This window comes from Giraffa tippelskirchi, chromosome 11 (genome assembly GCF_054371585.1).
Source record: "Giraffa tippelskirchi isolate mGirTip1 chromosome 11, T2T-mGirTip1v1.2.pri, whole genome shotgun sequence".
Taxonomy (NCBI): Eukaryota; Metazoa; Chordata; class Mammalia; order Artiodactyla; family Giraffidae; genus Giraffa; species Giraffa tippelskirchi.
Window position 1 is genome coordinate 105,466,144 of NC_137285.1, and position 70,918 is coordinate 105,537,061.

The 70,918-nt window shown below is 51.0% G+C and overlaps 1 protein-coding gene across 2 annotated transcripts; it reads right to left on the bottom strand.

Moving 5' to 3' along the window:
• Positions 1 to 11,999: 11,999 nt before the first annotated feature.
• On the bottom strand, positions 12,000 to 39,083 carry TRIM29 (tripartite motif containing 29). 2 transcript variants are annotated; one of them, XM_081544824.1, is made up of 10 exons: positions 38,102 to 39,083; positions 28,671 to 28,766; positions 27,675 to 27,908; positions 26,192 to 26,390; positions 23,491 to 23,592; positions 20,849 to 20,932; positions 19,010 to 19,105; positions 17,663 to 17,761; positions 16,105 to 16,181; positions 12,735 to 13,281 (listed from the first exon to the last, which is right to left on the bottom strand). In XM_081544824.1, the coding sequence occupies exons 1-10, from the start codon at positions 38,903 to 38,905 to the stop codon at positions 13,219 to 13,221; spliced, it is 1,854 nt and encodes a 617-aa protein (XP_081400950.1). In that variant the 5' UTR covers positions 38,906 to 39,083; the 3' UTR covers positions 12,735 to 13,218. The 2 variants fall into 2 exon arrangements, with proteins under 2 accessions (XP_081400951.1, XP_081400950.1); XM_081544825.1 differs by lacking the exon at positions 17,663 to 17,761 and having other exon boundaries at positions 12,000 to 13,281.
• Positions 39,084 to 70,918: the final 31,835 nt, after the last annotated feature.

Genomic DNA, 70,918 nt, shown 5'->3' on the forward strand with positions numbered 1-70,918 from the left:
GCTAGCAGGGGTCCGGTGCTCTGAATGATGTTTGGAGACTTGTCCCTGACTCTCAGTTTTCCCACCTATCACATGGAGCTCGGGCTTCCCTGGTGGCTCAGAGGTAAAAGAATCCACCTGCCAGTGCAGGAGACAGGGGTTCAATCCTCGATCCAGGGAGATCCCACATGCTGCAATGCAACTAAGCCCATGCACAGCTACTGAGCCTGTGCCCTAGAGCCTGTGTCTGCACCCAGAGAAGCCACCACAGTGAGAAGCCTTCACACCACAACTGGAGAGTAGTCCCTGCTCACCACAATGAGAAAAGCCTGTGCAGCAAGGAAGACTCAGCACAATCATAAATAAATAAATAATTTTTTTTAAAAAAAGATAGGGCTAGTGATACCCATCCTACTTACGCAGAAACTTGTCTTGGAGGTGAAATGAGAGCATTCATTCCACAGTATTCATGCACAGTGTCAGCCCTGCTGCTCTGTCAAGCACAAGGCATTCTGGATGCAGGATTCCGTTCTGCACTCCCTCTTGGCGATCTGTTCTTAGACGAGTCACCACAACGCATGGCCTCTGGGACACCTCATGGGATACCTGCCCCATCTACCCACAGGGTTGATGCCAAGACCAGCTGAGATCAGCTTTCACCCAACACTGGAACTCTTACTGGATGCTTTCAACACAGCATCTAATTTCACACAGGGCAACCCTAGGAAGGAGAAATGACCACCCCAGACTCCTGGATAAGGAGCCTGGGGTCAGAGAGGTCCACTGCCTCTGAACTCGTCCTACCAGCATTGCGCTCCACTGGTGGGACACTGACTGGGTCAAGTTCTGTCCCTTTGCACAAGGTTACTTCTTCGGTGATGACCTCCACGTGGAAATAAATGGATGGGCAGAGTCACTGCTCCTCAGGACTGTGGGCACTGCATCAGAACCCCAGCTCCCCTCACCCAACGCTGACCCTCCTGCTAGAGGGTTTGAGGGCTGCCAGAGGTCACCAGCTAAGCCCTTCCCTTGCCCTGACACCTCCCAATGGTTCACCAGCCCTCCCCCATGAAGGCACTCCCCCAGGGGCCATCATCCATCCCTTGGGAAATTCTTTCTGAGCAAGGTCACAGCCCCACCACCACCGTCTGCATTAGCAACTCCCCAGCCTCTGTCTCCACCCATACCTCACAGCTCAGCCTCAGATTTTTTTTCCTATGGATTTATTTCTCTTTTTTTGAACAACTTTGTTGGGACACAACCCAAATACCTTATAATTCGCCCATGTAAAGTCTACAGTTCAATGGTTTATTTAGTTTATTCACAAACGTGTGCAAACATCACCACAGCTCACTTTAGAACATTTTCATCATCTCAAAAAGAAAACTCGTACCTTTTAGCCATTACCCCCCATCCCTTCAGCCCCACTCAACTCCCTAAGCAACCATTAACCTACTTTCTGTCCCCACAGATTTGCTTATTCTGGACTTTTGTAGGAAGAGAATTGCATACTAGGTGGACTTTAGTGACTGACTTCTTTCACTTAACCTAATGTTTTTGAGGTTCCTCCACGTGGTAGCACGTGTCAGGACCCCATTCCTTTCACGGCTGGATGATGTTGCTGGGACACACACAGTAATAGCTGGCTTGTTTCTACCCTTTAACTGCAATGAATAAAGCTGCTATAAATGTTAGCATACAAGTTTTTGTGTGGATGTATGTTTTCTATTCTCCTGAGTGTATACCTGAGAGTGGAATTGCTGGGTTATATGATGTTGTTGCTGTTTAATTGCTACTGCTGCTGCTGCTGCTAAGTCGCTTCAGTCACGTCCGACTCTGTGTGACCCCATAGACAGCAGCCCACCAGACTTCTCTGTCCCTGGGATTCTCCAGGCAAGAATTCTGGAGTGGGTTGCCATTTCCTTCTCCAGGGGATCTTTTCGACCTAGGGATCGAACCCAAGTCTCCTGCATTGGCAGACAGGTTCTTTACCATTAAGCCATGGTAATTCTCTGTTTAACCATTTGAGGAATTTCCAGATTGTTTTCCAAAGTGGCTGCACCATTTCACACTCTTACCAGCAGTGTGCATGCTAAATCGCTTCAGTCGTGTCCAACTCTTTGCGATCCCATGGAGTGTAGCCTGCCAGGTTACTCTGTCCATGGGATTCCCCAGGCAAGCATACAGGAATGGGTTGCCATTTCCTTCTCCAGGGGATCTTCCTGACCCAGGAATTGAACTTGTATCTCTTATGTCTCCTACATTGGCTGGTGGGTTCTTTACAACCAGTACTACCTGGGAAGCCCACCAGCAGTGTATGAGGTTCTAATACTCCATCTCCTTGACAACACTTGCTACTATTGTCTGTCTTTTCAATTATCACCGTCCTGGGTGTGAAGCAGTATCTCATTGTGTGTTTGATTTGTGTTTCCCTGATGACTAACCGTGTTGAGTATCTCTTCACATGCTTACTGGCCATGTGTATTTCCTTGGAGAAATATGTATTCAGATACTTTGCCCACTTTCTAATTGGTCTGTCTTTTCAAAAATTTATTTGGCTGCACTGAGTCTCAGTTGTGGCACTCTGGATCCTTGTTGCATCATGCAGGACCTTTCGTTGTGTACACGGACTCTCTAGTTGTGGTATGCAGGCTTAGTTGCTCTACGGCATATGGGATCTTAGTTCCTTGACCAGGGATCAAACTGGTGTCCCCTGCATTACGAGGCAGATTCTTAACCATTGGACCACCAGGGAAGTCCCTAATTGGGTTTTTTTGTTTTTCTTTTTTAACTTGTGGAGTTAAGCTTCTTTATATATTCCAGATATCAGTCCTTCCATCTCAGATTTGAACAGCTAACCAGGCCTAGCTTTAAGGTCCAGGGGGACAACCGTGGGCTCTGAAATGAGATCAACTTGGGCTCAAGTCTCCACTCAGGCACTGAGGAGCAGAGAGTTTATTTAACTCATCTATAGAATAGAGGTAATGGCACCTGGAAAATAGCGCACTTGTGTTTAGCTGGTGCTCGAATGGTACTGGAGCTGAGGCTCTGTACAGTTTTCCCACTGAGATAGGTAAGGAATGGCTATTATTCCTATTTTGCAGGGGAGGCCACAGAGGCACAACTTGCTCAAGACTATGGTGTCATCAGTGTCAGGCTGGGGAGAGCCCAGAACTGCAGGACTCTAGAGCTGAGAGCCACAGCGATGTACTGCTTTTCCAAGGTACACCATCAACGTGGGTTAAATGAATAAATGAATACATGCCCCCGCTAACAGGGACCTCACTACTGACAAAGCTTTCTGCTCTACTGTTGGAGATTCCTAGTTACCGCAAATTCTTTCTTTCTTTGAATAACAATTGCCTGGCCCTCATCACAACCTCTCGCACTGGCCCTGGTTTTGCTCTGCAGCAGACTCCTGATGTGTGGACCACTGCTGACTCCAATCCCCTCCCTCTGGCATTCAGATACTCACAGGTGAGCCCCAGCCCTGCCCCCTGGCCCCGGGGTTGAGTCTGGGGAGTGACCACTCCTACTGGCCTGTCCAGCCCTCCCACTGGATGCAGAGAAAGCCAGATTCCCCTCCCCAGGAACCAACAGCTGAGGCCTCCACAGGGAGATGAGGCCCTTGTCGACAGTGATGTGGGAGCCGGGGCTTTGAGACCAGGTCGGGTTAAAGCAAACACAAGATCGAGGTGAGAGCCAGAGGGGCCTGTGGCTGGCTGGTGGGATGGGGTGCACGTGGGGCGGGCAGCCGCTCACACTCTAGCAAGCTGAGCAATCCCACGCTTGGTTAGCTCTGCGAGTGACATTGATTTGGAGCTGACCCTTCGTGGCCCCAAGGCTGACCCAACCAGAGGGCCGTGAGACCCAATCTCGGGCTCTGAGCCTGAGACAGCCTTGGGGCCAGGGTGGGGGTGACTTGTGTGCATAAGCCCTCTACACACGCACTCCTCTGGGCATTGCAATTGCCTGTCATGCAGTCAGGCAGACAGTGCACCTGAGCCCCTCCGCCAGCCCCTCCAGACGAGACAAGGAGGGAGCCTCACCTCTGTCTCTTCAGGGGTCCCAGGGTGGGCTGCCCTTGAGAATTCAGGCTGCGCTGGACAGGCTAGGACCACGACACCCAAGGATCCAAGGCCCGGACCGCTTGCTGTGTCCTGAATGTGGAGGGAGCTCCCCTGACATGGGCAGATGGGAGGGCCATCGTTTCCAAACAATTCCTGCAGGTCAGTATTAGTTGAGAGGCAGGCTTGGGGGACAGGAGGACCCCCAGGTTACTCACTGCCCTGACCTCAACTTGCATTTCTGTGGAATGGAATGGGGATGCTAATGTCGCCGAAGTGCTATGAGGGTTAAATGAATCCTCAGAGCCAAGCCCACAAGATGACACACTCTACGATTCCATTCATTTGACACTCCTGATACCAAAATGATAGAAATGAGAATGGGTCAGGGGTTGGCAGGGGTCAGAGAAGAGGGAGAAAGGAGGAGATGAGGGCGCCTATGAGGGGAAACAGTAAAGATCCTTTTGCTGACGGAGATGCTCTCTATATTGACCATGTCCCTGTCGGTATCCTTAATGTAAAAGGGTTTTGCAGGATGCTACCAGTAGGGGGACTGGATACAAGGCACAGGGCTCTCTCTGTTATCATTTCTCACAACTGCGCATGAAACTACAAGTGTCTCAAAATTAAAAGCTTAATTTTTTTTTAAAAAGAGTGATCTCATGTCTGGTGAAGAATAGCATCTGTGACGTTAGCTATTCTTCTTCCCCCTCCCCCTGGGTTCTTCTATGAACTGGTGTGGCCTGGAAATTGGCATTATATGAGGTTGTCACAACAAAAGAGGGGTGATGATGGGAAGAGGCTGACTGTGTGTCAGCATCTTCCACTTCTGTGCCTGCCATAAGTGCCTAATAGACGCAGGAACGATCGAGCAAGTGAGTGAGTGAGTGAATGGCCAGCACAGCTGCTGCTGCTGCTGCTTAGTCGCTTCAGTCGTGTCCAACTTAGTGTGACCCCATAGACGGCAGCCCACCAGGCTCCCCTGTCCCTGGGATTCTCCAGGCAAGAACACTGGAGTGGGTTGCCATGTCCTTCTCCAATGCACGAAAAAGAAAAGTGAAAGGGAAGTCACTCAGTCGTGTCCGACTCCTAGCGACCCCAAGGACTGCAGCCTACCAGGCTCCTTCGTGCATGGGATTCTCCAGGCAAGAGTACTGGAGTGGGCTGCCATTGCCTTCTCCACACAGCTACTGAGCTGGAAATGAAATAGGCTTAAAGCAAGTGATACTTGGGGTAGACACAGGGATGAACTTGTAGCCCCTAGACTGTCAGCCCAGTACCCCTCCTGGCCAGGTCATCCTGTGCTGTGTTTTGGGGTGTTTCGGGGGGGCGGGGGGCAGGCTGTATGCCTGCACAGACAGCACTTTAATTAGTGCCGGAGTCAATTACACCAGAAGAGGAGAGCCCTGACTTCTCCCCACGGCGTGGGGAAAATGGAAGCCTAGCATTTTCAATTTAAGGTTTAGTTAGATAATGCCTATTGGTGCCAGTAGATTACAGAGTGGATATTAAATCCTGCAGGATTTGGAATCGGAGCATACAAGTGGAATCCGTAAGTAAGGGGAAGACGCCGGAAGGAGTTGGCCCGCCGTCCTCAGCTAACGAGACGGCCTCTCTGTGAAGCAGCAGCCGGCACAGACCTGGATCCTACAACTTCTGCTCTGGGACGGCGAGGGGTCAGTGATCACTGACATTCTAGGGGCTGGCATTGCTGTGTTTACTGCCTCCCTGTGCAGATTCTTCCCGGGCTATAGATGGGAACGCTACGGCCCAAATGCACACCAAGTTTTGCCATCATAATAGGAACTCACACTTCAACCCCATCCAGCCCATCCCTCCCCTCTCCATCTCCACTGTGATTGACTCCTATACAACCTTGGGACTTCCCTGGCGATCCAGTGGGTAAGACTTCGCCTTCCAGTTCAGGGGATGCAGGTTCGATCCCTGGTCAGGGAGCTAAGATTCCCACATGGCTTGTAGCCAAAAAAACACAAAACAGAAGCAATATTGCAGCAAATTCAATAAAGACTTTAAAATGATCTACATTAAAAAATCTTGAAAAAAAAATAAAAACTTCTACACTACCTTCAAAATGATTCAAGCTCCCCTCCTCCAGGAAGCTGTCCAGGATGCTCCCAAACTACCCACTGGGGTTCCTCTGTGAGCCCAAGGGCATTCCATTCACCACAGTCATCACTCAGGACTTTCTTTGCTTTCTACCCTATCTTTGAAGGGACCATTGTGATTTACCCTCCCACACTCCCAGGCACACAGGGATAACCAACAAATATGCTGGATATGAACTGGCGTTTTTATACTATGTTTGTTGTTGAACGGCTGATGTTTTCCGAATATGTGATGCATTCGCAATGCTCAAGACTCAAGAGGTACAGAAAGATGAGGGCAAAAGTCTTCCTCCGTCTGCCTTTCAGCCCAGCTCCTCCCTGGGGGTGGCCATTCCCCTGTGAACACGTCCAGGCTTTATCATGCCAGCAAATATGCTTCTGTGTCTTTGCCTTTCTTAACGAAACAGCAGAACAATCTCCTTACACTATCTTCACCATCTTTCTTGGAAGCTCTTTCTTATCCCTGCTCAGAGGATGTCTTCCTGTGCCTAGTCATCTTTGTACCAGATCCTGCATCTTCAGGCTGGGGAGTCTGTGAGGCTGCAGGGAGGGACTCCCTTTCCCCCCTTTATTTCCAGATGGGCACGAGGTTGCCTGGGTGCTCCAAGACCGCCTCTGAGGCTGACCTGGACCAGCGTGCTCAGAAGTGTGGGCACAAGGCCTCCAAGCCTTGGGTCCAGCCCACAGGATGGCAGTGGGGACCACCACAGCTTCCCCGAGGCCAGAATGACGTCTCTGGCAGGCCCATTGCGAAGGCTCGGGCTCAGTGGAGAAGGAGGATATAGAAGTTTATTAGTTTAAGCAGGATGAAATGTGTAAATTAATTACCCCAGCCACCCGTGCATGTAGCGGCCGGCCCCTCACACTGGGAGGAGACGCATCAGCCTTCATCCTTCTCTCAGGCTGCCTTCTCTGCTAGGTACTGTGGAAGGACCTGTGGCTGCATACGCACTCGGGGCGGGAAGGGTCCAGGCCCATCCCATGCCGAGGAACCTCAGTGGGTGGTCTTGAGGGACGGGCAGGCCCTCCTGTGGAATGGTGAGGTTGAATTCTGCCACCACCAGCGGTGAAATCAGCGTCCGAAAAGGACTGCAAAGGCCCGACAGTCACTCCTAGAGCATTTCTTTATCGAGGGATGAGGTGCCAGGAACTGGGGCAACCCTCTGTTTGCTTCCTTTCATTTAATCCTCACAAAACACACGAGTGGTTGTAATTACTAGCCCCATTTTACAGATGAGAACATAGAGGACCAGGATGTTGAGATGCCTCAAATATTGGGAATGAGCGAGTCCTGCTGCCACACCAATTCCCCTTCCCACCCCTCTGCTCTCACCTGGGCCTGAGTGCAGACTCAATCCTGGACTCAAGTCATCTAGCCCAGATCCCCCAGCCCCCTAGACAGGTCCCCACCTAAGCCACCAAAGACCCACAGCCTCACTTCTTGAAGAATAATCGGGAGTCCCATGCCTCCAACTGCCAGATCCGTCTTCTGCAAGTTGCCAATCAGCAGCAGGCTTTGCAGTCCACTGAGACTCTTGACATGAGGATGGAACCAACCTCAGAGAAATACAGTTTGCTCCCCAAGGCCAACTGCAAGACCAGTGGGGAAATAAATTATCAGTCCACTCAGGATTAATATCCTAATAACCACGAGCTAGCCAAAGACCTCCCCACCCTCCCTCGCCCAGCTCTTTGTCCTCCCTGGAGAGCCTCAGGGACCCAGAGCATTGTTCTCATCCTCGGGGGAGGGGGTCCTGGCTCCCACCACCCACTGACACATCCTCTTGCAAGAGTGTCTAGTTGTCCCCAGAGTCCTGGCCCCGGCTCCTTCCCCCTTCCTTTGCCGCTTCTTAGCCTCAGCATGGCGAGGTGATGAATTAGGAACCAGAAGTTGGCACATCCACCCAGCAATTAGCGTTTATCTCTCTTGTTTATGTGGCTGAACAACTGTTCATTTTCAAACTCAATAGTCACTACTCAGAAAGATAAACCTGCCTGGGTCACTCCTGGGAGGCGATTTGAGGGTTTGGTGGGAAGATGAGGAGAGGGCAGGAACTCACCTCCAAGGGCTCACTCCTCCCCAGAGTTATTCCTGGGGGTCTCTGCCCTCCCTGCCTAGTCGACCAGGAGGAAGGTTCAAGTCCCGCCATTCCATGTGAGGGAAATCTGAGGATGACAGATGTTGAGGGGTTTTGCAATCGGCAGACTCTCCATTTTTTCTCACCTTGGATTTCAAGGGCTCTTACTTTCCCACTCAGCCCCCTTCCTGAGGCCCACAGAGCCAACCCAAGGGCAGCAGCGCCCACATAGAAGAGACCCACCCCGTGCACCACACTACAACCTCAAGCCAGGCTGGACAGGGTTTGGTGGAATGAAGCAAGCCCCTTCTTCCTGCTCACCTGTCATCACGTTCCACAGCCTAAGACTACAGGGTCTACTTGACTAATGCAGAAAGAGGCAAGAAAGGGGCTCCCCTTGTGGGGCCAGTCCCGACTGCAGGGCTAGGGGAGGGAGGCTTGCTGCCCATTAACTGTGGTGAAATGCTGTCACCTACCGGCCATTCCTTGAACTGCATGGAGCCCTGGGGCTGCTTCTGGGGCTGAAAAGGAGTCCGGGCAAATGCGCAATGGCTCACTGCTTTCTCCCGTCCAATGGCGGCGGAAGGTTAAAAGAACCAGAAAACCTAGCTTGGATGTTGACTGGACAGCAATAATCATATTATCATTTATTGAGCACTTGCTGTCCCAGGTGCTTTTCACACATTCCCAACAATCCTGTGTGTGTGTGTGTGTGTGTGTGTGTGTGTGTGTGTGTGTGAGTTGTTCAGTCATGTCCGACTCTGTGACCCCGCCGACTGTAGCCCGCCAGGCTCCCCTGTCCATGGGATTCTCCAGGCAAGAATACTGGAGTGGGTAACCATTTCCTGCTCCCTGGGTCTCCTGCATTACAGGCAGTTTCTTTACCATCTGAGCCACCAGGGAATCCTGTAAGACACCCTTATGGGATTTACCTTCCCAGAGGCCAGGGAGCTCGCCAAGGTCACACAGCTGGTGAGCAGTACAGTCCAGCTCCAAAATCTGTACTCCAAACTCAGGAGCCCCAGTCTCTGTTCCCCATACAATGGCGCATCCCAGATCCCCTCTTCCGTGGACGTCTCCCCAACTCCTCTTCTGTTTCTTTCACCCCCACTGCCATTCCCTCTCCCCCAGACAGCTGCTTCTCAGCCCCCAAGTCCTGTCCACAGGATCCCATTCCTCCAGGAGAACAAAACTCCACGGAGTTGATATTCTGGTGGGTCCTGATGATCCAGGCCCAGAGAAGAGCTCAACGCTTCTAAGGTCCTAGTCTCCCCACCTTCTGAACAGGGGAGGCCTCTCTTTGGAGATGCCCCAAACTCCCTATAGTCAGATCTAAAGGTGAAGTGGGGCAGCTGGCTGAGTTAGGGGAGCCTTGGGGAGTTGGGAGTCCAGTCCTGATCACAGAGCCCCAACCTGGGACCAAGCTGCATTTTCCAGTCGCTTCTAACCACTTTTCTCTGTGTTCTTTGCCACACAGACTAGCAGAGCTGGGAGAGGACCTCAGGAATGATCCAGTGAAAACATCTCCTTCTATAGATGCGCTTCCCTTGTGGCTCAGCTGGTAAAGAATCTGCCCACAGTGTGGGAGACTTGGGTTCAATCCCTGGGTTGGGACGGTCCCCTGGAGAAGGGAAAGGCTACCCACTCCAGTATTCTGGCCTAGAGAATTCCATGGACTGTATAGTCCATGGGATCGCAAAAAGTTAAACACGACTGAGTGACTTTCACTTTCGCTTTCATAGAGGGGGAGGTCAGGACCAGAGAGGGCAAGCAGACCACACAGCCCAAAGTGACAAATCAGGAAATCTCCGCTGCCCAGCCTGTCTACCTGCTCCCTCTTTATCCAGCCCAGACCCCGGGGGTCCTCACCACTGTGCCCACAGGCTACCCACAGCATCCTCGGAACCACCTGAGGCCCAGAATGGGTGAGGCCAGGACATAGGGGAGCATGGGCCTCAGAGGAACTAGAATAGAAGCAGAGTCTTGCTTCTCTCCCTTTCTGTGGAGAGACGCCTCCTCTGTTCCCTGAGCCACTTGGGGCCTGAGTTAGTCCCCATGCTTTCACTCACGCTGAGGAGGGAGGCTTTCTAAGAAGTGGAAAGGATTCCCTTGATTGCTTTATAATCACAGCTCCAGCGGTAATGGTGGGGGAGCATGGTGCTCCATCCAGGCCCAGCAGAGGGCCAGGGCCTCTGGACCCTGCTGCCCTCTCTTTTCCTGCCTTTCCGGCCTCCAGGCTGCAAGCGGCCGCTCCCAGGGAGATCCAGGCCTCGGACTCACAGGGCCCCAGCTGCGCCATGGCTCTCAGCAGGACCGGGGGCCAGGACCCCTCCCCTCAGCTGGCAGGCTTGGGCAAGGGCCCAAACTGGGCAGTCAGGGCCTTTCTCAGACAATCTGGGTGTCCCTGAGGCCCAGGGCAGTGGCTCTCCTTACCATCACGTCCGTAGGGAGGGCAGGTCCTAAAGAAAGTGGGGAGGGGAGGCTGGGGGGCACTGGGTGCCCACTGAGATGGACCTACTGGGCAGGGGACACTCCTCGGGGGCACTGCTCATGGAATCAGCCCCGGGACTGCAGGGAGCAGCAGCTGAGCCTGGGGACACTGGGCCCCCAGACCTCAAGGAGGGGCGCCAGATGGCAGAAGATCTCTCTGGCGGTCGGCTCTCCTTCCTGATGATGCCAGAAGGTTCTCCCTTCCTTCCTTTCCCTCTTTCCTCTCTGTCCCCCTCTTATCCATCTCCCCTGATTTCAAGGAGCCCCATTCTGGGAAGTCTGGCTGCTGGCCGGCCTCCCAAGGCTGCCTGGTCCCGCAGGGCAGGGAGGGGAGCAGGGGTTGCCCCTCCATGACGGACCAGCAGGGAGCTCACTGAGGCTGTTTTCCTGATGTGGGTGGGGCTTCTCCCTCAGTGTTGTTTGGGCCCTGGTGGGGAGCAAAGAGGGACATGAAAATGGAGGGGCCAGGGGGCTCCCAGCCATACCAGAGAAGAGGTGGATGTAATTTTCTTGCACTTTTTTCCTTCCCTGCCAAGTTATGCTTCCTTCTGTCTTGCTTGCCTCTTCCAGGGAGCCTTCCCTGACTGCCTCTCCAGGCCTCTCCGTGTCCCCAGGGACTGGAAGGCCTCTCTCCTTTCCCCATGGCCCAAGCTCAGGATGACACTACCCTAAGAAGCCAGGCTTCCCTGCCAAGTCTCAGCTCTGGGCTCCTCAGCCCAAGAAGCCCTCCTTCTACTAAGAAGACTCTCAGGTCTGAAGCCTCTGCCTGGCCTCCATGCCCGCCTGTGGGCCCTGCTCCCCCTGGGGCCTTGGGGATAGGCTGGCTGGAGGCTCTGAGCTCTCCCAGCCCTCAGGGTGTGCCGGCGATCCCCCGGACCCCACCCCATTGTCCTCCCTTCTGCTCAGCGTTAACCAGGCCACTTCAGGAAGGTCTAGTCTCCTGCACTGCCCACCAGGGACTCAGGTGGGGGTGGGGAGGGGTGGGAGCACTGCCCCCCAGGGACTCAGGTAGGGGTGGGGAGGGGTGGGAGCACTGCCCACTAGGGACTCAGATGGGGTGGGGACGGATGGGAGCACTGCCCACTAGGGACTCTGGTGGGATGGGGAGGGGTGGGAGGGAGGCCAAGAGGAACCATGTCTTCTGGGGGGAAGAAAGGAGATGACCACATACTCATCAGAGGTGGAAAAAGTGGGTTCAGAAGAACTGCAGCTAGTCCCTCCGGTGAGAATGAGGGAAATGGAGGTTCAGTACAAAGAAGTGAGTGATCAATGGTTTATTCAGGAGAGGAAAGCCCAAGCTGAATGTCTCCCTCCCCCATGCCTCCCTCCCCCAATCCTCCCTTCCTCCCGTCCCCCACTCCCACCCCTGACACCTGGCCCTGGCCCCCGAGGCCTCCGTGGCCCTTGGGAGGGGTCAGTGAGAGGAGGGATGACCCTGCGTTGGTGCTCCTGGATTGGGCTCCTCTCCAGGAGGCCCCATGACAACATGCGATGTGGAGAGCAATCGGCCGAAGGGAGAAGGGAGACTCTGGTGGGGGCAGTGGATGAGGGTGCGGGCAGGGTGTAAGGCGCCCTTGAATATAAGCAACTCTGGCTACCAGCCCTGCCACACTTTCACCTGCCTACTCATTTCCCATTGCCAGGGAGAAACACAATTATGAAACTAATGAAATTCTGCAGGTAAACTACATTTCCTTCAGAGCGGCTGGGCCAGTAGCTATCTTCCTGGGTGGGGTATGTCACGCCAAGGGAATGGCTTATTGCAGAAGAAAGGGATATCCTGGTGGTGAGGGGAGCCTGTCCTCAGGGACCACAGACTCACGGTGGATGTGGGGAGACCCAACGCTGGGCAGGGTGATCCCAGGGCACTGGAACCTTTCCCTCTGTGGTGGCCAAGGGCTGAGGCCCTGCTGGGCTGGGCACTGGTTGGCAGGACCTGAGCAGGGCACACAGGGCCAGGGCCAGTCTTCTCTGGGCGGGGGGTGGGGGGGGGGGGATGCGGCAAGCTGCCAGGAAGAAGTGGCCTACGTGGATGGGAGGTGGGCAGCTGTCGTGGCCAGGTGCCTGCTGACTGCATTGTGGCGTAGGGATCCTCGGAGAGAAGTGGCCAACAGGCCTGAAGAGCAGGGCCGGGCAGGGAAGGCGGGTGAGTACTGCGTGGGCACCCACCACGGGTCCCAAGAATCCTCCCCAAGAGCAGGAGGGTGGTGGGTTAGGGGAGAAAAGCCCAGCTGTCTCCCACCTCCATCCGAGCACAGGAAAGATGGTGACCCTTAGTTACAGAGCAGGAGAGGCCTGAATGGAGCGTGGCTGACGAGGAAGAAGGGGGCGGCCAGGTGGCCCTGAGCGAGCGGGCTGGGGGCAGAGGGCGGGCAGGCCGGGGCCGGGGCCCTCCCCCCGCAGATGGGAAGCACAGCGAGAGCAGCAGCCGGTGGGGAGGGCGGGGGTGGCAGGACCTCGCTCCAGCCCATCTGGAACTCATGGGGCCTCGTTGGACCCGATCCCGTTGCCTTTGTTGACGTAGAAGGGCCGGTAGTGCGACTGTGTGGGAAAAGGAGAGTGGTTAGGAGGTCCTATGGCACGCATGCCCGCCAGCCAGACCCCACCCCCTCACCTCCACCAGGAAGCAGCAGTGGTCTGAACCCCAATAACCCTAGGGCCCTGTGGCCTAACCTGTAAGCTCCATCTACCCTGGGACTGAGGTGGGCGCCAGGGGTATCAGAGTCTCCGGGTTCACATCCTGATTAGAATTCTTTCCACCAGTTGGCTGGTGAGCTTGAACCTCAGCCTGGGCACTGTCCCCACACCCAGGAAGCCCCTCCCAGCACCATTGTAGCTCCCATTCATCCAGCGTTCTCTACTCTACAGACCTGGTGTGGGGCTTTCCACAGACGGACTCATTGAATTTTCACAACCACCCAATTAAGTGGGTTACTATAAGCAAACCCATTTTGTACATGAACAAACTGCGGCACAGAGAGGCTAAGCAACTCACCCAAGGTCCCTTAGCTAGTAAGCAGAGGCACTGGGATTCGAACCCCAGCAACCCTGGCTCCAGAACTCAACCCTCCCCTCCACCCATGGCAACATACCACTTTGAGTCTCAGGGGTTGGCCTCTGCTCCCTCTGCATCATTCTCCCTGACAGAAGGGGGTGTGGAGAGGGCAAACCACCCCCAAGCCCAACACAGAGGGGGGGCCTCCCCCCCTGCAAGCCCCTCCACCTCTGTCATCCTGGTCCCCTCATCAGGATTCAGGAAGCATCTCTAGGGACAGAGAGGGTGACAACTTTCCTGCCAGCCCTGTGTATTACATCCTGCAGCAATTTCATGAATTCAGCACTCCCCTCTCCTCCCAATCACTTCATCAGGGCCCTGAGCAACCATCCTCCAGACTGCAACAGAAGAGCACATTTTAGCTGCAGCTTGCCCCTGGGAGTGCCCTGGCCCCTAGAGGGTCTCCGGAAGTGGCTTTGCCCTTGAACTGGGTCAGAGCCTGCGCCCATCTCACACCCCACTGATCCCAGAAGACCCCAAGGGTGACCCCAGCCCCTGCCCTGGCCCTGCCTGCCTGGACACCTGTGTCTCTAGTAGCTCCTTGCCTGCGTCTGGTCCTCTGCAAAACTGGGGGTCTGTGGAACGTGGGGGCTGGGAGAACTTAGCTCTGGCCTTGGTTAAACCACTCATTAAACAATGGAAGAGACAGAGATCCAGGGCAGGGAGAGACATGGCCAAAGTTCCTCAGCTACTCAGCAGGAGAGCAGGGCCAGGATCCAGTCTCCTGATCCCCAGGTGCTAGCCTGGACCCCGGAAGAGTCAGTAAGGCAAAGTGGATAGACCCAGAAATGGCCAAAGCTTTTCTTAAAGGAAGGTTGGATGGCAACCTTTCTTCCTTGGAAGGAAGCAAATGGATGGCAGGTCAGTGAACGGTGCCGGCTTATTGAGAGCCAAGCAGTGGGTGGACATAGAGCCCCCCGGCATCTGGGCAGGGTGCTCCCAGCACATATATACCCATCTCCCGCCCCTGTTTCCTCCCAGGCTCAGGGTCACAGCACATGAAAGTTGGAAGACTTAGGAAATCATCCAGGCCATCTGCCCATGTTACAGATGGGAAAACTGAGGCACAGGGGAAGAATTACTCAAGTTGGTGAGAGGACTGGGGCCAGAGCCGAGGCATCCTGACTCCCAGGCCAGCCTCTGCCCACACTAGCACCTGCCCCCATCCTCCCCCCTGTGCTGGGTGCCACCTGGGTGCCAGGCATCTCAAGGTGGTGATGAGCTTTCTGTGCTGGGACTGGAGCTCTGGGATGGTGGGAAAGTAGGGGGTGGGTGGGGAAGGGCCGAGCCAGGAACAGAAACCTTCCTTTTTCTTCCCATATCTGCTTTTTGCAGCCCTGCTATTGCAGTGGCCCTGGGCCTGGTTCAAATTACACATGCCATCACTTAGTTCCATCGCCGGCAAATTAAAGATTCTCTTCCAATTAAACCAGCCCCAGTCACTCTTTGTAGCCGGAAGCAAATCACCTCTATGTTCTGACCTCCAAATACAAAGACAGCAGGGAGCCAGGGGCTCCTGGCCCTGTGCACACAGAGGCCACCTCCATCCAAGGCAGCTGACTGACCCCTTCAGCAGGGCCTGGTGCAGGCCTTGGGAGAGAGCATTCTGGGAAGTGGAGGCCCAGCCTCCACAGGGAAGGACAGGCCCTGATCACTAAGGTCTCAGGCAGGGCTCAGTACATCAGGTCTACAGATATTAGAGATCAATCCCAACTCAGCAATGCATTATGGAGTCCCAACGGGGGCTCTGACTCATCCAGGGTCTCACAGCTACTTGGTGGTTGGACTCCAAGACCATGCTCCTTCTTGTCCTGCTCTTTGATGCCCCTACTCAGCGATATTAGCTATCAAATCTTAAATATCTCTATTCCCAACTTCGCAGCCTCTGTTTCACCCACACTATCATCCCAATGGCCTCTATGCTGTCAGAACTGGAGACCCACCCCCAGGGAAGTGGAACTCATGTCTAGGATGCCAGTCCCCCATATTCAGCATTTGGCCACCATTCAACAAGCAGAACTGTTCACCAGCCAACAACCATTTGCAAATTTTAAAAACCGCCCGCTTTACCGATTAGAAAATCGAGGCCCAGAAAATCTGTGCTTACCCAGGCCCCCTGCCTATCAGCCATTGGTCTTTATTTACTACCCTTTGCTGGAAGCCGGTGTTCAGGCCACTGCCTCCTCTCTCCATCCCATGGCCAGGCGATATCACCATGCTCCCACAGGCCCTGGACAAGTTGCCCCTGGGATCCCCGTTCAGGGCCCAGTCTGGACATGCTAGTGCCCAGGCAGGTGCTCCTCACTCACCAGTAAAGTCTGCTTGCTGGATTTCCAGGTCTGGGGCTGGGCCTTGGGACTCTGGCTCCTGATGAGGGAAGGGTAGCCTGGGGAGACAAGGAGCTCCAGTCAGAGGGAGCACAGGCTGGTGGTCAGGGGCTCAGGGCTGGAGCACCACAGATGCCCTCTCTAAAGTGACCACCAAGCTCCATCCAGCCCATTACCAAGTGCAGCCAGGGGTGTTGCCATGGAAAATTCTGAGGAGGTGGGCCAGAGGGAGGAGGCACCAAGGCTGACAGAAGGAGGAGGAGCAGGCCATGTGGGCTGGGCCAGGCAGCAGGGGAGCATCACCCCAAATCCAGACCAGGATCACACCACTTGTGGAGATTGCCACCCCCCACTCCCAGCCCCAACCCTGCAGGCTCACCCCACAGACCCCTTCCCTTCCCTCCCCAAAGCCCAGGAAAGCCCCTTTATAAGCACAGTCTGCCCGATCTCCACCAGGAGGTGCTCATTCCAACTCCCCGACACCTCCCCTGCATGGACGAGTCTCCCCATCTCCTGGCCTGCCTCCGGCCAGGCACTGCACTGGACTCTACCTAGATCTTCCCTGTTCCTGTTGCCCTGGACTGCACAGCTAATAATCAGCGATCAGAACTGGAGCCCAGGTGTGCTGGACTCAAAACCCACCCTCTTGTCCCACCTCCCCAGTTCTATTCCCTTTCCTGCTTCCCAAGCAGGAGGCTGGGGCCCAAAGAGTGGCAGTAATGTGGCAGTGGTCCAGGTTTCAAACAGCAAGTCCATGGGGTGCTGTCTGGGTCTGGGGTCCTGGAGATGCTAGTCCAGGGCAGTGCTGTCTGAGCCCACCTGCCCATTCCTCTGCCTCAGCCCAGTGGGTTTGTAAGGGGCTCCGTCCACAGAACTGTGAAAAGCAGTTAGTGTCAGCCCTCAGCCTGCAGAGACCGACAAGGCTGCCTGGGAAGGAATAGACTGTGACCTGGACGTAAAGGAGCTCAAGAAATTAACAAGGTCTGTCTTGGCAGGGGCAGGCTGGAGTGCTGGAGTGCACTGGGCTGCTTGAAGGGCAATGAGCTGGTCAGGCCAAGAACCACCTGCAGCACTGCCGAGCTGCCAGCGAGGCTGGCCCTTCCCAGGGCTGACGCTTGGCAAGGGGGCAGAGCCAGAGCAGAGAACCTGGTTGTCTCCCTGCATCTGGGGGTGGGGGCAGCCTTGGAAGGAGGGGAGGAAGCGGAGGGTCCCTCAGGTCCTGAGCGGGAGGTTAAGACAAAGGGGGAATCCAGGTCACTTCTCAGTTCCCAGAAAGAAAACCCCAGGCCAGCCATGAGAGAGGTGGGGGTGGGGGTGGAGTGGGGTGTGGTCCAGGAGATCAGCCTGTACAGCAGGGATTATCCGGGGGCGGGTAGGCTAGAATGGCGGGGGGGGGGGGGGGGGCATGCATCCTCTGCCAGGGGCGTCTGGGGAGATGGGAGGGACCAGGACACCCTAGAAGTGGCAGAGAGCCCCGTAGGATGTCCCAGTTGCCCTGCTGTGGGAGAGGAAAGAGGGGTAATGCAAAACAGGCTGGTACCAGGATTATTTTTAAACAGCCCACTGCCGTCCAGTGGTTTGGAAAACTCTGTGGTGGCCTGTCCCAAGGTGGTGAACTGATAGGGGACTTTCCCAGTGCCTGCCGGGAGAGAGAGAGCCATTAACACTGGTCCTAGGAGGGGCCAGAGGGGGGGTCACAGGTCCTGTGGGGCACTGCTGCTCTCAAAGTGCTCGTTCAGCCCTCCCCAGCGCCTCCAGAGTAGATGCAGGTGGGAGCCACGGGGCAGCCCATGCCCAGGACCCCCATCTAGGCCAGTTCTGAGCGGATCTGCATGAAGGTGACAACAGGTGTCCTGGGGGTCCTGGTGTATTTGAGGAGGGGCTCTCCTAGAGCAAGGCCCCCAACCTGGAGAGACTGTGGACCACCAGGGAGATGCTGGAGAGCAGAAAAGCTCTGAATCACACCTAAGGGCGGCTGTCTTTCCTGCCTGGTGGCCTTTGATCCAAGCTTGACCAGAGAGCAGGGAGGGACCTGCCGGAAGCCAGACAGGCCAGAGCAAGTCCCAGCACAACCCTGACCTGGGAATCCTACAGGCTGGGACTCTCTAGTCATATCCCCTTGCGGGTAGATCCCAGAATCCCAGCCCCGGGTAGAGGCCAGGACCCAGCCCAGAAGGGGCAGCTGGATAAGCAACTGTCTGAGGCCGCTGCCTGGGGGTCCACCTGCGCCTTTCCCACTAGAGCCTACCCAGCCTGCTTATCCAAGCTCCCAGGCCAGATGTCTGCCAGCCAGGAGGCAGACAGACTTGCTCCTACCACCCCCAGAGCTTCCCTGTGGACCTTTCGGAAGAGATGTGAGGGCCGTGGGCCCACTGGGAGCTGGGGTCTGGCTCAGGCCGGCCTCTTGAAATGACCTCAACCCCAGGGGACAGGAGGCATCAACCACTCAGTCTTGTCAAAGAGCTCTGGGGGCAGAACCAGACTCGGGAGGGAGGCCTTCGAGATCACGTAGCCTGCCCGGCCCAGGGGGACACAGCAGGACTCTGGCTCCGTGGGAGGCTGACAGGTGCTTGGGCCACAGGGTTCTAGAGTCACCTGAGGCTGGGAGTCACTGGGTGACAAAGTTAAATAAACTTTCAGGAAGACTCAGAAATTAAGCCTGATGGAAGGCCCTGGGGATGTCAGGGCAGGGGGTACAGAGGGTGTGGTGCGTCTCCCTCACCCCCAACACTGAGGCCTATATCACAGTGCATCGCGAGGGACTCGCGTGTGGTGGCCCAGCCCTCCTGACAGCAGAGACCTGATGGAGGCGGGGCATGGTGAGCAGAGACCAAGGCAGGGCTTACGGAGCACCCAGAAGAGGAGGGCCCGATGGGGGTGAGCTCACCTTTCAGAGAGAAAGAGGAGCTGCCTTGCACCGCAGGCATGTCGTCAGAGCTCTGAATGGTGGAGGAGTATTCCCAGACCCGAGAGGTGTAGTTACCTGGTGGGGAAAGGAAGCGGTGTCAGCCATGGGCAGCCTGGCACGTTGCAGGAGGGGGGGGGGGTCGGTGAGCAGAGGCCATTTCTGCAAATCTCTCCAGCCAGGAGGCAGCTGAGTCCTCATCACACCTCTGACCAATCCTTCCTGCCATCAAGTTGTCCTTCTAGAGCATCAGCCTGTCCTTGCTCTCAGATTAAGGTACAAAGTCCTTAACACGACCTTCAGCTCTTTCCTGAGCTGACGCCCCCACCCCTCTCCACCGCCTCCACTTCTTGGCTTCCCCTCTTCCCCCTCCCGTCCGTCACTCAACACCCCAACCAGGCTGTGCCCTGAGCTCCTGATGCACACCAGGCTCTCTCTTGCCCCAGGCTTTTGGCATAGGCCAGGTCCTCTGTCTAGGAGAGCCCACCTACTCCCCGACACTTAGTAAATTCATGCGTCGGGTCTTCAGGCTTCAGCTTCCACGTCATCTCCCCCAAGTCTGCGTGTGTCTCAGCCCCATGCCCCGTATCACACTGTAATTACACGTTGAATGGTCCATCTCCCCCACTGACTCCGTGGGGGCAGGTGGTGTGCCCGTCTGACCCAGCCTCCCACCCAGTGCCCAGCACCTAGCCTGGCTCCTGGAAGGCTCTCACTGTCCAGCTGATGGATGAACGAATGAGTGAAGGAACAAATAAACACAAACACAATCTAAAAATTGGAGAAGGAGGCAGCTGCTACGAGCCCTGAAATTCTGTGTGCCAGGATGAACAGGCTGTGATGGTCCATTTGCAGATGGAGGTAAAGAGAACTGGGGACAGTGTGGCAGGGACAGCAGGAACACCCCGAGGGCATTCAAGAGCCCCCCCATGGAGGCCTGCCCACTCCAAACCCTCCCTCTCAGCAGCTCCGAGCATGGTGGCTCCGTTCAGTTTGAGCTCATGCCACAGAGGAGCCCCCCAGCCCTGGAGATCTCCTGCCGCTGCCTAGGGGGGAAGGGGTCAGAGGTCAGATGGGGGTGGGGGCTGGCTGCCTGCCTGCCCTGTCATGAACCCCCGCCCACTGGGATCTCTGACAGAGTCTGCACTAAGGCTCTCACTGAGCATGTCCATCCAAGGCTCCGAGGGGCCATTTTCTTTGTCCTTTTATCACCCATTCATCACCCCCTCTTCCTCCCGTTCAACAAATGTTTGTTGAGCCCATCCTTCTGGACCTTGAAGTGGCAGCAGGGAACAAGACAGACCCAGCATCTGCCTTCACAGAGCTCACAGCGTCTGGTGCCTGTGACAAACCCAATCCTGGACATGGAGGCCTGGGCAGTGCCCTGTCCACAGTGCCCCAATACCCAGATATCCGGATCTACCAACACCCCCACTTTCTTCCTTGCTTCTCCAGACCCCTGCTGCTGTGTCCCCAGGGACTCTGGTGGAGCTGGCCCGAGTCCCCTCCCCACTTGCATGTGGCACACACCCAGGAGCCCCCTGAATCTGGGTCAATCAAGGGCTGGGCCCTGCCCTTGGCATAGCAGTGCCCTCTGCACTTTGGGCAGAGGATGGGACCCTGCACTTGGCAGATCTCCCTGGGGAAGCACATCTCTACCCTCATTTCACTCCTTCCTGGTCTTAAGGACGTCACCCACTTACCTCCTCACCCATCCCAGGCCAACCCCACTCCACCTCCCAAAGTCCACCTCGTATGGGGAGTCCAGGCTCCCTGCCCCACACAGAGGCCCTGCCACCCTCCCGCTGAGCCGCCTCCTACCTTTGGTGCCATAGAGGTTGTTGAAGTTCTTCTCCTTGGAGAGGCGGCTGGGGGAGGCCGGCTGGTACGAGGTCCTGGCCCCACCTGTGAAGGGGATGAGGAGGGGGCTGTTATCCCAGAAAGGGGGGCCTGGCTCAGCCGGGGGCCTGTGGCTCTGACTTGAGGGGTGTCAAGCAGGACTCCTTGCCCCCCCAAAACAGCTCTGCCTGCCTGGTTCAGGACCTGGGTTCCACCACCAAGACAATGCCCTTAGGTCTAGGATAAGGCGACCATGTCATTTACCATTCAGATCGGAACAGTTTTAAGAGTGAGAGGGATGATGCTAGTAGTCAGGCTGAGGGTACCAGTGTAAACTTGGAGAGTCCTGAATGGACCAAGATGTATGGGCACTCTAATTAGAGGCTTTGAGGGTCACCAGAGTCCCCCTGAGCCAGGCCATGCGTGCTGAGACCCCAGAGGCTGGGTGAGAGGTGGGGTGCCCATGAGGAAGATGGGCCAGGACCACCATGGGGGCAGAGGTGCAGTGAGGGCTGCCAGCTGGAGAGGCTGATGAGCTGGTATCATGAATACCTCCCCACTTGAGTAAGCTTTCCCCAGGGAAGGGCCCTGAATGGCATGGGTTTCCCTCCCTCCCCTCTTTGGGCTCCACAACCATCTGGGGAGAAAGGCAGAAAGAAGGGACTTCACACCCTCACTTAACAGATGAGGATATCCCATGCGTGCGTCAGAGTGTGCATCGGCTCCTGCCCTCCTGCCTAGCCAGCCCCACTCCCGTTCTGGCGGAGAGCAGGCATGCTAAACCTTCACACCTTCGGTCCAGCCCTCTCGCCCCTTGCCCTCTGTCCATCACAGCCATGCCCTCTCTGCCGAGCCCTCAGCCCCTCTTTCAGGGAGCCTGGAAACTAACCTCTCCTCCAGAAGTCTCACTGCCCAGCCCCACTGCCCCAAAGCTCCCAGACTAGGGCCGCTGGCCCTGCTTCCTGATCTCTGTGCTGACTCTCCTTGGCCCCTCCCTTGTCTCTGTCTTGAGCCTGGGAGCCCCCAGAGGGCAGATTTCCTCCTCCCTCCTGTCCTAGGTGCAGGGGCAGATACAGGATGAACCTGTTTCTTCTGCCTACAAATGTCACAACCTGACTCATGGTCACAGAGCTGGAGGCTCTCCTAGCAGCTGAGTCCAACCCCCTCCTTCTCAGATGGGGATACTGAAGGGGCAGTGACCAGCTCAAGGCCATTGGGCCCTGGCTCGGGTCCATGCTCCTTCCTCAACCCCCCATTATTACTCAGCTCCCCTCTGTCTGCAACAGAGCAAGCCAGCCCCACAAGGCCAGTTGGGGTCTGATACCACCCTGGGTCTCGTCCTCAGAAGCTGGTGAGCCGAAGGTCTGGACCATGGCCCGGGATGCTGGGAGAGCTGATTAACACAGCTCGTCTTCCCAGAGAACTAGGCTCGAAGGACAGCGCCCCAGGGGAGGGAAGGAAGCAGAACTGGCCAGCCCAGACCTGGCTGGCCCCCACCAGGAATGTAGGGCAGGGTACCTGCGCCCAGCTGCCTCCCCGGAAATCCAGGTGTTGTTTTGACGTTGGGTGGGGCTGCTGAGGTTCCTCTCTGCTGAGCTCACCTCTCCAAATACCCCCTGGGGCCCCTCCCGCTGTGCGTGTGTGTCTGAGGGTGTGAGTCAATGCCCAGGGCCTCAAGGCTCCCCCTCCCGGCCCCTGGTGTCTTCCCCAAGTTTCCTGTCCCCCCCTTCCCTACATACCCTCTCTTCTCCTGACCCCCGACCCCTGCAACACACGCACTTGTATGCACCCCTCTGTCTACCGGGCACACCCACCCTTATATAACGGGCATCACTGTGGTTTGTTTGTTGCTGATGCCAAAGAATGCGACGGGCTACGGCAGGGTAAGGACAGGCCGGCGCTGGTCTCTTCCCTCACCCAGCTGGGCAGCCGCCTGTCAGGCTGGGCCTCACTGGGCCTGGCAGAGAGGGCTGAGGGGCCTGGCTGCCTGGGGGAGGGGGGACTGAGGAATTTACAAGAGCAGCCCTCGATCCCTGCCCCCACTGCCTTGAGAAACAGGATGGTTCTGGAGGAGCCAGTCCTCTTGCAGGACTACAGAAATCTAAGATGAAGCAAAACACAGCTCAGCCTGGCGGATGGAAGTGGATAAGACCATCAGGAGTCCCTCTGGAAGGAAAGAGAAGGAGGTGTGGGCTGGAGGTGGAGGTGGGAGTGGGGGGGAGGGTGGAACAGGGCAGAGAATCCAGTGGAGTAGGTGCCAAATGCAGAGCAAGAGGAGGTGCTGGTAACTGCACCAGTAAGCAGGTACAAGGGCCTCCCGGGTAGCTCAGTGGTAGAGATGCAAGAGAGACGGGTTAGATCCCTGACATGGGAAGATCCCCTGGAGAAGGAAATGGCAACCCACTCCAGTATTCTTGCCTGGGAAGTCCCATGGACAGAGAAGCCTGGCTGGCTACAGTGCATGGGGTCGCAAAAGAGTTGGACATGACTTGGCATTAAACAATAACAGGCAGGTACACGCCAGGACCTTCCCGGGCAAGTCCACAAGGGTCGCCCCCCTGGGGAACCTGGCTACGTCTCTCCTGGACCTGCTGCCAGCAGCAGGACCCGCTCCCTTCTCTTACCCTTGGGTGTCAGGTACATGGAGTATCTCTTCATGGCATCTGGAGCACTCCACTCGCTGGTGTAGCTGTTACTGTAGTTGTTCATATAGCGATGGTCACCACCTGGGAAGGAGAGACCTCGAGTCAGCAGAGGGGCAGGTGGGGAGGACAAGTTGGCCCACTGGGGGCATCACTGAGTCAGCCCGTAGCCCCTCTGTCCCAGGGAGAGGCGAGGTCCCCAACCTCAGAGACGGTGGCCCCCTGCTCTGCACCCCCTCTGGCCCCGAGCTCCTGGTGGGTGAGGAAAGGTCTGCAGTGGGCCATCCGGCCTCATTGGGCCTGGTTCCTATGAGGAGACGGTGAGCACAGCACTTTGCAATTAACGAGGTGCTATTGAGTTCCATTTCTTGCCTGATGTGTCCATCAACCCTTGGGATGGTATGAAGATACCTGGGTGACAGATAAGGAGATTGAGGCTCAGGAGGTGAGTGAAGACACTGCCCAGTGTCACATGGCCCATAAGGGCAGATTTGGGGTTCAAGCCCCCATGCCCACTTCCTGGCCTTGTCCCAGCCATTGCTGAGCACTGGCCTCCAGGGCCAGGGATCCAAGTGGCTGAGTGGAACCATGCAGAGAGGAGTGAGCTACTCAAGAGGGGCACCGAATGCCCCCGCCTGGCACCCACGAGCAGACCCCTGAACCCAAACAGAGCTGTGGCTCCACACTTGCCCTCCACCCCATTCCTCTCTCTTGCTACTTCTCCATCTCCTTCTCTCCTGGGAAAGAGGAGGAGTGGGGGACTTAGATCCTCACCCTTCGTCTCCACCATGTGGGCCAAGCAGGGGCCTGGCATGCAGTAGGCACGTCATGACAAACAAATATGCTCTTTGATGTTGGTCCAGCTCCCTCCCTGCCAAGCTCAGGAGGGAGATGCCCCAGTGTCTCTCAGCCCCCACCCCTTTGATGGTGAGAACTGAGCCCCTGGCCAGGTGGGCAGGTCACCATCAAGGAAGAGAGTATGGTCACTCCAACGTCTGACTCACCGGCACCCACCTCCCACCTCCTACAGCCAGACACTCTCCCAGAAGCACAGCAGTGACAAAACGCCAACTCGGAGGCCCAGGGCCCCAGGCACAGGTGTAGAGCCGCTGACATCAGCACAACCCATCCTGCTCCTGCCAGCTGTCTCCCCGCACACCTTGTACAGGGCGCAGGGCCACAGCTGCACAGAGGCCATGGCCAACACAGTCACGACCTAGAAATGGCACAGTGGGCGAGCGGTGGTGGGAGGTGGGGGGTCCCTGGGCCCGCGAGGCTCACAGGCCACCCCAACACAGTCAAGGCCATCCTCATGGGTCTGGCCCGACCTCAGCTGAGGAGCTACCCCACCAGTTTTGTGCCCCAGGGAGCCTGACCCTCACAGCCCCTACTCCTCTGCAGGCCACCACCAGCAGCAGCTTCTCTGATGAGAAGATGTGGGCGGAGCGTGTGAATAACAGAGCATGAAACCCAGCTGGACCCCTGCTTAGCCGTGTGCCCTTTGAAAATATCCTTTTCTGAGCCTCAGCCTTCTCATCTGTGAGATGCTGTACGTCCCACAGGGAGACTAAGATAATGCAAGGGAGGCGCTTACACAAAGCCAGCATCCAGGGAGCACCCGATCACAGAGGGCCATCCCTATCAGGGTCACCACCATTGTCATTAGGAGGATTTCAGGACCCAAGTGTCCCTTGAAGCCAAATGATTGTCTTGCAGCAGTGGCTTATCTGTCCTCAAGGGTGGCAATGTCCCTCACATCTCCAGGGGACACTATGTGATGTCAACATTCCCAAGATATACAGACACCACCCCCTGAGCCCCAGCCCCTCAGCACACCATACCCCCTTCTCATGCCCCAAAGAATCACATACTTGCTTTGGAAACCAAAGACAGGGTCACTTCCCCTGGGTGTTGCAGCTAGAAGTCATTAACTAGGCTGCATCCTCAAGGCCTGGGCCATGGGGCGGAGCTTGGGGAAAGTGTCCAGCTTTAGGCCCTAAAGGGATGGGCTGGGACTGGTGGAAAATCACTTAACAGGGCAGTTTCTCATGTTTGGAGGCTTTCTATGAAGATGATTCAGTTGCCTCTGCAGAGGACAGTCTGATTCAATAGAGAAGCTGACTTCAGGGGAGCTGGTGAGTCACTGAGACACGCTGTGCTCAACCATGCCCAGCCAGTCCACCAGGCCAAGTCCACCTCTGGGCTCAACACTGCTCAGCACGGCCATGATGACAGGCAAGTTCTCCCTCCAAGCATGCATGCAGTTCTAGGTCATGTCCCTTGGAGCCTACAAAGCCACCAGATTGGAGGCTGGCCCTTACAATTTGCAGCATCCACATGGCTCCTGGCTTAGGTCCCCTAGTCAGACCCAGAGCTGTAAAACCAATCCCTGAATTTGATGGACAATCCAGGGAGAAGACATTTGTCCCTAGTGGTGCATCTCCCTAGCCAGTGCCTGGGATGCTCCCTTGGAGGCCCCTTGTAATAGCTGCATAACTTGGGCAGCAACTTCGAGGGAGGAGGGTACCATCTCTGAGTACTTGTCCAAACACCCTTAGGTGAGATGGGAGGCTGGAAACAGTGAGAGGCTAGCTGGTGGGATGCCAGCCTGAGCCAGGCAGCAGGAACTGACCTAGGAGAAAACCTCCATGGCCTTGGGGCCCGCCCACGGGAGGGGACTTACCATTCTCCATGTGGTTCCTCTCAATGAAGTTGCGGCTCAGGTCTGCCTTGCACATCTTCTCAACGTGGCGCATGCACACGTTAAGCAGGTCATCCTTGCAGTTGCCCAGCGACTGCCCCAGGCCCTCCCCCTCCAGCAGAACGTGATAGGTGGGCAGGGGTGGGGGGAGGGAGTAATTGCTCATCAAAGCACCAAATTCCTACCAGGAAAGGAAAGAAGTCATTAATGTCCTGGGTCTTTAGGAGCCATGGGGACCCCACAGTCTAGCTGGAAGACTCAGCTGGGAGCCAGAGGAGGTGGGGTCTACATCCAGCTCGGCTATTTACTGGCCTCACTTTTCCTCACGGGGCACTCATTTCTTATTCTTCTGTAAAAATGAGAGGATTTGACTAAAATTCACTAGATGGGGACATCCCTGGCAGTCCAGTGGTTAAGACTCCATGCTTTCACTGCTGAGGGTGCGGGCTGAATCCCTGGTTGGGGAACTAAGATCCCCACAAGTCAAAAAATAAAATTAACTTTTCAAAAATTACTAAATAAAATCCAGTAGATGCTAATATCCCTGATGGCACTAGCGGTCAGATATGTGACTTTGTGGCTCCCATCTCTTAAACTGGATGCACGGTGCCTACCCATAGGGGTTTATTTGGGTTTGTGGGAGCAACACGAGCTGCAAAGTCTTTGGGAGTGAAAGCACCAAAGAAAGGCAAGGAATAACTAGCATTGTGGGCCGGTCACAGTGGTCTCTCCCCCTGCATGTGCCCACTCAGTCCTGCCTCTATGCTCTGGCACGTCTTACCTTCTTTCTCCCTCACTGGAGACTCTCTTCATCTTTTCAAATCCTAAGGGGCTTTCAAGACCCAGTTCAAGTTTCACTGCCTCCACAAAACTGTCTCCAGCCTGTCTGCCCTTCCCAGAGCTTCCACAGGCACTTATTTCCTGAACCATAGGCTTTATCACTTAATTACATGCTCTTCTATATTGTTCTCTAATTGTACGTGTCTTATCTTCCCAGCTGGATTGCAGTTCCTTGAGGGCAAAAACTACATCTTCTACCTTTCTATTCTCCACAGCACCTAAAACAGTACTGAGTGTATAGTGCCCAAAACACTAGCAGATGGAAGGATGGAGGAACAGATAGACAGACCAGATCAAAGATAACAAATATGAATGGTTACTTGCTACCCTCCCATACCCAAAGCAGGCATCACTAATCTATCACAGAGCTATTTCCTACTGAGCCTGAAGTACTATTAATGCGTATCAACTGAAGTTGGTACAAGGTCATCTTTGTGTGCCATCTTTAAAGTAGGTAGGATGGCTTGGATGGAAAATTAAATAGACAGATGGAACAGAGCTTAGAGGGATGGGTGGATGATGAATGGTGGTTACATGGATGGATGGACAGAGGGACACTGGATGAGGATTTGGGTAAGTGGATGGAAGGAGTGAGGGGTTGAATGACAGTGGAGTTGCTCATTACCTGCAGAAACAGCACCGAGTCGCTGATGCTGTGCAGCTGCTCCCTGGTCTGCTTGTCTTCCTGCAGCACCTTGGCCCTCTCTTCCAGAGCATCCACAATCACCTTCACCTGGTTCACTGCATCCTGCTCCCGCTGCTCCAGCGCAGCCCTCACTTCCTCCTTCTGCTTCTCCAGGTCCCGCACCAGGTCCCGGAAGCTCTGCTCCAGGATGGCCTTCTCATTGGTGGTGAAGCTCTGAGTCCAGAGTGAGGGGAGAGAGGAGGGGGTGCATCTTGATGTTCCCAGCATAGAGTCAGGGCATTTCTACTGCCCCGACCCTGCAAGCCTGTTTAACCAAGAATCTCATTCAAAGGCATCACTGAAGGATCCTATCTCTTGATAGAGATGGCCAGAATGTTTTTATAGCCCACTCTTCCTTATCCATCAGCAGCTCCTCCCACTCGATGGGTTGACACGAACCATCATTCCACGCTTGGGCAACTCTATGGGTCCAAAAGTTCCAGAGGAGTCAGGGTGTGTCCACTGAAACCTCAACCAGAACCAAGCATCATTCAGAAAGTGAATTGATGAGTTGTTTATGTAGCCAGGTTCAAGAGTCAATTACCTCATGTCATAGTTTACAAGTATTCAAACCAGGGCAGACATACATTTTGCCACACTGGCACAAATAAAGGGAAAATGGCATGCATTTGATGGCTGGGTAGTCGGTGTGCAGAATAGATAGACATTGGAAGACATTGGAAGACACACAGGATAAGCTGGTCCAGGGTCTTGAGATGATGGAAGATGAGCATTAGGTGATGGGCAACATCCCAGGTGGATGCCTGGCCCAGACTTAGAAGGCAAATTTGTGGAAATGCCAAAGAGGGTAAAAGAACCCAGAAGAAACAAGTGTAGGATGTAAATGTGGGCCTGAGACCTTGAGCAAGAGCCCAGGCTCAGGCCTGCCTCCTCCAGGCCGCACCAGTTGTGGGGAGAGCCCTGGGCGCTGCTCACCTTGATGCGGTCCTTCTCCTTCTGCCACTTCTCAGCTTCATCTTCTATCTCAATGATCTTGAGCTGCAGCTGCTCCTTTTGCAGTGACAACTCCGTCTGTAGGGAAGGAGCCGGGGTTGGAGGAGAAGTCGGGGGAGGAAGTGGAAAAGATCCAGAGAGGGAGGAGGGCCTACAAATCATCACTCTGCCCTTCATTCAACCAACACTCACTGGGCCCTTGACTATGCCAGGCACTGTGCCAGTCACCAAGGATCCAGCAACAAGTCAAGCACCATCTCATTGTAAACTCTGGGCTCTGGGGCTGGGCAACACAGCCATATCTTTATAAGGCGGACCCTCTACCAGGCCCTCCACCCAACGTGAGCAGGAAGGAAGCTCATTAGGGGGTTCCCACTCCTTTCAATGGACCTGGAGCCATCAGGGAGCAGCTTACAGGAGAAAGGGGACCCAGCCCAGCTCAGCCCAGCCCAGCCCAGGGAGCGTCCCATGGCAGTAAGAGGGTACAGCGTTTCTATGACATGACGTGAGGCTTGTGTTGCAAGCAGGAGTCTGGGTCGCCGCCAGCGGGGAGTCCGTCTGGGCAGGCACAGCTATAAACCTGTTTATGGGAAACAGAGCGTAGTTTGCAGTCTGGGCAAGATCGGGACTTTATTCAAGTCCCTGGGGAAGAAGAGAGGCCAGTGAGTGAGGCAATGAGGGTGGATAGGAGAAGGGAAAGAGAGGGTCTAGTTTCCCTGCTCAGGAAGAGAATATGGGCTGTCAGGGTCTGGGATGGGTTGAGAAAAGGATCTATCAGGAGTGAACTAGGACATGAGCTCTGATATGGAAAGTGTGGATAATAGCTTCCTTCCTTTGGAGAAATGCCCTTCTCTGAAAAGCAGCTACAACACAAACAAAAGGGGAAGCATAAACTACGTGTATGCTTAGTCACTCAGTTGTGTCTGACTCTTTGCGACCCCATGGACTGTAGCCCCCATGGACTGTAGCTCCCCTGTCCATGGGATTTCCCAGGCAAGTGGGTTGCCATTTCCTTCTCCAGGGGAATCTTCCTAGCCCAGGAATCAAACCCACATCTTCTGCTTTGCAGGCAGATTCTTTATCCATTGAGCCACTGGGGAAGCCCGCATGAAGCTACGGCCAATCCAGTCCAGCCAAGAGGCACCTCTTTTGTTCTGTGGGTTCCCCACGGGTGCTCCCAAAGCACCTTTCAGTTTGAAAGGCAGGTGGGTGATCTCCACCTGAAAGCAGGAAGACTGGGCATCCGAGAGAACCCCGGAGTGCTCAAGGTCTCCCCGCTACACTGGATTTTGAACAGAGTCCCAACCCTTTCCAGCCATCTCCTTGAGGAAACAAGAAGAATTAAGATGTGGACGCCACAAACCACCAGGAATGTGAGCTCTGCTGGCAAGGATTCCTGAGCAGCTGTGCTCACACATCACAATTCCTGGATGCTCCCCCAGCCCAGGGGGTGCTGGTGGGTCCCTGGTGCAGAGACCCAGGGAAATGGACTGATGGAGGAGAAAGCATCCTGGCTTTCGAGGAAAAGAGCACTGAGAAGCTGGTGGGGAAAGTGAGAAGGACTGGAGGGGGAGCCGAAAAGCTCCCAGACCCGAAGCCCGGGATTCCCACTCCGCCCCTCTGCCCACACCCCAGGGCTCTCTGGGCCGCAGGCTCTCAGTTCTTCTCGGGAAGCCAGTGCCCCACCAGCTACACATGAGAAATCCCACAACATGGAAAATGCCAGCAGCCAAGATGGAAAATGTTTGTGAAGAGGAGTAAAAGCAGATGAGGACAAGGGTTTGGCCCAATCTCTGGACAAAGGCTGGCAGAAGCCAGCTGTCCACAAACAGGGTGGAGGGAGGGTGGAGAGCAAAGACAGAAAGACCCCATGTGGGCAGCAGAGACTCTGCGGGAGGCGGGCGGAACCAAGAGCCCAAAACACAGAGGTGGGCAGAGCTGGTGGCCTGGAAGGTTCCTAAGAAGCCTGGGACTGGTAATGGGTCCAAGCTGTGAAGAAGAAGCCTAAAGGCTGGATAGTACTGGGCAACTTTCCCATTCCTGGATAACCCCCTCACCCCCTCACCTGCAGCAAGCGAGGCCTGAGACGGAGGGGACGCTGGAATCCACCTCCCCCTGCAGCTGAGATGTTGTCACCAACCCAGAGAGGAGCGGCTGGCACTGGGGTTCCTCACCTCGCACCCAGAACAAGGAAAGCAGAAAGCAAACGTGCATTCACTCCCACCCCCAGGCCTGGGGAAGCGGGCACAGGGCAACTCTTCCATGAAACAAGCCTGGGGGATCCAGGAGGGAGCCCACCCAGAGCCCAGGACTGGGAGTCCAAAGGTTTGAATCCAGTTACCACCACCTCCAGGCAGGCGGCCTTTGCAAGTTACTAAACTCCTCCATGCCCCAGTCACTCTGTCTTTCATGGAGGTAGTAAGAGGACCACCTCCCAGGCAGGTGTGGGATGAACTGGAACCAGGCAGGTGAGACTCTAGAGAAAACCACTGACCACTGGTCCCATCACCTTGCTGTGTCAGCACCTTCCATGGACCGGAGCTTGGAGGGGAGAGGACAGGGAGGCAGGCAGGCCCACAGGGCACAGGTAAGTGGGGGGAGCAGGTAGAGGTGAGCAGGTGGGTCTTGGTGGCGTTCAGCAGTTAGGATGGTGTGTGCCAGGGTCCAGGTGTGGTGTGTACACAGTCAGGATACGGAGTGAAGTGTACAAAAACAAGGGAGGTCAAGATGTCAGGCTGAGGATGTGAAGTGAAGTGAAAGTTCCTCTGCCATGTCCAACTCTTTGTGGCCCCATGGACTGTAGCCCACCAGGCTCCTCTGTCCATGGGATTCTCCAGGCAAGAATACTGGAGTGGATAGCCATGCCCTTCTTCAGGGGATTGTCTCGACCCAGGGATTGAACCCAGGTCTCCAGCATTGCAGGTGGATTCTTTACCATCTGAGCCATCAGGGAAGCCCTGAGGATGTAGAGACTAGATGGTGGATAACTGAAGGTTGGAGGATGTTGGGAAAAACAGAACAGAAGGAGGATAAATGGGGTGCAGACAGGCTACCCTCTGTGAGTGGCAGAAGGTTTTCCCAGAGGAGGGGAAGGTAAGGAGCCAGTGGAATGTACAGAGGTCCATGCATTGGGAATGTCTTACCCACAAGAGCACAGACTCACTGGCCAAGAGGGAGGAAGATGGCACTGAATCCCGAGGAGGGGGAGTCCAGGGGCTTTAGAACAGTGCAGAGCATCAGCCAAGGGCAGCAGGAGTCAGCCCCTAAGGTCCAGCCTGTGTAAGAGAGGCCGGGAAGAGGGAGGCTGGTGGGAGGGGATGTGCCGAGGAGAGCCAGAAATTCTGGCCAGTGACCTGGGAGGGGTGGAGGGAGAGGCTGTCAGCCGATCTGGAAACATGCAAGGGCAGGGTCAAAAGCGGAGCCTTGCTGTCTGCTGCCGTGGGTGGAAGCATCAGTCAGGGCGGGGGAGACTGGTCTCCTGGTTTCTTTGGGGCACTGGAGAAGTCAACACGGGCGGAGTGGGGGCCTCGCAAGCCCCAACTTGCCGAGCACAGTGGAATCTCGGAAGGGACCGTGGGCTGTGAATTCTGTGCTACTGGAAGGGTCTGCTCTCACGTCTGGGGTGAATGCTACCCTGTCAGGAGAGGAGAGCTTGGGCTGAGACCTCTGGGGATGTGAACAGCATCCGTTTAGTCCTTGGCAATTTTTCCCTGCTGGCCAGGCTGCACAAAAGACAGATGAGGCAGAAAACAATATAACATAGGAAGGCTCTGAAATACTGGGTTCTCCTGTCACCATAGAAGGAAGGACCCTAACTGCTTTGTTGAGCATCCACTGTGTGCTTACATTTCTCCTTTCATCTTAAAAGCCTTCTGGGGAGGTAAGCCATGTTGTCCCCATTTTACAGATACAGAAACCAAGGCCAAGGCAGATTGAGGAGCTTGCCTGAGTTCTCCCATGAGGAAGTGGGAGGACCGTGACACAGAGACAGAACTCAGCTCGGTTACATGGCCTCAACCCCTGGGCTAATCTCTGTATCATCTAGGACATCGTAGTGCCAGGCCTCCCCACCCCCTACCTCACAGATGGGCAATTCATGGATTCTACCTCTCTCCCTGTTCTCCCCACACCTCCCCATCGCCCCCTGAGGCCCTGTTTTCTCCTTCTTCTCCCTGGGCTTGCTAAGTTGTTTCAGTCGTGTCCAACTCTTTGCAACCCTATGGACTCTAGCCCACCAAGCTCCTCTGTCCATGGGATTCTCCAGGCAAGAATATTGGAGTGGGTTGCCATGTCCTCCTCCACGGGATCTTCCTGACCCAGGGATCGAACCTGTGTCTCTCAAGCCTCCTGCATTGGCAGGTGGGTTCTTTACCACTAGAATCACCTAGGAAGCCCTTCCCTCCTCCCTAAGAATCTGATTAAATCCCCTGATGTCTGATGGGGCCTCAGCTCCTGTCAGCTCCACCCCGTCTACACCTCCCTCCGACTTCCTTCTGCTCCCTGCTCACCCCCTCCGCTCTGCCCAGGCCTGCCCCTAAATGCCTTCTTTGTTCCCTTCTCCCACACTCCTCCTGTTGCCTCTCGCTCTGTGGCTGGGATGAGCCCTGCATAGGCCACCCAGCCTTGAAATCCTTCTGGCCTTGGGGGAGCAAAGAGGTGGCCAGCAGCTGGTGGTGCCTCGGCCAGGACAGACAGGGCCTGCAGGTGCAGACACACCTGAGCACTCACCTGGACAGGTGTGCCTGCGCTGCCCCAGGGAAGGGGAAATGGGGCCCAGGATCCTCCTCTGGTCTGAATTAACCACACGGGCCATTGGCTATGACATTTGCCAAATGAGCCTGTTAATTGCCAAATTTGTACTTTCAGACAAATGGTAATTATCTGGATAAGAATCTGAAATGCTGGATGGATTTCCCCATTCCCACCCAGATGTCAACCAGCCCGGTGTTCGTCTGCTTTGTTGGGACTCACCATTCCTCCTGCTTCCTTGGATGTCAGGATGCAGAAGGGGCAAGATGGGGGCTGAGGAAGAGCATCATCCAAGCTAACTCCAGACCAGCAGTGGGCCCTTGAGAGGTTACCCCACCCCCCGAGGCCTCCATTTCTTCCTGGTAAAATTGGACTAGGTTCCTGAGTTTCAGTCTGGCTACACATTAGAATCCCTGAGGGTGACTTAAAAATACAGATCTTGTGCCCTGAACCAGAACTTCCCAGGGAACCCCGAGGAGCCTCTGCCAACCCTATGAAAACAACATTTAAAATATTACATGGTTACATGGCCTTGGCCATGTAAAAGGGTGAGAAAGAACAGGCTGGGCTATGGCCACAGTGAGTTTGAATCCCAGCTTGGCCACCCCAAGCTCAGCTACCCCCAGTGCTGTAACACTGGTTAAGTCTCTTGGCATCTCAGATCCCATTTCTTCACCTATAAAATAGATGCAGATACTCCCATCCATGGGATTGTTGTCAGGAGTAACAGTGTAAATGCTCAGGCCAGCGCCTGGTACACTGATGTACTTCAAAAAGATGAGGCATCTCCTGCCCGCCTGCCTGGCACTCTCTTTCTCTGCTTCCTGTCTCTATAATTCTTTCATTTGGTCCTTCCCTCCTCAGCACCCACAGAGGTCAACCCACCTCCTTTCTCACTCACCCTGTTCCAGAGCAATTTTCCCCCCATATCTCCGAGAAGAGTGGTCCCAGACACCCCACACACACCCCACTCCAGGCCTTTAGCCTGGCTCCTCTTCCTGAACTTGGTCATGGTGGTCACCCAGAGAGCCCCAAAAGCCCAGACCAGCACATCTCCCAAAGCTCAAAGACTAGCAATTGCCCATGGCCAGGAGCCTGGCAGCTCAGACTTCATGAAAAAACTGAGCAATGAGACCAGAGGCAAAGCCACAGACCACTGTGGCAGAAAGAAACGGAGCCAAATGATGGCGTCAGGATGGCCAAGACGTCGAATCTGAGCTGCATTACTGACTTAGGACCTCGCCCTCCAGAGCAATGCTTGTCCTGAGCACTCCTCCCCGTGCCTGGCCAGGCTTGCCGACCTAGAGGCCAGAGGACCCACAAAAAGGCAGACTACCCCGCAGCAAGAGTCGTGGCCAGGAATCCTCCACTCTGACCCTATGCAGCAGAAGGTACTCAGGAGAGACAGAAGACAGGCCCTGAGACACAGAAAAGGATGGATTTGCACATTGCAAGGGCTTCCCAGTTGGCGCTAGTGGTAAAGAACCCATCTGCCAGTGCAACAGACGTAAGAGACATGGGCTTGATCCCTGGGTCGGGAAGATCCCCTGGAGCAGGGCATGGCAACCCACTCTAGTATTCTTGCCTGGGAAATCCCGTGGACAGTGGAGCCTGGGGGGCTACAGTCCATGGGATCACAAAAGAGTCAGACACGACTTAGCAACTAAACAACAACAGAAGTCTCATCAGTCTAAGCCAGAGGCAGAGGGGTGCAGCTCAGGACATCTGTGGACCCTCCTTGTGACATTCAGAGTGGAACTGGAAACCTTCTGATCTTGGGTCGGCAGAGGAAGGATTGTCATGTTGGCGGCATACCAAGTGGCCTTTCTCCAACACCACCTCTGCTCAGGTTCTGTAGAGCGGAGGCCCAAGAGCACTGCAGCCCAGGGTGTTGTCTACAGTCTCATGCAAGAAACCATGATAGATCAATGATGGCCTCATCGGGGCCTCACCAACCAGCCTGCAGAACAGGTTCTGGACAGGACTTCTGGCAAAAAAGTTGTGTGTAGGCTGATGTTTGGGTCTGCAGGGGCTGCCTCTGAAGAATGTCAGGGCTGACAGGCTCATTCACTTTGATCTGTCAACCTACCTAAAGCTGCTCTGTGCCAACACCCCCCTTGTCTGACATTCCAGCAGGGCTAGGCTTGGACAAAGATCTCCACTCCATCTCTGTCTCCACTCAGCTGCTCAGCACCACCCTTCCCTGCCTACCTATGCTGCAGCACGCACACACACACACACACACACAATCTGAAACTCCCACCATTAAAGTCACTCCAGTGGATCAGACAGTTCCCCCTGAGCCCCTGTAAGGCACACACCTCCTGAATCCCATCCGCCTTCCCCCAGTTGCTCTCAAATACTGGAAGAGGACTCAGGGGGCTTCTTCCTTAAGCACTGAACCTGGATGGGTCCCTTCCTTCCTCTGGGCCTGTGTCCCCATGCAAGGTGGAGAGGAGATGGCAAGATTGCTCATTTTCCATCCAGCCTAGCATTCTGTCCTCTGCAAGTTGATGTTTACTTACAGCTGCTGCTGTGTAACTAGGCGGATGCACCCCAGACTGGTTTGTGCGTCTGAGCTCTGCCTCTTGACCTACATCACGAGCCCTAGAGAATGAACTCCAGGTCCTAGGTGCTGCCAGAGAAAACTGCCCAAGACTGTCCTGTCCTCTGGGGCACTCAGGCTTTTCTTAAGTGGAGATACCCTGGTTGCAAATAAAATTTGGAACCAAGCCCTACACATATAACAGATAAATAAGAGTAGGTGCTGGAAAATCCCATGGACAGAGGATCCTGGCGGTCTACTTCCAAAAGATTGCAAAGATTCGGACATGACTGAGCATGAATCTGGCACAGCTGCTTGCAGTAGCAATAGGAACCTGGGGCCCCTGACTTCTTGGCATCAGTTTGCCCCCCTCCTCATCCCTGAAGTCTCAAAGACATTCCTAAGAATCTTCAGGCTCCAGGGGATCATTTGAAAACTTCCAGTCTAGTCCAATCCCTTAGTTTCATGTGAAGGGAAACCAAGCCTGAGAGAATACAAGGGACTTGACCACTGTCTTACAACTGGTTCAAGGAAAAACTAAGACTGGAGCTGAGGTCTCCTAAAACCCAGCCTGGGGCTCTGCAATTTCTTGGTTGTGGTGGCTGAGGATAATTAACCCTCATTCTGTTTTGATTCCCTAAGTGAGATCCTGGAGGGGATCCATGGCCCCTGCCCCATCTCCATCTCCCTGTCTGAAGCCTGAAGCCAGGCTGGGGTCAGGGAGTTAGGGAGACTAGGACCATCTTTTTTTTCCTGGGCCAAATGAGGCTTCTGAAAAGGCTCTTGGAGTCTTTTGTTATCTCTGACGCGTCTCTCCTACCCAGGAGTATGGATAGGACAGAGTAACCCACAGACTTCAGGTCAGGAAGGCTGGGCACAGAGAGGGGCCTGTGCTGCCCCATTCTGTGGGGTGCAGAAAGCAGAGTTCCCTGCCTTGACAATGAGCATGGCTGACCCCGGCTGGAGGCCGCCTCATGTCAGGGGGCTGTATTATTGTGAGGGGAGGAGTCCCAGCATCTGTGGAGCCACAGACGAGCCCTTATTCCAGCACACCCTCTCCAGGTGTAAGGTGTACCACATTCACAAGCCTCCACACGCCTCTGCTCCTCCACGCAGAAGCACAGGCAGAATCATGTACACAGAACACATGCAAACACACTTACATACCACATATACAGTCATATGCAAACATCCATATACAGATATAAACACCCACGTGCATATAAAACACACACACATGCACACACATATTTGTACGCCCCCCCCCCCCACTTCAACCTTCACTATGAGTGTCCACCTACAGTCAACGGCCACACACAAAGCACCGAGGGTCCAGCTGAGGGAAGGATAAAGGAGGCCACTGGGAGTGTCAAGACTGGCTGGGGGATCAGACAGAACAAGAAGGAGCCACTGTCCTACAGAGACCAACTCTGAAGTCAGGAAAAAAAGGGCCTTGACGTGGTCCCCGAATTCCCTCTGCCTCACCCATGACTTATCCCCACGAGCCAGTCCTACTCAGCTAGGAAGAATTCTCTCTCCCTTAAGTAGAAAGAGGTGGGTTTCCCAGTGGCTCAGATAGTAAAGAATCTGCCTGCAAGGCAGAAGACCCGGGTTTGACCCCTGGGTGGGGAAGATCCCCTGGAGAAGAAAATGGCAACTCCCTCCAGTATTCTTGCCTGGAGAATTCCATGGATAGAGGAGCCTGGTGGGCTACAGTCCATGGAGTCACAAAGAGTTGGACATGACTGAGTGACTTAGCACCTAAGTAGAAAGGACGAAAGAAGCACCCAGCCAGGCAGAGAGCCTAGGACTGAATGCTGATTTGCTGGCCTGACTTGAATTTATCCTATGACCTTGGCCAAGCCCCCCATCTTTGCTGAGCCCTTCTTTGCTCATTTAGGAGATGACCTGACTCCTGAGGCCTTAGAGGATTGGGGAACCATCTCTGACTCCCAGCCTGGGGATAGGAGGGAAAGGACTGTTTTCTAAGAGAACCAGGGACACCAGAGAGGTAAGGCCCAGACCCTGGGAGCGCCCAGTGGAGAAGATGAGGTGGGAGAGTACTGCGAGGGAGGAGGCGCCTGGAGGGGCCATGGGCAGGCGAGGGGCCAGCTCTTACCTCCTTCTCGGCCTTGGCCTCTTCCACGGTCACGGTGCTGTGGTTCTTGTGCTCCTGGAACATGCAGAGGTAGCAGATACAGGTCTGGTCCGTCTGGCAGAAGAGCTCCATGGTCTTGCCGTGCAGGGGGCACTTGCGGGCCTCGAAGTCCCGGATGGGCTCGAGCAGCTGGTGGTCGCGGAAGGCGGCGCCCTCCAGGTGGGGCTTGAGGTGCAGGTCGCAGAAGGAGGCCTGGCACACCAGGCAGGACTTGACGGCCTTCTGCTTGTTGCCGATGCACGAGTCGCACAGGACCTCCTCGGAGCCCGACTTGGAGCGCAGGAGTGTGCTGGAGTCGCCCCGCGGGTAGCTGTTCCGCCGGATGTCCCCGGGCTCCATGATGGACACCGAGGGCTTGCGGGGCTCCGAGAACATGGACCTGCGCGGCTCACCCTTCTCGGCAAAGGTGACGGGAGGCTTCTTGGCAGCCCCCAGCTGGAACCCGGCATAGGGTGACCTCCTGCCTTCCCCAGAGTCCATGCTGAAGTAGCTGGAGCCCTTGTCATCCACCGACTCGACAAACTGGATGATGGGCCGCCGCCACTCGCTGCCAGAGAACAGGGAGCCCTTGCCTTCGCCCGGCTTCAGGGCGCCACCTGTGCCCTTGCCCTCAGCCACCTCCCCGCCATGCCCATTGGCAGTCTTGGCCTCTTTGCCTTCAGCTTTGATGCCGTTCTCCAGGGTGCCTTTGGGGCTCAGGGAGCTGCGGGCATCCCTGACTTCTGGGCTGGCTCCGTTGCTCCTGGAGGCTTCTGCAGCTTCCATCGTGGGTCACCTGGCTGGTCTGTGTCGGGCGCGCTAGGGGTGCGGATGGATGACCTCTCGGGCGGCGGCGTCTCTGCAGGAGTGAGACAGGCAGCCACGGAGCCTGAGACACACCTACGGGCAGCAGAGAGGAGGGCCTGACGCAACGGGCGGGCGGGAGAGGCAGGCGGCTCCCAGAGCCTGCAGAGCGGCTAATTATACAAAGGGGCCACGCCCTGCACATTCATACCTAACCTGGTTTTTTAAAGAAGTGTTTTTATTCTTCCCCAGTTTAATTATTTTCCACGGCTCAGCAACCAGTTGGGCTGCTTCCTTCTGATGCACTTTCTTCTCATCAGGAAAGCGGGAGCCTCTCTCCTCACAGGAGGGCAGGCTTCACAGTGCAGAGCTGGCCGTGGGACAGGAGGTGAGGTGTCCACAGAGGCCCACAGGACACAGGTCTATTTAACTGGGTCACACAAGCCAAATAATCTTGTAACTTGATGCCCTGGGTTTCAGAGGAATATCCCCCTGCCACCCTGAGACACTGGAGTTGCTTCTCATCTTTTTTTTTTTTAATTTCCCTCAAAAAGTTTAGCACTTTTTTAAATTAGAGGATAATTGTTTTACAATATTGTGTTTGACTTCTCGTCTTAAAAGGAATGATGGGTTCCATTTGATTTGAATTGAGTGAGGATTTGGAGTGAGGTGGTTATTGATTCTGGAACCCTATGTGCCAACTTCTAGGCACTGTGTCAGGTACATCACCTATATGAGTTCACTTAAACCTTTCAAGGGGCTTCCCTGGTGGCTCAGTGTTAAAGACTCTGCCTGCAGTGTAGGAGCCATAGGAGACGCGGGTTCAACCCCTGGGTCAGGAAGATTCCCTAGAGGAGGGCGTGGCAACCCACTCCAGTATTCTTGCCTGGAGAATCCCATGGACAGAAGAGCCAGGCGGCTGCAGCCCATAGTGTCCCAAAGAGTCAGACAAGACTGAAGCGACTTAGCACACATAAACACACACATACAAGCCTTCCAACAACATATTCAAATATCTCCATTTAATAGATGAGAAAACTGAAGCTCTAAGAAGGCAACTTGCTGGCCTGCATCAAGTGGTGGAGCTGAGATTTGAATCCAAGGCCTTTGAGAACCAACAGCCACCTGACTATCTCAATGGAAGACGGCTTCAGGAAGTCACGTCCCGCCCAGCAGCCCTAACAAGATGCTTACGGCTTTATGTTATTTCTATCAGAGCAAGTTAGAACCTGCTTGGATCCAAAGGACAGGGAAACAGTAGTGAGGGACACGAATGCAAGCAGTGCCAGGCCAGGTGGCAGCATCCTCAGGGCCCCCTGGGTGGGCTGGACTGGACAGAGCGAGAGGTGGGAGTGGCTGGGGTGGCAGGTTCCGGGCTGTGTGTAGGGGAGTGGGTTTCCTTCCCCTCAAATCCAGGTCAAACTCTGGGAGCCCCCGCCCCTTTGGCTCATCAGGCCAAACAGCTAATCCTCTGCAACAACAGCTCCTGGGAAGGAGAGCAGAGACAAGCTTAGCTCCCCAAGCAGCCAGAGTTTTAAGAGGAGGTGTGGGGGTGAAGAGTTCTGCTTCATCATGGGAATTCCCTCTCACCTGTGTCTCTGTTCTCAGGCTCACTGGTGAGTGGTCTAAGATCTCGCGGGGGCTTCTGGGGGGGCAGGAAACACTTTCTCAAAAAGTCTTGCCCAGGACTTCTTTGGTGGATCAGTGGCTGAGACTCCTCACTCCCAAGGCAGGGGGCCAGGGTTTCATCCTTGGTCAGGGAACGAGATCCCACATGCCACAAAAATAAAGATCCTAAATGCTACAACTTAAAGTTGGCATGCCACAACAAAGATCTCACATGCTGGAGCTACGACCTGGCACAGCCAAAATAAATTAAACAAAAATTTTTTTTTTTAAGTCAGGCCCACTTCCACTGGGCTCTTGCCTGAGGTATGGAGGGAGAGGAAGAGAGACAGAGGTGTAGCCACACCGCTCCTTCCCCTGCTGGTGTGTCCTGGGCCCCGTGAGAACAGGCTGTGAGGAGCAAAGAGCAGAGAGGGCAAGCAGCAGCAGAAGGGCAAAAGCAAAGTGTTCTGCTAATGAACCCAACATCAGCGCAGGCTGACCCTCCCTAATGAGGAGGCCTCTGTTAGTCCTTAGAGTTCATGCTCCATCTTTAAGAAGTCTAGGAAAGATTCTGAACCTGGAGAATAGGCTGACACAGAGAAGATGCTCAGAAAGCATTTGTGGAAGGATTTGTGGATAGATGGATGGATGAATGGATGGTTGGATATGTGGGTGAATATATAGAAGAAACAAAAGTTAGATGGATCCGAGGTGGAAATGAATGGGTGGGTGGATGGATAATATTAACAGATGTATGGATGATGGTTGAGTGGGTGGTGGAATGAAGGACTGATGGGTGGATTGTGAAAGGATAGTGGATGGATGGATGAGTAGGTAAGTGGGGAACTGGATAAAGTAATTCTAAAAAAGGAAGGGAAGGGGAGGAAGGAAGATTTGTGGAAAGGAGAGAGGGAAGATAAAGGAAGGAAGGAAATGGACAGGTAATACATGGACAGGTAGTAGATAGGCAAATGTGCTGATAAACACTTAGCAACTATCTCTTCCAGAGCAAAAAAGCACTGGTTTATAGTGTTTGCCAGTTTCTCCCACCCTGGCCAATTTCAAGCCATCAATGTGAGATTTGCTGAGAAGACATGAACACGATCAGCTCCTGACATGGTCAGGCCATTGTGAGCCAGTTCAGAGCATCACAGGGGATTGGCGGATAACTGGGTAGATGAATTTATGTAGGAGGGAGGACAGAAAAAAGGATGATGGAGAATTCAACTCTCAACTGTCCTGAGAGAGGAAAATGGGTTCAAGTGATTTCAAGGCAGTGGAAGATAAGGCTACCTTATCTCTTCCACAAGGCTTTCCCCTCTGACCCAGGCCCACAGATTGCTCCCTCCTCTGAACCCCTGAAACATCACTGTCTGTCCTACTCAGGGGTATTTGTCTCAGACCACCCAATGGTGTTAATTACTCACTCATTCACACTGATATTTCTTCAGCATCCTACCATGTGCAAAGGTCCATCTAGTCAAGGCTATGGTTTTTCCAGGGGTCATGTATGGATGTGAGAGTTGGACGGTGAAGAAAGCTGAGGGCTGAAGAATTGATGCTTTTGAACTGTGGTGTTGGAGAAGACTCTTGAGAGTCCCTTGGACTGCAAGGAGATCCAACCAGTCCATCCTAAAGGAGATCAGTCCTGGGTGTTCATTGGAAGGACTGATGTTGAAGCTGAAACTCCAATACTTTGGCCACCTCATGCGAAGAGTTGACTCATTGGAAAAGACCCTAATGCTGGGAAGGATTGAGGGCAGGAGGAGAAGGGGACGGCAGAGGATGAGATGGTTGGATGGCATCACTAACTTGATGGACATGGGTTTGGGTGAACTCCAGGAGTTAGTGATGGACAGGGAGGCCTGGCGTGCTGCGATTCATGGGGTTGCAAAGAGTTGGACACGACTGAGTGACTGAACTGAACTGAACCATGTGCCAGACTCTAAACAAGGGACTGACCACACTGCATGAATGAATCCCAGATTGCGTGGTCGGGGAGCTTCCAGTCCAGTGGGAAAACAAACTAGTGAGTCAATCATTTGATTCTGGCATGACCATGAATGAGAGAAATCCATGGGAGAGGCCTGGGCTGCCCAGGAGAGGGAAGAGTCCAGGCTGTGCTGTGAGAGGCGGCCCTTCCAACCAGGCTGAGCACAGCTCACTTCCCGTGCACAGAGGTGTCCTCTCTGGCCAGACCGAGGCGGCATTTGATTTGACTCAGCAGGTATTTATTCAGTTGAATTCTCAGTCCGTGTTGGTTGATCAGAGTTTTAGTCCACCCAGATGGGGCCCCCAGCCCTTCCTTACTCCAGGTGCATGGTGAACTCTAGGTCGAGTGTCCTAGGAATCCCCAGAATCCAAGAGTTGAAAAGGAGAAGCCAAAGAAACAATTGTGTCTCCAGAGACACCATGACTCCATGCACACCAACCCCAGGGATGACCTAAAGAGGAAGGATTTCTACCCTAATCCTAACCCTAACCTAACCTTAACCCCTACCCTAACCTCTGGAGTACTGGGGTCTGGGGTGGGCACTGAGGACCATCCACGGCAAAGTGACTGCTCCCAGGGCTCCCCCAAACCCTCACTCCAGTTCTGTCATTGTGTCCCCCAAAACTACATGTGGTACCATCTGCTAGGATCTAGCTGCTCTTGATCCCAAATCTATTGCACAGGCTCCACAAAATGGCATTTCCTCATGCTAGCAGAACCTATGTGTCACATGCAAGCTGGCCAAAAGCCCCCAAAGGCTGTCACATCCATCACTGTGGCTTGGAGGTGAGAGGTCTCCTGGGAGCAGAAGAAACTTTGTTTTTAAAGACCTTGAAACAAAGGGGTCCGTGGAAGTCATTCATCTCCCACCTTATCCAGTTCTCCCTCTGGTCTGGCTTAAAACCTTCTTGCTGCAACGTTTCTCCCTATACCAAGTGATGGTGGAATGTGAGTGGCTACCAGCCCCAACCCTATCCCTTGCAAGACTTAGGAGGTGAGAAGAGCTGGCAGGTGTGGCTTCCAAAGAAGTCTTGTGAAGCTGGGGAGAATCCTGCCTCTTCAGACTAGGTATGTCCAGCCAGCCAGCCCCCACCGAGTCCCTTCTTCCCACGCACATGGGTCAGCCAACTCCAAGCCTCCTCCCAGCCTTCTTTCATGAGGCATCTCCAAGCCATTCCCCTCCTGGAAGCCTCCCTTGATTCAGCAGGTGGAGTAGCCTCATCCACCCACCTCTGCGGCCTGGAAGCACCTTATTCCCTCCCCAGTCACCTTCAGATGAAAGAGGAAACCCCTTTAAAAGGAGAAAGCTCCTCCCGCTCCCTTGGGATCCCAAGGTTGGGAGCGAGCAGCCAGCGGGTCCATCCCTTGCCTCTGAGCAAAACTGTATCTAAAAACGTCCTCTAAAAGATCTGCAAAGAAAAAGATGTCACAACCTCCCTCAGCCATTCAGTTTCAAGCTTTGGGACTATTTGCTGCAGGAACATCTTCTTTGAATCTATCTGAGCCTCATGCCTTGAGAAAGACAAGCTAAGGGGCAGTTGTGTCCATGAGAGGAGGGCTCTGGTCCAGTCTTAGTGCTGGCGTGGGTCTTTCGACTTGCCTGTATCTCTGTCTTTCTGTGCCTCTGGTTATAGACAGCAGCCAGAAGGCTGTGGTGGTTCAAAACTTTGTGTGTTAGTCGTTCAGTTGTGTCCGACTCTTCGCAACCCCGTGAACTGTAGCCCTCCAGGCTCCTCTGTCCATGGAATTTTCCAGGCAAGAACACTGAAGCGGGTTGCCATTTCCTTCTCCAGGGGAACTTCCCGACCCAGGGATCAAACTCAAGTCTCCTGCATTGCAGAAAGATTCTTTACTGTCTGAGCTCAAAACTTTATAGCAACAATAGAATTTCTGAGGTCTTATTTACTCATTTCTGCTATTCTAGTGCTACAGAGTTTGTTGTGAAATTGGAGGGGTTTCCATTATATACTAACAACTCTCTAATTTCTTTTTCTTGTGATGAGAATTGTTAAGATCTACTCTCTTAAAAACTTTCAAATACACATGACAATATTACTACCTATTGTCACCATGTTGCACCTCACGTCCCAGGGATTTATTTATTTTAAAAATAAAGGTTGAACCTTTTGGTGAATAAGAAGAAAGAGAAGAAGAAGAAGAAGAGGGAGAAGGAGACAGAGGAAAAAGAAAAATAATTCTCTGATTGGGAACTACTGTTGCTGCTTTCAAATTTTCTTCTAGGAAGAACTTTAAAAACAGGTCTGATTTCTACCTGCCTAGAATATTTAAGGCACCTTCTGGGGAAGATGATGAAGGGAAAGAAACAGACATGTGTAGCACCTCTCCCGTGGGCCATGGTCCCCAGAGCGATGAGACATGGCTCCCACCCTCAAGGACTCTTGGCCGACCCAGTGCCTCAGATTCAGGCGACAATCCTCTTGATGCTATTCCAAGGACTGCCCTTTACTCCTTCCTAGTCTTTTGCCCCCGTAAAAGTCACCAAGTCTTAAATGAAGCTATCAAATAGAGAGCAGGGCCTCCCCAGGGGGAAGAAGTCTGGTACGGATCTGGTTGGGATAACCCTGACCTGGGACCTAGCACCTTCTTAATGGGAAAGCCCAGAGGGTTCTGCCATCTTTGGCACCTTCCCAGCATTTGCCTTGAACTCTGGGGAAAATACGCACTGGATCAAGCCAACTTCTCTCCACTGACACTCGTAAAGGAGGGCGTGATGTGCAGCTTTCCGTGTAAACTTGCCTAAGCTATAATACCCAGTTATTGAGTCAGACACTAATCTAGGTGTTGCTGTGAAGATATTTTGTAGATGTGGTTACATGACTGTCAGTGGACTTTAAGTGAAGGAGATTATCTGCTTTAATGTGGTCAGGTCTCATCGAATCATTGGAAAGGCCTTCACCGTGAAAACTGAGATTCCTTGGAGAAGAAGAAATTCTGCCTCAAAAACTGCCATCAGCTGCTGCCTGAGTTGCCAACCTACCACCCTGCCAACCTGCCACTTACCAGCCCCCACAATCGCATGAGCCAATTCCTTGAAATAAATCCCTTGATATAAAAATTGCTGTTGTTGTTCAGTCACTAAGTTGTGTTTGACCCTTTGTGACCTCGTGGGCTGTAGCACACCAGGCTGCTTTGTCCTCCACCGTCTCCTGGACTTTGCTCAAATTCATGTCTACTGAGTCAGTGATGTTATCTAACCATCCAGGTTCCTATGCAATATTGTTCTTTACAGCATGACTTTCACCACCAGACACATTCACAACTGAGCATCATTCCCGGTTTGGCCCGGCTGCTTCACTCCTTCTGGAGCTGTTAGTAACTGACCTCTGCTCTTCCCCAGTAGACTATTGGACACCTTCCGGCCTGGAGGTCTCATCTTCCAGTATCATATCTTTTTGCCTTCTCATACTGTCCGTGGGCTTCTGCAGGCAAGAATATTGGAGTGAGTTGCCATGTCCTTCTCCACTGGCCCCCATTTTGTCAGAATTCTTCACTATAGCCCGTCTGTCTTGGGTGGCCCTGAACGGCATGGCTCATAGCTTCATTGAGTTACACAGGCCCCTTCACACCAGGACAAGGCTGTGATCCATGAACGGGTGATATAAAAACAAAGATGTATAAATGAATCTCTTTGTAGAAATATATAGAGATATAAAGATATATAGAGATATATAGACAAACATATCTCCTGTTGGTTCTGTTTCTCTGTGGAATCCTGACCGATTCCTGTTGCAGCCTGGCGCTGGCCTCCCTGGAGTTTGACAGACTCTCCATGAGGGAGATGCTTCCAGAAAGACCCGTGGGAACTGGCTCCCTGTCACCGCGGGAATTGGGGTGGGAGTAGCAGGAGCAGGGACTTTGGACAGAAGAGCTCTGGAACTTTCTTCGAGCGTAAATTTGGGCAAATTACTTAATCTCTCAGAGCCAGTTTCCTTGCCTACAAAATGAGGCTGCCTGGCAGGACCGTGGAGGGATTAAGGAGGTCACAATTTTGAAAATGCCTTGACAGCACATAGCTCCCCAGAACAGCTCGATCAATTTTTGCTCTAAAGGGAAATGAGCAGAGCTCTCCCTGGCAGGAGGAGGGACGGGGAAGGGCGTCATGAAGAGGGGTTGACTGGACTTCGCTCCCATGCTGGCGACTGGACCAAGCAGGGCCTGACCCTCTGCGTCTGGCTCCTCCATGCCTCTCCTAAGTACCTTCCAGCTCTGAAATTCCATGATTATAGGGTGGCGTCCTAAAATACAGAGAGGGCAGTGAAATTAGAGACTTGGAAAACAGAACCTGAGAGGAAAGGGTTAAAGGCCCCTTGGATTATTTAGCCTGGAGAAGGAATGGCTTAATGACACCCTTTCTAACCTCAGGAGGGTTATTTGGATGAAGGCTGGCCAGCTTCTCTCCACCTCTCTAGAGGCCCAAACAAGAGGGCCCAGGCTAACAGCCCATCTAGAGGGACTGAAGTCAGACTGCAGGGTGTCTGCCTTGCCCGAGGTATCCTCTCCTTTAGGAGACTTGGGGGGTGCAGGGCTGGGGGTGGGGGTGCGGGGTGGGATTGTCAAGACCTGCCTTGCGGTAGGAAACAGGTTGGATGACCTCCGGCTTTCCTTCTTGCTTTTTGATTTCTAGAAACTAATTTCCCCAGAATTGTGACAGATAGGAGGAACGAAAAAAAAAACAAACAACCTGAGAGCAGACAGAACCGGTGTGGTGAGGCTGATTCAGCAGCGCTTTGCTGCCCTGAGGGGGTCACTCAGCAGGAGCCTCACGGAGCAAGGGGGGTCAGTCACAGAGAGAAGGCTCTGCCTGGGTTTGCTCCTGAGACCTCCGAGGGCCCCTTCCTCTCCCATTCCTTCTACTCAGCTTGAACATGAACCTCCCCAGGGTTAGGCAATGCTGACATCTCAGGAAGGCATGAAGGAAAACAAGAAGCACTTCCGTGATAAGTAGCTTTCTCTCCCAAGGACCATGCAGAACCAACCAGACCCCTGAACTTCTTCCCCATCTTCACCATCGGGATAACGATACTAGCAACTATGTTGAAGGTGTACTCTCTGCCTGGCACATTACATAGGTTTCCCCCAATTCCACAACTCTCCCTGGTACATAGTACCAGGAAACAGAGGCCCAGAGAGGTGAAGCAACTTGCCCAAAGTCACACAGCCGAGCTGGAATGCAGCCCTGTACCGTCCATCCATGCTGTATAAACTCACCATTGAGATCACATTATCCCCATCTCATTGATGAGGAAGTTAGGACCAAGAAGTTGAGCCCATTAATCAATAAAGGCAAACATTCCAGCTGCCAAACCTGAACATTTCCTGCGCTGAATGAAGATGATGAAGAGCACCCCCATTCTGCAGCTCTCTCATTCTGTGGGGGGGGGTGTGGCACGGGGCAGGGGGTATAAACCCCTGTGAGACCCCCATTAGGTGGCAGGCAAGGGTCACTCACCTGTCCAGCAGAGGGATTGCAGGAAATAATACCAATAAATAGCATTTTAATTATTTATTAAGCCTTTCCTGGTGGCTCAGATGGTAAGGAATCCACCTGCAATGCAGGAGACCCAAGGTTCGATCCCTGGGCTGGGAAGATCCCCTGGAAGGGAATGGCTTACCCACTCCAGTATTCTTGCCTGGGGAACTCCATGGACAGGGGAGCCTGGTGGGGCTACAGTCCACGGAGTTGCAAAGAGCAGGACACGACTGAGCGACTAATACTTGACCATGTAGCTAGAACCATGCTAAGCGCTTAACATGGATTATCTGACTCAGCCCTCCCATAATCTTATGAGGTGGGTGCTTTCATTCTCCCCATGTTACTGAGGAGGTGATTGAAACACAGAGAGATTAAGTAACTTGCCCAAGGTTATAAGGTTAATAAGTAGCAGAACTGGATTTTGAACTGTACATCATCTGACTCCAGAGCCCTGCTTCTAATCCCTTAAACTAGACTGTTAAATTTGTTTCTTCTGAGCCAAGCAGGCTAACTGATTTTAGAGTCTTAACAGCTACCTTTGTGATGTCTTGCAAAACTCCTTCCATGCCTTCTATGTTTTTCCAGCCTCCGCTCCTGAGAAGTTCACCCACAACCTGTCTCACCATCCTGGCTCAGGGATGGGGGAGGCCCTTCCCCAGGAGGAGACGCTGAGGTCAGAATCTGCTCTCCTGGCTTTGCCAAGGCCTGGCTCCTGTGTTTGGCCTCACCTGTGGGTCCAGCTGAGCCCAGAACCAGAGTCGGAACCTGAATCAGAATTGGGACTAGGACCGGAACCGGAACGGAAGCCAGAGCATTCCCTGAAAGGCAAAGAGGGGCAGAGAAGTCTGCCTGACCCCACAGAGGCAGAAGGCATGAGTCACATGGGAAGAGGCAAGCCCAGCTCTGCCTGAATCATTGCCCAGCCTGAGGGCTCCAGGCGGGGAGGACCGTTGAGGAGGAGCAGGGAGCACCCGGGTGCCCCCGCTCAGCACTATCCCGCTCAAGTCCTGTGCTGCTCAGGGGAGGCTGGCTCCAGCCATCCTGGAGCACCCCTGGTTCAGGCAGAAGCAGCACTGCCTCAGGAGGGGCACATGGGTCCGGCAGCTCTGGCGAGGGAGCCGTAAGCTCTCCAGGGCACATCTCCCGGCCCGACCCACCCCTCACACCCGAAGTCTAGCCAGACTGAACCTTCTGCAGCTCCCAGAAGGCCCTGCCAAGGCACACTCAGCCTGCGGCTGTTTCACAAGCCTCTTCTTTGCCACTCCACCCACCCTGGGTCTTAGCTTAGTAGGCATTTCCTCCAAGAATCGCTTCCTGACACCCCCTCACCCCAAGCCAAGCCATGTGACCCCTCCCTTCCTCCCCTCCCCCTTCTCCCATCCTGCCGTCCCCCCTCTCCCCCCACTCTCCTAGTTCCCCAGCGGCCACCCCATCACACCACCCTGTAACCTTCTGTTCCTCCGGCCACCAGGCTATCTCTATGGTCATCAGTGTCTCACTGGGTGCCCAGTTGAGTTCCTGGATGATTAAAACAGAACAGAAAAAATGAAAGAGCAGACTCTAGGCATCTTGTGGGCTGTGCCCCCCAAAGCCCACAGTTTCCGGAACAGCGCCGGGCACTCAGCTGGTCTTGGCAAGAACAATTCAGGGTACCAGGGCTGAGATGCTGATGAGGCAGTGACCCAGTGGAAGCCAGGGTAGGGCAAGGCGGCTCCAGAAAGGAGATGAGCTGGGGCTTAGGGCTTGGGAAACTGGCTCAAATTTCCCTCAAATCTGAGAGCTTTCAGAGAAGCCAGATAGAGGAGACGTGCCTGGGCAAAGGCAGCCCGTCCGTCTGGTTGCAGTGCTGGCTCTCGGGCGGCAAAGCAGCAGGAGCAGCCTGCCTCCTCCTCGGGAGGCACGCGGTGGCCGAGCGAGAAAGAGGAGAAGGCAAGAAGCAGCACCCTCCCTGACCTCCCCACGGCAGGCTGCTAGCTGTGAGGCCACACCTTCAAGACACTATCTTCAGGACTTCCCTGTGGTCCAGTGGCTAAGACTCCACACTCCCAATGCACGCAGCCCAGGTTCAATCCCTGGTCGGGGAACTAGAGAACTAGATCCCATGTGCTACAATTAAAGATTCACATGCCACAACTTCAAAAAAGAAAAAAAAAGATCCCTCATGCCACAGTGAAGATCCCACATGCTGTGACTAAGACCACATAAATAAATAAACGTGCATGTTTAGGTGCTCTGTCGTGCCTGAGTCTGCTACCTCACGGACTGTAGCCATGAGGTCAGTTGTTGCTGTCTAGTCACTAAGTCATGTCTGACTCTTGCGACCCCATGGTCTATAGCATGCCAGGCTCCTCTGTCTATGGGATTTTTCAGGCAAGAATACTGGAGTGGGTTACCATTTCCTCCTCCAGGGGATCTTCCTGATCCAGGGGTCAAACCCAGGTCTCCTGTGTCTCCTGCATTACAGGTGGATTCTTTACCCACTGAGCCATTGGGGAAGCCCTTAAATAAAATACATAAATAATTTTTTTTTTTTTTAAAGACACCACCCTCACCCAGACCGGTGCCACCAGAGCCCCATGCGGCAGATATGGAACCATCAATGGACAAAAGGCGATGGGCTAGCAGGAGAAGGAAGGGAGTAGGCAGGCGGGAAAGAGAAAAGAAAGCAGAGCTGCAGGAAGGACAAAGAACAAGAGTGCAGCAGACAGCAAGAACTAGAGTGAGTAAATGAGACAGAGAGGGAGGCAGATCCAATGGAGAAGGCTCATGTCAAAACATACTCCCCAGCCTCCAAAATCCTTTTCCCAACGATGTCTCATATGAACACAACAGCTCCAGGAGGCATCATTGTGCTTTTCTTTCCTTTTATTTTATTTCACTTTTTATTATGGAAAACTTCAAAAATACACAAAGTAAACATAATGGTATAATTTAAATCCCTGTACACCCATCGCCCCGCTGCAACAATTAGCTCACTGTGCCATTCTGCTTTCATTATATTCTCAACCACTCAATTTTTATTGTTTTTTGACATGTCTGTTTTTTAGGGAAATTTACATGCATTAAAATGTACAAATATAGGTGTATCACGTTGATAAATGTTTATATCCAAATAACCCCCATCCCTGTTACAATATGGTATATTATCATCTCACAGGAAAATTCTCCACGTTCATTTCAAGTCAAGCCCACCACCCACTTCCATCCTAAACTGACCTAATCTGTAGCTAATGATAGTTTTGCCTAATTTGGAACTTCACATAAGTGGAATCATACAATATGTACTCCTGAGCATCTTTCTCCTTTCTCTTGGCATATTATTTTTGAGACTCACACATCCTGATGCATACATCAGTTGTTTAGTCACTAAGTCATGTCTGACTCTTGCGACCCCATGGTCTATATAGCATGCCAGGCTCCTCTGTCTATGGGATTTTCCAGGCAAGAATACTGGAGTGGGTTGCCATTTCCTTCTCTATGGGATCTTCCCGATCCAGGGATCGAACCCACGTCTCTTACATCTCCTGCATTAGCAGGTGGGTTCTTTACCATTGAGCCACCTGGGAAACCCACATACATCAGCAGTTCATTTCTTTTCCATTGCTGACTGGTACTCCAGGGTAGGAATGTATCAAAATTTATCTAGCAGTTCTCCTGTTGATGAGCATTTGGCCTGTTTCCAGCATGTGACTAGTATGAATAAAACTTTTATGAACAGTTGTTTTTGTGGGCATATGTTTTCATTTCTCTTGGATAAATACCTAGGAGCAGAATTACCAAGTTAAAGAGTAGGTGTATAGGTGTATGTTTAACTCTATGAGAAATGATCCAACCTTTTTCCAGAGTGGTTGTACTGGTTTGCATTCCTACCAGCAATTTGTGTGTGTTCCAGCTGCTCCACAGTCTCGTCAACATTCGGTGGTGGTCAGGCTTTTAACTCTAGCATTAAGGTTGGTGTGTACTGCTTGCAATTCGCATCACATTAACGGTGTCAAGTGACGTTTAACGTGCCACTGGCATTCGTTCATCTTTTGTGAAATACCTATTCAAACCTCTTGCCCATTTTTAATGGACTTGCTTGTCTTTTTATTATGGAATCATAGTTCTTTGTTTATTCTGGTAGCCTGTCCTTTGTTGGATACGTGTCTTCTGAATATTTTCTCCAAATTTGTGGCCTATTAATTTTCTTAACGGTATCCTTTTATCAGATTTATCAAGGCATAATTTAGATAAGATTTGCCCATTTTAAGTGCACAATTCAAAGGGTTTGGACAAATGTGCACAGTCATATAACCAACATTAGGAGCATGATCAAGAATATTTCCATCATTCTTAAATTTTCTCCTGTGCTCCTTTGCATTGAATTCCCTAGGTTCTGGGAATCATTGATATGCTATCTGGCACAATGGTTTCTTCTTGTTCCAGAATTTCTGTAAATTGAGTCTTGCAGTATGTAATCTTCCATGTCTGCCTTCCTTTGCTTAGCATAGTGTTTCTGAGATTTATTAGCGTTTTTGCCTATATAGATAAGGCCTTTGCATTGATGAATAGTATTCATTGTACAGCTATTCTATAATTTATCCACTTACCACTTAATGGACATTTGGGTGTTTCAATTTGCAGCTCTTACAGATAAAGTTGATGTATTTACATAAATGTCTGTGTATGTTTATTTTTTTTATTTCCCCTGGGAAATTCTTTGGAGTGAGTTTGTTGGGTCATGTAAAAAGATGTTAAACTTTATACGTAACTATCAAACTATTTTTCAAAGCATCCATGCCTTTTCAAAGCATCTTTTCAAGGCATCTTCATCCCTGGAACATGTGGTAAAGTTAGTCTCCTGAAGTGTTAGCCATCCCACTGGTTATGTAGTAGTAACTTGGCGTAATTTTAATTTGTGTATATCCATTGACTCAAGAGGGATTCCCAAATGGTGCTGCCAGTAAAGAACCCACTTGCCAATGCAGGAGATGTAAGAGACCAGGGTTTGATCCCAGGTCGGGAAGATCCCCTGGAGATGGGCATGGAAATCCACTCCAGTGTTTTTGCCTGGAGAATCCCATGGACAGAGGATCCTGGTGGGCTACAGTCCATGGGGTTGCACAGAGTCCAACACAACTGAAGCGACTTAGCACACGTGCACAGGCGATGCAGGAGACCCCAGTTTAATTCCTGGGCTGGTGAAGGAATACCAGCCCACTCTAGTATTCTTGCCTGGAGAATCCCCATGGACAGAGGAGCCTGGTCTATGGGGTCTACAAAGAGAGAGTACAGTCAGAGAGAGCTACAGTCCGTGGGGTCACAAAGAGTCGGGTATGACTGAGCTACAAAGCACACAGTGACTAAAGATGTCTAGCTTCTTTTCACATCTTATTTGCTATTTGCTTACCTTTATTGGTGAGATGTCTTGCCAGATCTTTTGCTCAATTTTTAATCTTTTGATCACTTTTAATTTGTCTTGCTACTGAGTGGGAAGTTTCTCATGCATACTCTGGATCCAAGTCCTTTATTAGACATATGAGTTGTAATATTTTCTACCCCATTGTGGCTTGCCTTTTTACTTCTTTGACAACGTCTTTTTTAAAATAGCAAAATGTTTTCATTTTGATGAAGTCCAATATATTGATTTTTTTTCTTATTAGAAGCTGTCCTTTCTGTATCCTAAGAAGTCTTGGCTAACTCAAGATCATAAAAATTTCCAGTCTTTGACCCACCATTTCAAGTTGTTGTTTATTGTATGAGACAAGAGTCATTGTTTTTTCTTATATATAGACATCCAAATATTCCAGCACCATTTGTTGAAAAAGACTGCTATTTTCCTCATTGATTTACCTTGGCACGTTTGTGAAAAATAATTAACTTTAGATGTGTAAGTATTTCTGGACACTCTAGTCTGTTCCACTGATCCAAATTTCTATTCTACACCAATATGTACTGCCTTCATTACTGTAACTTTATTGTAAGTCTTGAAATCAGGTAGTAATTCCTCCAACCTTGTTCCTTGTTTTACATAAAATTTGTTTTAGCTATTATAGTCCTTTCCATTTCCATGTAAATTTTATAATCAGCTTGTCAAATTTTCAAAACACCTGCTGAGATTTTGACTGGGAATATGTTAGATCCATAGATTAATTTGAGGAAAATTGAGATCTTAACAATACCAAGTATTCTGATTCATGAATGTGGTCTCTCTATTAAATCGTAATTCCTCACAGCAATATTTTATAGTTTTCAGCATACTTTATAAATTTTGCTAATTTGTCCCGAAATGTTTCATGTTTCATGCTATTATAAATGTTATTTTTAATTTAAATTTCCAGTTTCTAGTATATAGAAATATAATTCATTTTTGTATATTGAGCTTGTATCTTGAAACCTTGCTAAACTTATCTATTAGTTCTAGTCCCCTAGCTTTTCTATAGATTCCTTAAAATTTTTCTAGATAGACAGTCATGTTGACTGTAAATAAAGAAAATTTCAAATCTTCCCTTCAAAACAATATGCCTTTTAATTCTTTTACTTGAATTATCATGTTGCCTAAGACCTTAAGTACACTGTTGAATAGAAATATTTATAAAAGAGGTGCGGGCATGGTGGAAATGGGTGAAAGTGGTCAAGATGTCCAATTTATAGTATTAATAAGTTCTGGTGATGTAATGTACAACTATAGTGACTACAGGTAACCATAATGTATATTTGAACGTTTCTTAGAGGATAGATCTTAAAATCCCCATCACAAGAAAAAAATATATAACTATGTGAGGTGATGGGTATTAACTAAATTTATTGTGGTGATCATTTTGCAATGTATATATACATATATAATCATTATCTCATACACCTTAAACTAATACAACCTTATGTGCCAATTATATCTCAATAAAACTGGAGGGAGAGAATAGTTCTAACAGGTTCCCTTGTCTTGTTTCTGATCTGAGAGGGAAAGCACTCAGTCTTTCACCACTTAATTGCAATGTTAACTCTTGAGGTATTTTGTAGACATCCTTTTTTCAGGTTGTGTAAGTTTACATCTATTCCCAGTTTGCTAAGATTTTATCATGGATCGATGCAAGATTTTGTCAAAAACTTCCTTTGCATCAACTGACATGATTATGTGTTGCTTCTTTTAAGACTGTTTAAATGTGTGTTTGTGTTTTACTTAGTTTCTTACTGTTGTTGTAACAACCTTAGTGGCTTAAAAACAATACAGATTTATTATTTTACCAGTCTGGAGGTTTGAAGTTCAAAATGGGTCCTACTGGGCTAAAGTCAAGACATTGGCAGGGCTACCTTCCTTTTGCAGGCTCTAGGAGAGAATTCTGTTCCATCTCAAATTCCTTAATCACGTCTGCAGAATCTCTTATGCTACTGAAAGCAGCATATTCACCGCTTCTGGGATTCAGACATGGATATTCTGTCTACCACATGTGATAGAGCATAGATTGAGTTTTGAATATTAAAGAAACCTTGATGGGACTTCCCTGCCGGTCTAGTGTTAAGACATCACCTTTCATTGTAGGTGCGGGTTTGATCCCTGATCTTGGAGCCGAGGGCTTCCCTGGTAGCTCAACTGGCAAAGAATCCACCTGCAATGCAGGAGATCTGGGTTCAACTCCTGGGTTGAGAAAACCCCCTGGAGAAAGGATAGGTTATCCACTCCAGTATTCTGGGTCTTCCCTGGTGGCTCAGACAGTAAAAGAATCTACCTGCAATGCGGGAGACCTGGGTTTGATCCCTGGGTTGGGAAGATCCTCTGGAGGGGGGCAGTAAAGAATCTGCCTACAATGCAGGAAACCTGGGTGCCATCCGTGGGTTGGGAAGATCTCCTGGAGAAGGGAATGGCTACTCACTCCAGTATTCTTGCCTAGAGAATCCCATGGACAGAGGAGCCTGGCGGGCTACAGTCCATGGGGTCACAAAGAGTCGGACACCAATGAGCACCTAAACACAGCACGGGGAGCTAAGATCTCACATGCTTCAGGGCCAAAAATCCAAAACGTAAAACAGAACAAATTCAATAAGAACTTTAAAAAGTGAAAGAAAGTGAAAGTTGCTCAGTTGCATCTGACTCTTTGTGACCCCATGGACTGTACAGTCTATGAAATTCTCCAGGCCAGAAAACTGAAGTGGGTAGCCTTTCCCTTCTCCAAGGGATCTTCCCCACCCAGGGATCGAACCCAGGTCTCCCACATTGCAGGTGGATTCTCTACCAGCTGAGCCACCAGGGAAAAAAAAGTGGTCCACATCAAAAAATCTTTAAAAAATAAATAAAACAATCTTGAATTCTGGATTAAAGGCCATTTGGGCATGGTCTGTTATCCTTTTAACATATTGGTGAAATTTCTTTGCTAAACTTTTATTAAGTATTCCTGTATATATATATATATATATATATATATATTTTTTTTTTTTTTATGCACTGGGTCTTTGTTGCAGTATGCAGGCTTTCTCTAGTTGCAGCTGAGTTGCCCCACAGGATGCAGGATCTTAGTTCCCGGACCAGGGATTGAACCCATGTCCCATACATTAGAAGACAGATTCTTAACCACTGGGCCACCAGGAAAGAACCTCTGTACCTACGGTATTGAGTGGCAGTGCTTTGTAGTCTTAGCATTTCTTGTCCCTTATAATGTCTTTGTCTGGTTTTGGTATCAAGATAATGCTGGCTTCCTAAAATAAGTTTGGAAATGTTCCCTCCTCTTTTATTTTGTATAAAATTTTTTATAGAATTGGTACTATTTTTAACTTAAATGTTTAGTAGAATCATTGGTATACCAGAACTGGCTTGTACTGACTCATGAGAGTCTACTGTTAAATTTTTAAGAATTTTATGAACCTGTTGTTAAGTACATCCATTATTAAAAATTAAAAAATTTCAAGACTTGCATCTAAGCTTCTTTAAAATGGGTCCACAGCAGCCTTTAGACTAGAATTGATTTAGCTACACTCTTAAGACAATATCCTTTTTGAGCATTCTACCCAATGTCCTGTGTACTATAAGGTTTCTCAACTCGGGCTGGTGGGAACACAAGTTCTAATTTTTATGCAGGCTCTAGAAATTGTTTTGCCCACTCCTTTCTGGTGATCCTTTCCCTACATTTGGGTCATTTCCTCTCACACGTTGCAGATCAAGGAGTGAAGCAAGGGACACCTCTGTAGATCTCCAGAACTCTGCCTCTGTCTGCGTAGCTCCCTCCTCTTTGGTACACATAAACTGTCACATCATCTGTAAAATGATGTCTATAATCTTCAGTACACTGTTAAACAGAAGTAATAAAAGCAGACATCCTGATCTTATGAGAAAAGTGTTCAATCTTTCACCAATAAAGTTGGCTTTAGCTGTAGGTTTCATATACTGCCCTTTATCAGACAGAGAAACGCTCTTGTTCCCTAGTTTTCTGACAGTTTTTATCATGAATAGGTGGAATTTTGTCAAATGGTTTCTGTGTATTTATTGAGATAATCATATGGATGTTCTCCTTTATCCTAGAAATAGGTGGATTATAATAATTGATTTACAAGTGTGAAATGGATAAATCATATAGTCAGATGTATGATCCTTTTTATATATTGTTCAGTTCAATTTGTAAATACTTTGTTAAGGGTTCTTGTATGTATGTTTAAGAGAGATATTGGTCTATAATTATTTTTTCTTTGTCAAATTTGGGCTCAGGGTTATGTTGGAGCCATGAAAAGAACTGAGAGGTTTTCCTTTATACTACTGTTTCTGAAAGACTATTGGTACAATTTATTCCTTTAATATTTGATGAACTCACCAGTGAAACTACTTGGGCTTGGAATTTTCTTTGCAGAGAAGTTTTATACCTTGAACGAATTCAAGGTACTGGATAGGTATAGAACTATTTTGATTTTTTATTTCTTTTATGTCTGTTTTGGTATGTTGGGTTTTCTCACAGAATATGATTCATCTAGGCAGTTAGATTTACTGGCATAAAGTTATTCATGATAGTCCTTCATTATCATTTTGATGTCCTGTAGGATCTGTGGGAATATTCCTCTATTATTCTAGATGCTGGTACTTGATACTGTCTCCCTGTTTCTCGGTCAGTTGATAGAGGTTTATTTGTGTGTGTGTGTGTGTGCGTTTTAGAGAATTGGCAAAATAATTTATTTATTTATTTTTTTGGCTTTTTATTTTTTTTTGAGAGGTTTATTAATGTTATTAATTTCGTCAAAAAATTTTGGTTTCATTATTTTTCTCTATCTTTTGTTTTCTACTTTATTGATCCTGCCCTTTATTATTTCCTTTCTTCTACTTATTTGCAGTTCAGTTTTCTCCTTTCTTTCCAGTTTTTGAAGATAAAAATGTAGATGATTGATTTTAAGCCATTATTATTAGCTAATAGAAGCATTTAAAACTGTGAAGTTTTTTCTAAATATTGCATCCTATGAATTTTGATATATTTTCATTACTTTTTAGTTCAAAATACTTTATTTTCTCTTTTAGTTTTTCCTGTGTGTGTGCTCAGTTAATCACCTCTGACACTTTGCGACCCCGTGGACTGTAGCCTGCCAGGCTTCTCTGCCCATGGACTTTTCCAGATAAGAATACTTGAATGGTTTGCCATTTCCTACTTCAGAGGATCTTCCCAACCTAGGGATTGAACCAACATCTCCTGAGCCCCTCATTGGCAGGCAGATTCTTTTCACCGTGCCATCTGGGAAGCCCTTTTTCTTTTGACTCACAAGTTATTTAAAGCTGTATTATTCCACTTCAAAATATATGGAATTTTTCTAAGTATCTCGCTGATTTTCAAATTAATTCCGTTTTGGTCAGAAAACATCCTCAATCTTTTTTCAATCTTATGGAATTTACTGAGATCCTATTTTGCCTAGCATATGATCCATCTCAGTGAATGCTCTATGGGCACTTGGGTGAAAAATATTATGGGTAATATTCTATAAAAGTCAATTCAAATGAGAGAGTATATTGTGTCCTTCAGATCTTCTATATTCTAACTGAATTTCTGTCCAGTTGTTCTGAGAGAAGAATAATGAGATTTGCAGCTATGATTGTGAGTTTGTGTATTTTTTTCTTTTCTTCTGTCAGTGCTTGCTTCATGTATTTTGAAGCTCTGTTACTAAATTTAGTACATATTATAAATAATTATTTTATTATTATACTTCATTACAGATTTATAATTATTATGCTTTATTCATGTATTGACCCTTTTGTCATTATGAAATATTCATTTTATTTCCAGTAATAATCTTTGGCTTGAAGTTTATTTTGTCTGAGATTAATATAGTCACTCCAGCTTTCCTATGAGTTCTGTTTAAATGCTACATTAGAGATCTAATAGAAATAGAACCTTCTGGAGATTTATATCTATAACAATATTTCTCTATCCATATTTTCTTATAGAAAAAGAGAGATTGATAAAAGATATATTTCAAGCAGTTAGCTGATGTGATTGTAGCCGTTGGGAAGTCTGAAACCTGTAGCATAGGGCAGGCTGGAGGGCTGGAAACTTTCAGGCAGATGTTGACGCTGTGGTTCACAGGCAAAATTTTTTCTTTTTAAGTTAAAAAATGGAAAAAATAAAAAATAAAAAAAATTAAAAAAAATGGATAAATAAACTAATTTAACATTAAAAAAAGTTTTTTTTCTTTCTTCAGGAAACCTTAATTTTGCTCTTAAGGCCTTTCAGCTAATTGGATGAAGCCCACCCAGATTATAGAGGGTAATCTCCCTTACTCAAAGTCAACTGACTGTAGACGTTAATTACATCTACAAAATACCTTCACAGCAACACCTGGATTAGATTTAATTAAATAATTAGTCACTAAGCAAATTGACACATAAAACTAATTATCACAGATGGTATATATCTTTTTCCAACCTTTTACTCTCACTTTGTCTCTTTGTATTCAAAGTGCACCTCTTACAGTCAATATATACCTGGGTTCTGTTTCTTTCTGCAGTCAGACAATCTATACTTTTTAATTAAAATGTTTAACTCACCAATTTCATTAACAATTCATCAAACTAAATTTGATTTAATTATTGATAAATTTGGGTTTAGGTCTGCCACTTCCTGTATGTTTTGTATTTATTTCATCTGTTTCCTTGTTCATTTGTTCTTCCTTTCCTGATTTTTTTAGAATTAATAAAATATTTTAAAATGTTGTATTGCGGTTCCTCTATAAACTTTTTAACTATATGTCTTTGCATTTTTAGGAGTTGTTCCAGGTATTATAATATGTATCTTTAATTTACCACAATCTGTGTGTGTGTGTGTACATATTCAGATATGTCTGGCTCTTTGTGATTCCATGGACGGTAGCCCACAAGGCTCCTCTGTCCATGGGATTCTCCAGGCAAGAATACTGGAGTGGGTTGCCATTTACTTTTCCAGGGGATCTTCCCGACCTAGGGATCAAACCCAGATCTCTTGCATCTCCTGCATTGGCAGGCAGATTCTTTACCATTGCTCCACCTGGAAAGAGTTAACACTGTACTGCTTCACATAAAGAATATATAAGAATCTTGTATCAAGACACTTCCATTTACATTTACCCTCATAGTTTGTGTTGCATTTGCCACATATATTAATCTACATATGTAACAGACCCCTCAGCATGGTATTATAATTTTTGTTTTAAATAGTCATATGCCCTTTAAAGAATTTAAGAAAAGAAAATAATATATATAGTCTTTTATAATATACCCACACATTTATCATGTCTAATGATCTTAATTTTTCCTATAAATCTGTGTTACCATCTGGTATCATTTCCTTTCCATCTGAAAAACTTCCTTTAACATTTTTTGTAGTGTTACTTGTGATGGTTAATGAATTCACTTTGTGTTTCTTAAAATTCATTTAGTTGGTCTTCATTACTGGGGACAATTTTGCTGAATTCTGAGTTGGCAGGGTTTTTTTTTTCTTTTCTCTTACAGCATTTTGAAGACGCTGCTCAGTTATGTCCTGGCCCCTACTGTTTATGAGAAGTTAGCCATCCCTGTATCATTGTTCCTCTCACGAAGTTTTTTGTATATTTTCTCTACTTTGGGGTTTAGCAGCTTGATCATCTGTTCCTACATGTGGTTTTCCATATGCTTACTTTGCTTAGGGTTCACTGAGCTTTTTAGGTCTCTAAATTGAAGTCTTTCACTAAATTTGTACAGTTTTGAGCCATTATTTCTTTAAATATTTTTCATATCCATTCTCTCTCCTTTTCTTCCTGGGCTCCAGATACATTCATGCTAGATTGCTTGATGTTGTTCCACAGGACTCTGAGATGCTCCATTGGATTTTGCATTTGTGTGACCCTGGACTTCTCAGGAGCCTCCTGATGCCCTCCCCACAATGCCTCTGGCTCACTTCAATGCATTCTCCATGCAGCAGCCAGGGGATCTTTCTGAAACATACATTTGAACTTGCCGTTGCTTCTCTTCTTCACATGCTTGGCCTACCTAAATTCTTCCAGCACTCCTTACTGCTCTCAGGAATAAGACCCCAGTCCTTAAGACAGCCCCATGCCCTGCAAAGTGGAGCCAGGTCCTTGGGTCCTCAGAGCTTAGCATACAGCGGATGCTTATTCAACAGTGGGGCCACTTGACATCGCTGAGTGGCATCCTCATATGTCCTCAGTTTATGATGCGGAGCAAATGAGTCAAGTGGAGCAAAAGGTGCTCCTCAAAGCTGTAAAAGTGCTACCCAAGCAGTGAAAGTCGCTCAGTCCTGTCCGACACTTTGCTACCCCATGGGGTATACAGTCCATAGAATTCTCCAGGCCAGAATACTGGAGTGAGTAGCCGTTCCCTTCTCCAAGGGATCTTCCCAACCCAGGGATCGAATCCGCCTGCATTGCAGGCGGATTCTTTACCAGATGAGGCACCGGGGAAGCCTGCCACCCAAGTAGGGGTGCCCTCATCTCTGAAGTTAAAAGTGGGAGGGTGGTGCAGGGGAGGTAGAGCTGAGGGCACGCACGAAAGGTCGGGCGCCCCCGTGTGGCGAGGCCGGGACGGCGCACGTGGGAGCGGTGGCCGCGGTGGGAAGCCGGCGGCGCCCAGGCTCTCATGGCTCCCAGGCCTGCCCCGGCTCGCTCGGCTTTGATGGCTGCTCCCGCCCCTCACAGAGGCCTGTTTCATCCCCCAGCGCTGGAATGGGGCTTATGTCTGCCCTCAGGTTCTCCCGCGACGGGCGAATCGGGGACCTGAGTTTGCTGCCGCGTGAGCGTCTCAGGATAGCAGGGGCCCAGGCTCCAGGACATTTTGTCCGGCCCCCCAAAAGGGTTTGGGATGGATGAGGGGACTGACCAAACCGAACAGGGAGGCGGAGGGCGCTTCTAAACTCCAGCGTCCAGCAGATCAGCGGGAGCATGTGGATCGTTCCTCTTCTAAAGGGAGGTCCAGCAGATCGTTTACTCGATGGTGCGCTTTGCACGGGCTCTGTGCCCAGCCCCATTCATTCATTAAATACCTCGGTTTCTGTCTCTGGATCCCCTCCTGTCTCTGCCCACAGGCCCCGCGGTGTACTCACTCACTTCCCATCCCTGACACCAACCATCCCTGACGCCAGCTCTGGCTGGCCCAGAGCAAGACCGGAAAGTTCATTTAATGCTCACAAGTACTCTCCAGAGGTGGATGGGGGTTCTTATCTTCATTTTCCTGATGAGGAATCTGGGCCCAGGGAGGTCACCTGCCTAGGATCACGCAGCTAGAAGGGGCTGGATGGAGGAAACGAGCTTCTCACAGGAGATTCCCTGAGCTTCGTGGACTTCAACTAGTTGAACTCCAGGGCAGAAAGCCATCCTGGCAGCCAGTCCTCCCCAACCCCACCCATCTCACAAGGTCGCCAGGCGCTCCAGTGTAGGGATGGCTATCTGTGCCTGGCACCGGAGAAGCCGTGGTAGTGGCTGTTGACGCAGCATCTACTGCTCTGAGCTCCTGGAAGGATTCAGAGACCATGTGGGCTCCTGGCTAAGCCAGAGCTTCCCGAACTTCATCACAGCATGGCACATGTGAAAGTGATGACGCAGGGTATGGCGTGGCCCACTGAAATTAAGTGAGAGGCTGCTTCCAGCCAGAGGCTACGCTGGGGGAAGGCCAGCAGGTCCCCCAGGAACCTGTGACCATCTGGAGGATGGGATGGGGGAGAGGTCTGTCTTAAAACACCTGTAACTCATTCTTGGCACATGGGTGTGCCCTCCCCCACAGGTGGGAACTCTGTTCTTGGGCCGGTGAGACTGTACCACCTCAAGCCCTTCTGAGCGAGAGTGCTCAGCCTCTCACCGGGGGATCCAATGCTGTGGCTGCCTCTCCCTCCCTCGCAGCCCACTCTCTGTGGGCAGCCCACCCCACTGCCCACCAAGACCTGGAGCCCCCTTTCCTGCTCCAGCTCTGCCTCTGCTGACCTCACAGCCCCGCTTCTGGTCCAGCCCAACCATCCTATCTGGCAGGCAGGTGTAATGGTGACACGTGTGGGCTGGGGAGTCAGATCCTGGCTCCACCATCTTCCAGCTGTGTGGCTTGGTGCCAGTTCCTTAATTTCTCTGTGTCTCACTTTCTCATCTGTAAAATGCAGGAAATAACAGATCGACCGCATAGGGTCTCTGTGCGGGGTTGTGGGCACACAGCTGCTGGCATGGGAGAGTGCATGGTGAATGTTAGTCTTATTATTATGACCCACAACCCACACAGCTCAGCAGCCTTACCCTCACCCAATGTAAGATGCCCAGCTCGCCCTTCCCAGTCAGGTCCCAGCCTGAGTCAGCGTCCTCAGCAAGCCTGTGGTGCAGAAACTCTGGAGGAGGCTCATTGGCTACACTGAGAGGCTGAGAAGAGCTTGGCCTTGATATTTAAGGGCTGAGGACTAGGTAGTCAATGCCTACATGGCCTGCTGTGTCCATCTTGTCTATCAGAACAGTAGTGTCAGGTCACTGGCAATGGGACCAGCCTGGTCATCTCAGCTCTCTAGGAAACAGTCTGCCCCGTCCTTTACCTTCTGTCACCAAACTTGGCCTAGGCAGAAGGATTTCTCTGCCACCACGGAGCCGTCTTCCACCCGGTAAGTCCCTTTAGTATTTAACTACAGTCTCTCCTGCTGGTCATCAGCTCTGGCCTGCAGGGTGGTGAAGACTGGATCCTCACTCTCCTCCCTGCACTTGGCCCAGGGAAGGCTGTCTTAAAGCTGAGGAGAGAGGAGGTGTAATTGAACATCAGAGTGAACACAGAGGAGTGGGCAGTTCAGAGATTCAAGGGTTAGCTGGGGAAAGTTCCTGCCCAGCACAGTTGTGAACTCAAATAAACTGCACCCCTGCTTTACCCCGTCAGCGAGCCCAGGGAACCAGACTGTGGTTCCTCATTCCCACCACAAGGTGTCGCCACAGCCCTGCTCAACCAGCCGTCCGTCCCAGGCTCCCTCTGACCCAGCCCTTGGTGAGTCTGCGGGGCTTCCCTGGTGGTTCAGCGGTAAAGAATCTGCCTGAAATGCAGGAGACCCAGATTTGATCCGTGGGTTCAGGAATATCCCCTGGAGAAGGGAATGGCAACCTACTCCAGTATTCTTGCCTCGAGAATTCCATGGACAGAGGAGCCTGGTGGGCTCCATCATCCACGGGGTCACAAAGAGTCGAACACGACTAACGCTTTCACTTTCCTGAGTCTGACCTCAACCCTTCCCGCTACTATTTAGTGTCTTTCCTCCTGTTTTGTCTTCGGGGGAGGTGGGCTGTGATTGTTGGCAGGCACAAGGCCTGTCACTAATCACGCCTCACTCCGTTGGGTTAAGCTGAGTGGCCTGGAGGTCACTTTCTGTGTGGACCCACATACTGTGGCCCCCTGGATGGTGTACGACCTCCTCAAGGGTGAACAGTTTTTAGGAAATTCTGCCCCCTCCCATGGCAACCCACTCCAGTATTCCTGCCTGGAAAACTCCATGGACAGAGAAACCTGGTGGGCTACCGTCCATGGGGTCGCAAAGAGTCGGACATGACTGAGTGAATGAGCACAGGCTTGCTCCCCCAGAGGGCCTTGACTGTCCTGCAGAGAGGCTTGTGACACCTGCTGTGGGGACCCCTCCCCAGCCTGGCAGAGTAACCGGTCACCTACGTATTGCTTCCTAGTCTCCACAACCCATGTTCTCATGAACTTGTCCCTGTGAGGGTAATTGAAAGAGCATAGTTATCTCCTTTTGAAAGATTAAATGAAGCTATGCAGGTGAAAAACATTTTGAAAGCTCTTTATTAAAATATAAATGTTGGTTGCCAAAGATAGGGAAACTGAGGTTCCACAGGGTTAAATGACTTTCCAGAAGCCACATGGCAAGTCAGGGTTTTCCCAAGGGGAGGAGCTCTGGCCTCCAGATCCCAACCTATTAATAGAGTCTCAAGACATCACACTTGGCTTTGAATGGGCTCCTCTGTGTGACCCTCTTCTGAGGGAGTGGGGTGGTGAAGGCAAAGCAGAACAGAGATCCTGGGAGGAGGAGGGAAGCCAGGAAAGAAGGGGTTAAGGGGGCCGGGAGCCAAGATGGCCAAAGGCTATAACCGGACCAGTGGAAGAGGAAGGGGCCAGGGAGAGGTCTGGCTTTGATTAGGTTCCAAGGCCATCTGGGGAACCAAACTCTGGAGGAGACTGGCTGGGTTTATGGGGGGGGGGGGTGGCAGACGGCCTGAATTACAGGGGCTTTAATGGGCCAACAGGGCTCTCCCCACAGTGCCTTCCCAAGGGGTTGGGATGAGGCATCTTCCCGAGTAGCCTGGCCCAATGACATCAGTTCCAGCCCTGCTGTGCTTCCCATCCCCCTCTCCAACACTCCCCTCAAACCCCTCTGCCATCACCCAAAGGAGACAGACCCTCTGCTTCCTCTACGGAAGCCACATCAGGATGTGGTAGCCACCTGGAGCTGTTGTAGCTTGGATTTTGCCCTGTGGCCCAGCAACCAGAAACAGCCAGCTTGCCCCCAAGCTAACTGCAGGCCCTTGGATAGTCATCAAACCACATCCTTGATGGAGAGAGGCTGCAAGACCATCCTGTCCAAAAGCTTCCCCAGAGGCCCCAGGCCACCCTGCTAACACCTGGGTGCTGGAATGGGACTTCAACCCAAGACTCTCACCTGGTGACCCGGTACCTTTTCACAGCCACACTCCATCAGGAAACCTCCCTGGGTCTATTTTCTCACCTAATCTAACAGTATTTGTTTGACTTCCCTCACAGCTGAAATGCAATGGCACTTCCACAACAAAAGTCTTTGAAAAGTTAAATCCCACAATGATCACACCATTGCAGTTGGGTGAATGGAGCTGGGAAGCCTGTGGGGGAGGGCTGGCTAGACCAGCTGGCACCTCCTGAACCTGGCAGTCCCTCCTCTGGATAGGTCTGTTCAGGAGAAGCAAGAAGTGCTCAGCCCAAGAAAATATCACTAAGAGGATAGATTATTGTAAATCAACTATACTCTAATGTAAAACTTTTTATAAAAAAGAGGACAGAGGATTCCGTGGGGGCCGGTGCGGGGGGGGGGGGGCGGGGAAGAAGCCAAAAAACAAACAAGAACATCTTTCTTTCTACATCCCAAAGCCAGAGATGATTCATCTGTTACCCGCTAGGAAATTATCCTACCCTGGTTGGGAAGATCCCCTAGAATTGCCTTGTCAGAGGTGTGTCCTTTAAGCTAACAGACATTGCTCAGGTTGTTTTTTGGCCAAGATTGCAACCAACGTGGGGGGAAAATTGTTTGTCAACCTTCCATCTCTTCCCTACCCCATCTAGGAATAATGTGACCCTGTGTGTGCATGCTAATTTGCTTCAGTTGTGTCCAACTCTGTGCGACCCTATGAGTGGTAGCCTACCAGACTCCTCTGTCCTTGGGATTCTCCAGGCAAGAATACTGGAATGGATTGCCTCCATATTTATATTGCCATATATGACTTGTTCTTAGTATATCGTAGAGCTCCTCATTTAAATCTACTTCATGCATATAGTGAAGTAGATTTATATGAAGAACTCTAAGATATACCAAGAACAAGTCATATATGGCAATATAAATACATATAAAACATTAAAAATAAAATTTTAAATCAAAAAAGAACAAGTCATAATGGAAGAGTGAGTGTTCTATGTTCTTGTTGATGGAAAAAAGTAAAAGAAATAAATACAATTGTGTGTGTATGCTCAGTTGTGTCTGACTCTGTGACCCCAGGAACTGCAGCCCACCAGGCTCCTCTGTCTATGGCATTTTCCGGGTAAGAATACTGGAATGGGTTGCCATTTCCTCCTTTAGGGGATCTTCTCAACCCAGGGATCCAACCGGCATCTCTTGTGTCTTCTGCATTGGTAGGTGGATTCTTTACAACTGCACTACCTGGGAAGCAAAAGATAAAAGAAGTAAATATGTTTAAGAATAGAAAAGTTCTGAATGGTACACAAAAGGCTGTTACTAGTAGTTTAAGAGGCAAGTAGTCTTCATAAAAGGGGACTTGCTTTTCAGTATATTCCTATTTTAGCATTTATATATATATGCTAATTTTTTCAGATAAATGAAGAGGAGAAAAAGAACTGCTAGGTCTCAGTCCCATTTCTCAACTCCATTCGCCTTCCAAAACCTTACCCTTAACCTGCTTCCTTCCCACTCAGCTCTCAGCGACTCCAGCCTTCAAGCCTGTTTGCACTACAACCACTGCCCCTGGGGGTGGCTACTCTTCATTGTGTGCAGACCAAGGCCTCCCTTTCATGCTCAGCTGCAAGAAGCACACAAGGGCCTCAAATGCTTGGAGGAGGGAAATTGCCCCAGGTGGGAGCCCTGTGAGCAATCCAAGGGGCTTGGTTTCCTATTAAGTGTGCGGAAGGAGTGGCAGTTAAACACCAAGCTTCAAAGAGTCTAGCATTTTCAAAACTTGCTTTTAGGGAATATGCAGCTTTTATTGGAGGTGTCAGACATTAATGAGAGTTCTGGATAGTTCCCAGCCTAAAGAGCCCTCTCCCTCTCTTCTCTTCCCCCACCCCTTCTAACAATCAGATAGCCCCTCTTTGATGAATCAAGAGAGCCTCAGCCTTTAAGGGGTATTCCTGTCCCATGGCTCAGCCCACTTCCTCCCCCATTGCCTCTGTAATAAGGTGTGGAAGCTGAGAGGATGCAAGGGGTGGGGAGTGGGAACCCAAGGGCAGGGCAGGAAGCAAGTTCAGACAGAGGCAAAGCGGGCTGGCTTGTTCACCTGCTCCTTTGGACAAGATGTCATAGCTGATGATTAGGAATTCTGGGGCCTGACCTTTGCCAATTGGGATGAACCCTCAGCAAACAATTGCTCTTCTGGGAAGTGACCATGCTCTTGGATATTTTGAACTTAAACAAAAGGAATTGTGAAGGCTCTATTTTGTCCAAATATGTAGTTACAAATGAGCCTTGCTTGCCTGCTCACTCACCCAATCATGTCTGACTCTTTGTGACCCCAGGAACTGTAGCCTGCCAGGCTCCTCTGTCTATGGGATTTTCCAGGCAGGAATACTGGAGTGTGTTGCCATTTCCTCCTCCAGGGGATTTTCCCAACCCAGGGATCAAACCCTGGTCTTCCGATTATCCTACATTGGCAGATGGATGCTTTACCACTGAGCCACCTGGGAAGCCCCCACAAATTAGCCTTATTTGACCACCTTTGTAATGCCTTCAAAGGTATCTAGTGAGCTTGAAAGGCTAAGGAACGTGTCCAAAATACAGGGACATCTTCCGATATGTCTAGAACAGAGGACACACTCAAAAATATTTGTGGAATAAATGTATGCATTCATGTATGCATGAGTGAATGAGTGAGTAAATAATACTGTTTTATCTTTATCTTCACTTACAACACTTGGACATTAGATGATATTAGACATTTAGATTAGATGTTAGAAATTACTTCTGTTGGTTAGGCATTGGAATCCCTGAAAAGATAATACCCTGAGATACTAAAGGAAAGCTTCCCTGTCTTACTTATCTTTCAATGAATAGTGGATGGATGGATGGACAGACAAATGAGTAAATGAATGGAAGTATATGTAGTATCATCATCCCTAGAAATATAATATGAGGGCTTCCCTCAAAAATATATGAGGGCTTCCTTATAGTTCAATTGGTAAAGAATCCACCTGCAACGCAGGAGACCCCGGTTCGATTCCTGGGTCAGTAAGATCCCCTGGAGAAGGTATAGGCTACCCACTCCAGTATTCTTGGGCTTCCCTGGTGGTTCAGCTGGTAAAGAATCCGCCTGCAATGTGGAAGACCTGGGTTCAATCCCGGGGTTGAGAAGATCCCCTGGAGAATGGAAAGGCTACTCACTCCAGTATTCTGGCCTGGAGAATTCCATGGACTGTATAGTCCATGGGGTCGCAAAGAGTCGGACGCCACTGAATGACTTTCACTTTCAGAAATATAAGGGCATATTAAGACAACAGTTGGTCAGTTCTGCCTAAGGCAGTAAGGAGGAATGATGACCTATTTCAGTCTGTTTCCAACACAACTATCTACAGCCAGAGTGAGTGTTCAAAAATATTTTATCTAGACCTTGAGCATAGGATGTTACTCAAGTTTCTCAAAAGTCATTCCTTGTAACCTGTGAACTCACTGGAAAAGACCCTGATGCTGGGAAAGATTGAAGGAGGGAAGAGAAGGGGACGACAGAGGATGAGATGGTTGGATGGCATCACCGACTTGAGGGACATGAGTTTGAGCAAGCTCCAGGTGTTGGTGATGGACAGGGAAGCCTGGCGTACTGCAGTCCATGGAATCACAAAGAGTCAGACACAACTGAGCAACTGAACTGAACTGAACTGAACCTGTGAACAGCTGTTAGGGAATTCAGTCTCTCCACTGAACAGGCAGAGTGGGGTGATCATTTCCACCACTGCTGGCCCCTGGATCCCTCTTCTGCCACCAGAAACCATGGTGACTCCACTTGGTAGGCCATCAGGAGTCTGTACTCCTTCAGTCCCATCTCAGCACAATTCCCTGCAAGAAAATGGGAAAAGACTTATGTCTTTTTCTAAATGCATGCGTGCATGCTCAGTCACCTAATTGTGTCTGACTCTTTGTGACCCTGTGGACTATAGCCCACCAGGTTCCTCTGTCCATGGGATTCTCCAGGCAAGAATACTGGAGTGGGTTGCCATTCCCTTCTCCAGGGGATCTTCCCGACTCAGGGATTGAACCCTGATCTTCTGCATTAGTAGCCAGATTCTTTACAATCTGAGCCACTAGGGAAGCCCTCTTGGCAGTAGAGGTTAGTTTAGGAGAGCAACAGTGGGTTGCCTGACTCTACTCAGCCTCCTACCAGAGAACAATGGCCAGTGTCCTTACTGACCAAGAAGTAACCTTGCCTTCATTCACAGGGACCTCTCATTTTTTCCCCAGATCCAACACAGCCTGGTCTCATCTTGGAAAGGCTATTTCTTCTCTTCACCTGATTTTCACCCTGCCCCTATAAAACAAGAACCCAGCATTAATTCATCTAGGAAAGCATCACTTGTTCCCAAGCTTGGCTAGCAGTAGAAGCGTCACCACATCAGTTGTTAAGTGTTCTCAGCAACTGGAATGACTCTAACTAGATTTCTCCTAATTCCTAACATCCTCTTGATGAAGAGAGGAGAGGTCACCGGGTAGTTCATTCCACCGTAATGAGAATTATCGTCAAGAAAGATCCATCCAACTAGATCCTGTCTCTGTTGGGAGTGTGGAAAGGATGCTATTCTTCTGATGTCACTGTCAGAATAACTTGGAAGGAGCAAAATCCAAACATCCCTTATTCCCTGGGTTGACATTTAGATACTTGACTTTTTACAGTTTACCAAGCATGTTAATGCATAGTATGTCATCTAACCCAACTCCCAGGAGGCTGATGGCATTGTTATCCCCATCATACATTTAAGGAAATTGAAGTTCAGAAGGTCGCCCAAGGTCAT

Excerpts from the sequence above, each read along its gene's own strand:
- TRIM29 (XM_081544824.1), bottom strand. The coding sequence starts at position 38,905 with ATGGAAGCTGCAGAAGCCTCCAGGAGCAACGGAGCCAGCCCAGAAGTC. Across the intron at positions 27,909-28,670 it reads AGGAGAAGGACCGCATCAAG|AGCTTCACCACCAATGAGAA; the intron begins GTGAGCAGCGCC and ends CTCTGGACTCAG. Across the intron at positions 13,282-16,104 it reads CCAGCAAGCAGACTTTACTG|TCGCACTACCGGCCCTTCTA; the intron begins GTGAGTGAGGAG and ends TTTCCCACACAG.